The sequence below is a fragment of the Amblyomma maculatum genome, unplaced genomic scaffold (assembly GCF_055883805.1).
Source record: "Amblyomma maculatum isolate TAMU_Amacu unplaced genomic scaffold, ASM5588380v1 scaffold_13, whole genome shotgun sequence".
Classification (NCBI taxonomy): domain Eukaryota; kingdom Metazoa; phylum Arthropoda; class Arachnida; order Ixodida; family Ixodidae; genus Amblyomma; species Amblyomma maculatum.
In genome coordinates, this window is record NW_028146738.1 from 836,936 (window position 1) to 909,024 (window position 72,089).

The 72,089-nt window shown below is 47.5% G+C and overlaps 2 protein-coding genes across 2 annotated transcripts; one reads left to right on the forward strand and one right to left on the reverse strand.

Annotated features, from left to right (window-relative positions):
* Positions 1-19,083: 19,083 nt before the first annotated feature.
* LOC146172086 (uncharacterized) lies at positions 19,084-20,346 on the reverse strand. The gene has a single exon (XM_084585965.1). It carries the CDS (start codon positions 20,344-20,346, stop codon positions 19,084-19,086), a length of 1,263 nt encoding a protein of 420 aa, XP_084442091.1.
* A 9,547-nt stretch (positions 20,347-29,893) lies between these two features.
* On the forward strand, positions 29,894-40,212 carry LOC146172087 (uncharacterized). Its single transcript, XM_084585966.1, has 4 exons — positions 29,894-30,132; positions 31,276-31,387; positions 38,648-38,794; positions 40,133-40,212. Exons 1-4 carry the CDS (start codon positions 29,950-29,952, stop codon positions 40,210-40,212), a joined length of 522 nt encoding a protein of 173 aa, XP_084442092.1. The 5' UTR covers positions 29,894-29,949.
* Positions 40,213-72,089: the final 31,877 nt, after the last annotated feature.

Genomic DNA, 72,089 nt, shown 5'->3' on the forward strand with positions numbered 1-72,089 from the left:
ACTTTTTGACGCTTGACTAAGAAAGTGTTCCATAAAATATACATTGCGTTTTAATTTGAAGTAAATTCAAATGAATATATTTCGTTTTGTTTAAATATATACCAAAAGAAGGTAAAGAATGAAATTTAAAAATTTTAAAATCAAATTTTATGTGGACACCGCTGTCATTCCAGCCATTTCTCTAAGTGGTTAAAAGTTCATACAATTTTGCCATAGATCATGCAACGTAGTGCGACCGTAAGAAAAAACGTTCCCGGGAAGATGACTTTACAGTTCTAGGCGAATGTCGCATCTTCCACTAGCTATCAAGGATGAAAATAATGTCCTCTTATGAAAATAAGAGCAAATATGAGTAGAATGGACTTTGTAAAATCGTAATAAATTTATACCCGAGGGAAGGAAAGTTTAAAAATAAGTACTTCTTCTAGGTGAATACAGTGCTCTGATGACGTCTTTTACATGCGGTCGCAATGAATCAATATGAATAAATTTCATAACTGCGTGCCTGAAACTCAAGTTTTTGGAATTTCACATTGCAAGAGATGATTATGGGGGGGGGGGGGAGAAAGTTGTAAGAAGAAAACATTTTAATCCGTAGCCGCAATGCGTGTACCATATTAGCAACTATCATCATCATCATAATCATCAGCCTGACTATACCCACTGCACGGCGAAGGCCCCCTGCTACGTTTTCCTTCCTTGGAATCCAGTTTGTTACCCTAAGCGACCATCGGTTATCCTCTCTTCGCACTACATGTCCTGCCCATGTCCATTTCTTCTTCTTAATTTCCACTAGAATGTCGGTAACTTGAGTTATTTCTCTGACCCACTCAGCACGTTTCCTATCTCTTAATGTTACCCCTACCATTTTTCGTTCTATAGCCCTCTGGGTTGTCCTCAACTTAAGTAGAACTCTCTTGGTTAGCCTCCACGTTTCAGCGCCATAGGTGAGTACAGGTAAGATGCAATTGTTATATACTTTCCTCTTTAGCGATATCGGTAAGCTGCTAGTCATAATCTGCGAGTGCTTGCCAAATGCGCTCCATCCCAATCTTATTCTTGCTGTTATTTCTTTTTCAGGGTCCGGATCTGCAGTTACTACCTGTCCTAAGTAGACATATTCGCCTACTACTTCCAGTACTTCGCCACCTATAGTAAACTGCTGTTCCTTCCCGAGGCTGTTGAGCATTACCTTAGACTTCTGCATATTGATTTTCAAGCCTGCCTTTTTGCCTTTCCTGTCTAGGTCATCAATCATTATTTGCAGTTCATCCCCCGAGGTGCTTAGCAAGCCAATGTCATCAGCAAATCGCATATTACTGAGGTATTCTCCATCTACCCTTATGCCTAAGTGCTCCCATTTCAAGTCTCTGATTACTCCCTCTAAGCAAGCTGTGAATAGTACTGGGGAGATTGTGTCTCCTTGCCTAACATCTTTCTTTATGGGAATTGTGTTACTTTCTTTATGCAGAACTATGGTTTCTGTGCAGCCACTATATATATCTTCCAGCACTTTCACTTAAAGCTCGTCTACCCCCTGATTTCGCAATGCCTGCATGACCGCCGAGGTTTCAACTATGCTTTTTCGTAATCAATGAATGCTATGTATAAGGGCTGGTTATATTCTGAGCATTTTTTTATCACCTGATTGATGGTATGGATATTTCCGCGAAACCTTCAAAACTGTATTTGTTGTTTTTTAACAGCCGCCGACATACAGGCTTATCACTCTGATTCTGGATCGCGTATCAGTTTCGTAATCTTTGTTTGTTAATACTCGATGTCGCGAGTCACACCTTTATCAGTTTCGTTGTAGCGCAAGATGCACCGAGATCTATCTCGAAGATTCCGGCCACTCGTGCGTCTGTCCACAATGTTCCAGCCCGTGCTGGTAGCTGTTTGCGACGTTATCTTGATTGTTCTGTGCAGCTTTTAAATTGAGCGTTGACGAGTGTGACGGGCATTCTTTGCTCGACGATCGACGAGCACGTTTGTTTCTATCGCCGCCGCCGAGTTGCTTAGTTCTTTTGCGGGCGCAAGTCAGCCCAAATAAAGAGTTTGTTTAGTGCAATCATCGACCTTTCATTTGTGTCCTCGACCTCGACACCACTACGTGACATCTGGTGGAGGTGCTGTCCTTGATCCTTCAAGCGAAGACCTCAGCCTTATTTCTGTCGCACTGAAAAACCAGCCTACAGGTCACCGAGACAGCCGCCGACTCCAAGGCCTACAACCAGAAAACGGTCTGCTGCCTGACCACATTCGATCTCGGAAGGCATCGACGCTGACAATGGCCCAGCCTACAGCACCGGTTGTTTTCGTCCAACCCCGTGAGCACCCCTGCTTCCATGGACGACCGGATGAAGATGAGGGAGATTGGATGGACTTTTTCGACCGTGTGGCGGATTTCAACGGCTGGGACGACGCTGCGAAACTCAGGCAGGTCTACTTTGTTTTCCGAGTCACATACACCCTGCCGTACCACGCGACGACCAAGGCGGAAAGAGAGCAAGCCGACATCATTCTCAGGAAGGCGTACAGGACTGCTCTGCACCTACCCAAGCACACGTCGAACGAAAAGTTGCTCCAGCTAGGCATCAGCAACACCTTCAGCGAGCTCGCCGAAGCTCTGCTGGGAATGCAAATCACGAGACTCAGAGGCACCCCCACGGGACGAGCGCTCCTAAGAAGGTTGGGTCGGGACACGAGCGGACTGGTAGACAGATACGCGGACGTACCGGACCACCTTAGGAAAACCATTAAAGTGGGACCATTGCCGGAAAACATGGACCCCAATCTTCACGAAAACAGACGAAAAGCGAGGGCCAACTACGTTGAGAGAACGCTAGCCCAGTTAGACAACACCGTATACATGGACGCTGCCGTATATCCGCGCGAGAGATAACGCGTAGCCGCGACGGTAGTGGTAAACAAGGAAGGAAACATGATCACGTGTGCCAAGGCAAAGGTCGCCGGCACAGCGGAGGCCGAAGAAATTGCCGTCGCGCTGGCGGCAGCAGAAGGCTACAGAACGGGCCGATCTCTCAACATACTGACGGACTCGAAGGAGACGTGCAGGAACTACATGAGGGGTAGGATCAGCAGAACAGCCCTTAAAATATTCAGCGGGGCAACCTCCGCCGAGGAGAAACCCAGGCATAACCTAATCTGGATCCCAGGCCACACGGGCATAGTGGGGAACGAAAGAGCAGACAGCCTAGCTTGAGGTTACGCATTCCGAGCAGGGCAGTCAAATTCTCCGGAGCTCCGCCTACAGGCTTGCGAGGGGGGATACGCAGAGATCTTGCACTTGCATAGGGGAGCTAGAATTAGATATTCACCACCACACAAAGCCCTAACAAAGGAGGAAGCGACCGGCTGGCGCAGATTACAGACCAACTCCTTTCCTAACCTACACATACTTAATAAAATGTTCCCGACACAATACAGAGCCACCTGCCCTTGGTGCGATGCCACACCTACACTTTATCATATCACATGGGAATGCGAACGCAACAAAGCATTCCACCAACACTAAGACCCGAGTGCGGAGCAATGGGAGAGTCGGCTCACCAGCGGCGAGCTCGCGACCCAAAAGGCCTTAGTGCAGCACGCGACTGATGCAGCACGACTCAGTGGAGGCTTGGAATAGGGGCCCACCCTTGCTGACGAGAAGTCTCAAGTCGCCAGCGCCAGAGAAGACGACGGAGACTTCACAACCGCGAAACCCTTGAAATATTCAATAAAGTTTTCACTCACTCACTCAGTCAAGGACATGCCCGAAGTTGGTTTGAAAATCACGAGATTTCTTTCCAGGATTGGGAGATATTCAAAGTACAGTTCTTGATGGCCTTTGCAAGTTCTGTCCGAAAAGAAGGAGCTCAGGCCCTCCTCCAAACAAGAATCCAACTACTAAACGAGCCCGTCCTGGTGTACGTAGAGGAGATGAAACGCCTGTTTCGCCCCGCCGACACTAACATGAACGAAGGTGAGAGAGTGAAATTCCTAATGCGAGGAGTTAAAGAGTCGATTTTTGCAGGGCTTGTCCGGAACCCACCGAAAACGGTGGAAGAATTTGAAAGTGAAGCATCGACCACCGAGAAGACGTTGGACACCCGGATGCGCCACTACGAGCGACCACTTCAACCAGGCTGCTCATGCCACTACCCCAGCGCATCTGCAAGCGGAGAGAACCTTCGGGACCTCATCCTGGAGATCGTACGAGAGGAGCTCCGCCGATTCCTGCCATCGTCGCAACAACCCCAGGTGGCGACACTCGCGGACGTCGTCCGTGAAGAGGTTCAGCAGGCGCTGGGCGTTCCTAAAGCGACGACTCCGACGGCTCCAGTGCATGAATCAGCAGCGACGGACTATGCAGCTGCATTATGTCGTCCTACACCCCGACGCGACCTCCCAAGCCCTCGTCGCTATCATCCTGCTTCCGAAAGCCGCCCCTTGGCCCCCGCCCGCAAAGTATACGAACCATCTTCAAACCCCAGGAAATGCGGCGCCTGGAGGACATCTAACAACCGACCGCTCTGTTTCCATTGTGATGAGGTAGGACACATTCTCCGTCACTGCCCGTACAGGCGGATCGGTCTCCGTGGTTTCGCTGTCGACGCTACACGACCCCGCCCTGGCGAACGACCACAGGAAATCAATGACTTCCTGTGCAGGGGAGAGCACTCGTCGCCAAGGCGTCTGTCACGCTCCCCATCACCGTACAATGCCCGATGTGCATCGGGCCGCGGTTACATGCAACGAAGGTCTCCTAGCCCCCGTAAGGGAAACTAAAGGCAGCAACCTTTGGAGGTGAGGTTGCTCAACGGCGAAAAGACGAACATCCTCCGCCGCCGCCGACCACTAACGACGACGCAACCATTTCACCGCCGCTCCACACGACAAAATCGACGACCACACGACCACAGTGCGAGCCGACACTGCTGCCCAGCGAAGTAACAATGGTATGCCCTGACGATGACGTGAAGAAACGGCGGAGCCGAGATCGGACACAAAGGCCCACGTGCAATGCGAGGACGCGAACAAGTGACCTTGAAGTTGATGTCGAGGGTCGCAGAGTCACTGCCCTAGTAGACACCGGAGCTGACTTTTCAGTCATTAGTGGACTGTTGGCCTCTCAGCTACGGAAAGTTACCAAAGCTTGAGATGGTCCGCTGATTCGCACCGCAGGTGGCAACCTGATTACTCTATCGGGACGATGTGCTGCAAGAATAACCGTAAATGGGCCTACTTACCCCACCACCTTCTACTTACCCCACCACCTTTGTGGTCTTGTAGCAGTGCTCCCGCGACGTGCTTTTAGGCATGGATTTCCTAAATGAACATAGGGCTATCATCGACCTGTGATCCAAGCTCATCAAGCTCTCTGCAGACAACGCCATTCCTGCTGCGACGACGTCTATGCAACACATCCCTCTAAACGTCCTCGATGAAGAATTGACCATCCCGCCCCGATCAAGCATCGCAGTCTGCGCAGGTAGTGCTAACATCGAAACCGCTGAAGGCATCGTCGAAGGAAATACCCATTGCTCTTAGAACGAGGTGTCGGCATCGCAAGAGCTATCGCGAAATTCCGGAGAGGTTAAGCGCAGTTCTGGTAACAAACTTCACCGAAGAATACCGGCATCTCAACAAGGGCACGACGATCGCTTTTCTCGACAAATTAGCGGACCTCAAAGATGTATTAGCCCTCCACGACCAAACGCTGGAACACGCACCGGACCTATTCTGTCAGCCCACATTTGACATCAACCCGGCATTGACCCACAACAGGAAAAACCAGATTCTCAGTCTGCTTCGAAGCTACGGGGACTGCTTCTCATCGTCATCGAAGGTACGACAAACACCACTGGTCAAGCACCGCATAATAACGGACGAACACGCCCGACCTCTGCGCCAAAGCCCTTATCGTGTATCGCCGCGAGAACGCCAGGCCATTCACGATCAAGTTGAGGAAATGCTGCATGATGATGTAATCCCTGCCATCGAACAGTACCTGGGCGGCACCAGTCGTTTTGGTGAAGAATAAAGACGGCACACTTTGCTTCTGCGTTGATTACCGCCGCTTGAATAGCATAACGAAGAAGGATGTGTACCCGCTTCCCCGCATCGACGACACTCTCGACCGACTGTGCAATGCAAGGGACTTCTCACTGATGGACCTGCAGAGCGGATATTGGCAAATTGAGGTCGACGAAAGAGATCGCGAGAAGACCGCATTCTTCATACCGGACGGTCTTTTCGAGTTCAAGGTGATGCCATTTGGCCTCTGCTCCGCACCAGCCACATTTCAACGAGTAATGGACACAGTCCTGGCAGGCTTGAAGTGGCAAATTTGTTTGGTATATTTGGATGACGTTGTTGTCTTCTCGTCAAACTTTGAAGACCACCTAAAACGTCTACAGACAGTGCTGGAAGTCATCACGTCATCGGGACTAACGCTAAAAGCACAGAAGTGTCACTTCGCCTACGAAGAACTCCGGTTTCTAGGTCACATCATTAGCAAGGAGGGAATTCGCCCAGACCCAGAGAAAACAGCTGCAATCGCACAATTCCCACCGCCTGCCGACAAGAGAGCTGTGCGCCGATTCCTTGGGCTGTGCGCTTATTATCGACGATTTGTCAAAAACTTTTCGCGGATCGCCGAACCGTTGACGCAAATTACAAAGGCTGACGTACCTTTTAAATGGGAAGCGCCGCAAGGAGAAGCCTTCGACGAACTTAAGCGCCGCCTGCAATGCCCTCCTATACTTGGCCACTTTGATGAAAACGCCGAGACTGAAATTCACACCGACGCGAGCAGTGTGGGCCTAGGAGCTGAAGAGTGCCGGACTGAAGAAAGTAATCGCCTACGCTAGCAGGTCCCTCACAAAAGCCGAAGTCAATTACTCGACGACCGAGAAGGAGTGCCTTGCGATCATCCGGGCTACTTCTAAGTTTCGTCCATATTTATACGGCCGACCATTCAAGGTGGTAAGCGACCATCACGCGCTCTGCTGGCTGGCTAATTTGAAAGATCCCTCCGGCCGCCTTGCCAGATGGAGCCTACGACTTCAAGAATTTGACTTGATTGTGGTCTATAAGTCGGGCCGGAAGCATTCCGACGCAGACTGCTTAACACGCGCTCCCATCGACGATCCCCCGAAGGACGATGACGACGACGCCTTTTTGGGACCGGTAAGCGCCAGCAGTTTCGCAGAACAACAGCGATCAGACCCTGAGCTGAAAGCGCGAGCCGATTACTTAGAAGGAAAGACCACTTCCCCTCCTGGTGTGTTCAGGCGACATTTATCATCGTTCGCGTTGAGCAATGGCCTCCTCGTGAAGAAGAACTTCGCAACCAACAAGACCGCGCAGCTTCTTGTAGTGCCTAAAAACCTCCGGCAGGAAATTTTGCAGGCGTTGCACGATGGGGGAGCCCACAGCAGGCCACCTCGGATTTGCGCGTACGTTGCATCGAATCCAGGAGTACTACTGGCCGCGACTGTCTGCCGAGGTTGCCCACTACGTAAAGACGTGTCGTGAGTGCCAACGACGCAAGACGCCGCCGATCAGACCAGCAGGACTACTAAACCCGATTCCGCCCCCAATCATGCCCTTTCAACAAATTGGGATGGATCTTCTTGGCCCCTTTCCATCTTCGTCTATAGGTAACAAGTGGATCATCGTGGCCACTGACTACCTTACCCGTCACGCCGAAGCAAAAACACTACCCAATGGTACCGCGGCAGAAGTCGCAAAATAGTTTGTCGAACAAAATCTCTTGCAACACGGCGCCCCAGAAGTGGTCATCACGGACAGGGGAACGGCGTTTACGGCAGAGTTGACTCAAACCATCCTGGAATACAGTCACACAAGCCATCGACGAACAACTGCGTACCATACCCAGACCAATGGCCTTACGGAGCGCCTGAACAAAACGATCGCGGACATGATCGCTATGTACGTCGACGCTGAACACAAGACCTGGGACGCCATCTTGCCATACGTTATCTTCGCGTATAACACGGCTGTCCTGGAGACGCCCAGAGCGACCTCGTTTAAGCTTGTGTACGGCAGAGAGCCCACGACGACGCTCGGCGCAATGCTGCCGCACGTAACCAACGAGGACAACCTTGACGTCGCCGCCTACCTGCAGCGTGCAGAGGAAGCCCGACGACTCGCACGTCTGCGTATTAAAGACCAACAGCGCACCGACAGCCGACGATACAACTTACGACGACGCCACGCAGAGTACAATCCAGGAGACCAAGTGTGGGTTTGGACACCAATTCGCCGTCGCGGATTAAGTGAAAAGTTGTTGCGTCGATACTTTGGGCCGTACAAAATCATTCGCCGCGTCGGACCACTGGACTATGAAGTCATTCCCGACGGAACGTCAGCATCACAACGGCGACATGCACGCCCAGAAATTGTACATGTTGTACTACTGAAGCCGTATTACGCGCGTTAAAGAATCTGGTGTTTAAAGTTTGCAGTGTTTATGTTTAAGTTTCTTTGCTTTGAAACATCGAGGCGCTGTTTTTTTAAGGGGGGAGTAATGCCGCGAAACCTTCAAAACAGTATTTGTTGTTTTTTAACAGCCGCCGGCATACAGGCTTATCACTCTGATTCTGGATCGCGTATCAGTTCCGTAATCTTTGTTTGTTAATGCTCGATGTCGCGAGTCACAACTTTATCAGTTTCGTTGTAGCGCAAGATGCACCGAGATCTATCTCGAAGATTCCGGCCACTCGTGTGTCTTTCCACAATGTTCCAGCCCGTGCTGGTGGCTGTTTGCGACGTTATCTAGATTGTTCTGTGCAGCCTTTAAATTGAGCGTTGACGAGTGTGACGGGCATTCTTTGTTCGACGATCGACGAGCACGCTTGTTTCTATCGCCGAGTTGCTTAGTTCTTTTGCGGGCGTAAGTCTCGGTCTATACCACGTGACAGTGTCACGAAATTGTTCCTACCATGTTCCTCTTTTTCTTTTTTTCTGTGTACGGCAGCGAGGATCCCGATGCGGTGGCGCCGACGCGGCCACCCTGTCGGGAACGGGGCATTCACCGCGTTCCCTCTCAGTCCCCTTTCTTCTCGGCCTTGAACCCTTTAATTTGGTAGTGATGACTGGGCCTCTGGGGGGGGGGGGGGGGCGGAAAACTCGTTACCGGCCGCCCCACTCGAACGCGGACCGCGGCGACTGTCGGGCGGGCCATATTTGGCGGATTCGGCGAGGATTTTGTCCCGGCCGTCTCCTGTCTCTCCGTGGAGGGGCTTCTTGGGGGCGTGGAGTGGGGCACGCTTTTCGCTTACTAGCCTCCGGCCTCGCGTTGCAGGTGGTTTGCTGCGATGAGGAGGCTAGGACGGAAACGCGCGCCAGTCCGTGTTGAGGTTTTGGGCCGTGTGGACGGGTGCGTGAGGTCAGCAAGGTGTGCGAGGGCGCGCCAGGTTCGGCCGGCGAGTTCAGGCGGAGGTCTGCCGCGGTGGGTGCGGTGACGGCGGCCCCGAAGACGCGTGGCCCCAGACCCCCTGAGCCCACCACATCACCTCGGCCCCGCGGCGAGCATCCTCGGCCCATCATCACCTGCGACCGGACCTTGCCAGAGCCCCGCAGCTAAGCCACGTTTTTCCGCCGCTCACTCGAACTCTTTTCTTTATCTATCTCACTCTTTTGGTTTCATCTGCTTTAATATTGTAGTCATTCCCGCCGTAAAAGTTGTACTGTCATCTCTTTGTTTTTGCCCGTTTAATGTTATAGTTGTTGCCTGCTTCTTTCTTTACTTTACTTGTATCACGCTTTTGTTATCTTGTTAATGTGCATTGTAACTGTTACCTTTTTTCTTGTGTGTATATAAGTAAATTTCCTTGTCATGGAACTTGAGTACGTTCTTGCCCCCGACCAACGACCAATCAGGCGTGGCTTCTATCGCCGGGCAGCATCCGAATCTGTAATTCCGCACGCAGGGAGGGGTGGGGGACGTTTGTCTCTCCCCCCCCCCCTCCAACGTAAGGAGACTGCAACAGTGGACACATTGGCACGAATAATTATCATTTCGGTGTCGGCCAACCGACCATCCGCCAACAAATATCTTGAGAGACAGCTGCTAGGCAACGCGGTGCCACGCTGACGGCTTGAAAACCTAACTCAGTGTAGCTTTCGCTACAAAAGCATACTATTCAGACTGGTTTTATTTAGAAGAATTGCTCCTGAAACGGGTGGCGCTGGCTTGTCTGTTGCAATCCAGTTGGTAAAGGCGGATTTGCAGCCACGTATTGCTTATAAAACCTAGTTCCATCATCTTACAACAGTACAACGGGATCGCCTTAAAGCCAAGAACCTAGAAGCTATGCGGACTATTACATGCCTTCCATGAATCACACCGGTCGTAGCGTTACAAGAGAATGCGCAGCTCAACACCATCGATGAGCTAGTACAGCAGCGCCGTGGTGCTCAAAGACTTAAGGCCACTCTATCACATTTCATGCAAGCACTGAGGGCGCATGCAACTTCACGTATTATTCTTCAGCCACCTGCGCCAGTTCTCCCTCCCTGGAAGTTTGTGTAGTTAGGCGACAACAAGCCAATTGATAATCGATGACCAACGTCTGTCAACTAGACATCATCGCTTCTCCATATTAGAGCAAGATGCTCACCTTCCTCAAGGATCCATTGTAGTGTACGTGGATGCAAGCATACAAGGCCCCGCCGGGGCGGAGCAGTGGTTACGGCGCTCGACTACTGTTCCCGAAGAAGCGGGATCGAATCCTGACCTCGGCGGCTGCTTTTCGATGGAGGCGAAAAGCAATGCGCCCGTGTGCTGTGCGTTTTCAGTGCACGTTAAAGAACCCCAGGTGGTCGAAATTTCCGGAGTCTTTCATTACGGCGTCTCTCATAGCCTGAGTCGCTTGGGGCGTAAATCCCCACAAGCCAAACCAACCATACAATGCTGTGAAACAAAAACAGCAATCTATTGCTCTAAGGATGGCGACAAAGGGTTGGCGTGGGAGCTGCCGCTTTCGAGCATCCAGGCAAGAATTCCCGACCGAAAGCGATGGAGCGGTTCAGAACGGCGACGGTGAGACCCGACTGGAAATGGACATCACAAAAAAGGGACGGAAATGAACGCAGGGTTGTTCGGCCGGTCGGCGACGGCGGTCAAAGACGGGCAGTCGGGAATAAAAAGGTTCAAGTGGCTCCCGGTGTCACCAGCATTGGTCGGTACCCTCAAGTTGGCCGCGCGGACATCTCTTCTGAGAACTCGAACGGAGTGACAGACAGGGTCGTTTTGGCTACGCTTGTCCAATTGCTCTTCCCGACAGCGCGCGGCGGCCCTGGGGACGCAGCTGTGTACCCAGACTACGGTGCAAGAATTCTGAGGTGTTGACACTGCACCTGTTGGAGCGCCCAGACTATGTTGAGGCCGCGGTGAGATGCGCCTTGCAGTTTGGCTGCAAGACGACAGATGTCGCTGATGTCAGCGCCACCGAGCCATCGCCCGCATGGTGCTAACACAGCTCGAGGACTGTACGGTATTCCCTCTGGGCTGGTTAATGACTTGCCAAGGATGCTCACGAACAGCTTGCTGAATTATACACCGGAATCATCGCCGGTAACCCTATCTCCGAGGACTGGCTCCGCGGCAAGGTATGCCTCTCCCCGAAAAAAGGCGGAGATCGAGGCTACTTCAGGGACTGCAGGCCTCTGACTATCTCTAGCGCACTCTACAGGGTGTTCGTCCAGGTACTGAAGACATGGATAGTATCATGGGCCGAGGCGAAGGGCCTGCTTTCGGAGCTGCAAAATGGATTCCGAAAGAGTCGTCGAAGACAACCTCTCTGTGCTGACACAATGCATTGAGATTGCGCGCAAGGAAAATTGAGGGCTTGTAGCGTGCTTCCTGGACGTACGCAAGGCGTATGATTGTGTTCCCCATGAACTTCTACTTCATCGAATGGCTACTATAGGGTTGCCAACAAGGTAGATCGAACTAGTACAGCGACTCTATAGTGACAACAACGTGGTTGGATACTTAGCCAGTGCCTGTTTCAACCGTGCTGGTAGGACTGAAACAAGGATACCGAATGTCGCCGGTCCTGTACATGCTCTACACAGCAGAGCTCGAACACCACTTGGTCCACTATGGCATCGCACTTGCCCTCCCATACCTGCAAAATGGCACCCCAGAGTCGTGGACACTACCTGGCCTGGTGTTTGCGGATGACTTCTAGCCGCAGAAGAAGAACAGCTGCAAAAGCTTGTCTCCATCTCGAAAAACTGGAGCTAATCTTCAATGCAAAGAAATCACCTGGGCTGTACTTCGCGGGCCCCAGCACCATGCTCTTCATGCTGCGTCTGCCAGGCGGGTAGCCCATACCTCAGGCCTTCACCAGCAGGTACCTCGCCGTTAACATCAGCGCCCAGGGAGACGTGTATGCAGCACACGAAGAACAGGTGCGACGGTCCTCCCAGAGAGCGTGCTGTATTTTGTGCAAGCGGTGCCTATGGGGATGCAGCCGATACGTGATAGTCCGCGAATTGTGGAAGGCTGTGCACGTTCCGGCCGTGACTTTCGCGAATGCTGTGGTATTCATATCGGCCTCCACGTGTGCTTGACTGGAGCATGGACAACACGAAATTGGCTGAGTGGCCTGGGGGTGCTACGGGCGAGTTGTTAATGAGGCAATCCAGGGTGACCTCGGATGGTCGGCGTTCGAAGCACGAGGGGCCAGCAGTAAAATTGCTTTCGAGGAACGGCACCGCATATTGCCCAACGCACGTTGGGCACAACGATCGTTTCGGTACCCCCATTTTAAAGGGACCAGAGCGCGATGGTGCTCCCGGGTACAGCGGTTGCGTTGCAAATTCGGTCTCTGAAAATAAAATTACACCCAAGAGAACAACGAGCAAACTGAACCGAATAGTGGACGCGTGGTGCGGACCCACGTGCAAGCAGCAAAGACCGGCCGCTGGCAATCTTCTGTGGAGACTAAAACAACGCTCCAGATGTACCGCACGCAGAAGAACTCCTGTACGACAACAGCGAGGGTAGTGTCCTTCTTTTCGAGGCGCGTGCCGGAGCTCTTCGCACACTCGTGCACCGCCGGCGCTTCGATGCTTCCGCCGAGGCACACACAAGCCGCCATCTGCAGAGCCTGAGGGAAACATGAGGAGCTCCTAGAACAATCTTTGTTTAGCTCTATGCCTAGAACACTTGGTACTTTACTGTGACGGGTTGTCCCCTCGGCATGCAGATGGCGTCGCCCTCTTGCGCGCATTGGGCTTCGAGGCGGGCGATGAAAGCGACAACACAACGAACACTATCGCCAGTCGCAGTGTTTCCATCACGAATGCTCTGCTACCTCGGCGATGACAGGCAAACGACCTAACGTCGCACTCAGTGTCTGCCACGGTGTATGTGTGTGTCTGTGCCAGTGTGTGTGTTTGTGCGACAATGTGTATGCGTGTTTAAAGCGACGTTGTTTCCCTTTTTTTTACAACTTTTATTCCGATCCGGGAGACACCGTTGATCTCCCGATACGAAGGGATCGACCACAGACTTAAAACTTTGAATGCAACTATCTCTTGTAAAGTTTTTAAGGATATGACTACGGTCGAGCAGCACTCGAAGACCCTTCACGTTTCTTTCCCTCACTCAATTCATGTTTATTCGATCTAACCACAGATAAAATATTCCTTGTGGCACCTTCCTTCCGCTGACATGGCAGGAAATTCTTGCACCGTAAATTTTTGTTTTCATGTTTATCGTTGCTTCTTCACACCATGCGAAGACCGTTCAAACATTGCTTTGCTGAGTGGGCTAATTTTCAAGATGCAGCGCACTAGTATAGGGCGACTATTATACGGCTGAAGTTGCGAAGAGGCTGCGTATTAGGTAAAAACTTTCTCACGCAGGAAATCTGTCAGGCGGGATGAAAGGGGGTGTCGGATCACAGACAATAACCTAAAACGAAAGCTTGAGAAAACGGCATTCTTATTTCGACGCAAATTATTATAGAACAGGCATACTTTTCAATTAGCTCCTTTCCACTGGCGACTAAATGGCTCTTGAAAGACTCAAGTGTGCAGGGATCAGCGTTCAGCCAAGTACGCTCTAGAAACCCCCAATGAGGTAACAAAATATAAGGAAATCGCCATCTCACAAGGTTAGACTGTCATGCACTCCTACGATTAAAAACAAAGAAGAGAATGAAAAGTTTCAGAGCTTTATTACACACCATAAGCCCAGTGCAAACAAAAAATGCAGTAACTGGGTGATATGTTCAAGATATACAGATGTCAATGCGCAGTAAGAACAGTTTTCCATTTAAAGTAAACAGTGAAAGTCGCAAAAACTGTGGCATATAGGAACACATTAATGAAAATTGCGGCTAAGAGGAACAAAGCTTGGCCATTTTCTTTTTTTTCTTTAGCCTCCTTTTTCATGCCTGCCTTTAGTGAAGCCTCATCCGCACGCTAGCCTAGAAGTGAAGCAACTCAGCCACTGTTTCTTCCTAGCGCTCATCACATGGAAAAATAATGGTGTAGATGTCAAGAACACCACCAATTGTGTCCCAGTACAATTTTGAGACATTTTTCCAGTGCAAGAAAAACACACAGACGAAGGTAGAATAAACAACACGAACGCCCGTCTTATTTTATTGCGATAGCAATACTGCGCCAGGTTTCGGACCGTCGCGTCGGGAAGGGCCACGTTTGACCTTAACAGCCGAGAAGAACGCTCGGTAACCGGAAGCTAATGCTTTCGCTCCACATTTTGCTCAGCAGCATTGAACCTTTCTGATTTGCAAGTGGGTTGGTAGCTTACGCTCTCGCGTCGTACTCTTAAAAGATGAGCTGAAGTGTCCCCAATAATGTAGCATCTTACATCTTGAAAGGGCGTGACGGGGGAATAACGTAGCAGGCAAAAGAAGCTTCCGCCACGGCTATCGCAATTTAAATAGGGTTAATAGAGATAAACCACAACTAATGTTTTCATTCTTTTTACATAAAGCAGTAGCCTTTTTCTTCGCCTTATCAAGCGACACAGTTGTAGGAATGAATGTTTCAATCACTGCCTCATTGGCTTTCCGTTTAAACAGTTTTAAGCATCACAGCAAAGCCACCCTTTTTTTTTATTAGAGAAGTTTGCCATAAGTTGATAAGGGGGAACTGAATGCAGGAGGTAGAAAGTTAAGAGAAGGAGTGAAGCCGCCCTCTTTGTCCGCAACCAACAGGGAAAGGTCTTTGCTTTTCAAGTAATTAGCGGTGGATCTACGGGGGAGCTTGTGGGAAAGCGGGACGTCCTTATGTCGCACTCCTGGACTTCATAAAATCTGCCAACCTTTTCCTATTAATTTAATAATTTCTTTATTCATTATCTCATGCCTCACTGAGGCAGTAAATATCGTTACACAAAAATTTTAAATCGGTACCTATGTTTTGGCTGCCTTTGCAGTGTCCATTGAGAAATTATGCATTGAAATTAAAAAAAAAATTATTCACTGCAGAGAAAATGTTCATTACGCAAGTCAAGGCAGCGCGTCAGAAACCTTGTTTTGCAACGTTTGTTCGATCATTCTCTTATTATGCACATGGCTGCGATCTGGAGCACCGTTTGCATAAAATTTCGGTATTTTTTTCTGCAACTTGTCTTGGCGATCCTTAATCGTTTGCTCTCAGAGAGCCAAACCTCCGCCTGGGTAAACGAGCACAGTTCAGACGATGAAGGGCTACTTCGCAGAACACTCCGGTAGCTAGTGTCTCAAGAGCTTGCTTTCTTGCATTGTTGCCGTTACGGTAGAGGCAAACTCCGTCATAAAAAGCAGCGTTTACGCTGAAATACGTCACAAATATCCCGAGGCACCTGCAGCAGATGAAGTTATTGAGAGGCTAAAGGCACTTTTTGAAAAGTTGGGATACTGCAAGCGATGAAAAAAGTTTGCTCGTCACTACGGCTTCCGGGAGAGAGTACTGGTGTTGGTTAGATTCTAGAGAGCCTAGAACGAGGCTACGAGTTTGGCTACATCACGAAGATTCTGCTAAAGGACACGGGATGACTTGAGTTTCTTCAGTGGAAATCTTAAGTAGGTATATTGTCCACAGTGCTTTTGTAATCGCTTCAACACCAAAGGCGCTCTCTCGCATAGCTTTGCCGTAATATTACTGATTGAATCTATGGTAATGGAAATCCTTCGTATAGCTTTGTGTAACATTACTGAAGTTAATCCATGCACTTTTAGGAGTCATCGCGCGCCATTGAGAGCCTCGCCGGTTGCCATAGTTTCACTCTTGAGGGAAATTTTAGAAGCCTTGCAACCATCCTATTCTGCAGGTGAGCTATGCAGTCGCTTTTTTCTACGTTGAGGATCTAAGGCTTAGCCTCCCTAACAGCTAAGAAAGCTTTACGGTCACCGTCAACATTCCACGTCGTGTGCATGATTCAATGGGTGACGAAATAATCTTGACTGCACAGTGGCTTCCACAGCGCCACTAGAACCAGTGTGTGTGATGCTGCAGAGGTGCCCGTTTTTAACACTGTGCTAACTAGTCGCACAAAGATGAGAAAACATGCTCTCAGCTTGAAAGTCCAAACTTTGCCCTATGGCATCCGAGATATTTGCTGTAACGCCATTCAATGACGAATGTCCTCGCTTCATCGAGGTGGCGCCAACAGTTACAGCGATATGTTGATCAGCTTCTAACGAATTCACTGCGGCTGCTTGCTACTCTCACAAACTTCTTTGTGACATGCAGATTTTCTGGTAAAACTTTTATCCTTTTTTTTTTTTTTTGATTCGGAGGCATGTTTTTCAGATCACAAATCAGCGCGCTATTTTCTCTACCTCTGCCATTACAGCGCTGTGCCAATGAAGACTCAACATTCACTTCAAGATGTGTCGAGGCACGGTGACCACTCTCCTTGCCTCAAAAAAGCACATCTTTATTAGCGATGCGGCATAAATTATATTTTCTAAGTCTTCGTCAAGTTGAAGGCTGACCTTCCCACATTCCTTGCATGCTTCCACATCCCTTAGGAAAGCGATGCCTATCAATGGGCTTCCAGTATACAGCACAGAAAAATAATAAAAAAAATTGGTTTCGTGCGCAACGCCACCAATTTTTGCGGCACTTGCACTTCCAGCTGGGGGCTACACCCCGCTGATGATCCACCATGACGCACTGATTTCCGCAAAATCTGCGCTTCTTTCTCGGATTGTCTGAGAAACTAGGCACCATTGCCTTTTTACATGGCCGATGAACAAAGAATAGCCGTATACGCCGCGCGGTCCAATTAATTCACAAGCATGGTCAAATTGATCGTTGACACAGCATCCAAAAACGTTCAGAGAACAACTGGTGAGGTTTATCGCTTCTAAACCTAGATATACTCTGCTGGACGACCGTACGTGCACTGACACCGCCGATGAGCTTACGCACTCGGCCCGCTTCGCGACACATGCAATGCGAAACTGGATAAGAAACCATCGGCGGAAGAACTGTTATTGTAACCTCTCCTAGTCAAATGGTATTAGAGCGATGGAGCCAGCGAACGCGAAGTAATTGTTATATCCTGTCCTAGTCCCCGGGTATCACAGCACCGGAGCCGGGCGAGCGCGCGCAGGTGTGCGAAGAATAGGAAGGAGAATTGAACGCCACCAGCTGAGCAAGGCGCAGCTGCTGCCAAGATCAAACGCCCGCCAAATTTGACCTGACATAGGAGGAGTAGTAGAGCTTTTAAGGCCTTACCTGGCTCATGGTGAAAATCTCGCGTGGGCGAGATCTTTCTGCGGGATGTCTGCGAGAATCCGCGGGGTAATTGATTGTCGTAGAAGATCATCCGCCAATGCAACTCCTACCCCTTTGATCACCAGCCGACTACGCCAAGCCGGGCAAGTGAGAAACATTAGTTCTCCTTGCCTAGTGTTCGCTTCGTCTTCATGGTAACCTAGGGGTGCGAGGACGACGCATCCACCCCGGTCTCCCGGAGGGATAAAGCACCTCTAGACCAAGCGGCGCAAAGAGCGCGTTCCATCGCCACTGAGGGGCGTTACTCAACCCGAATCCGGCGCGGAAGAAGCTGCTGTCCTGCAATGTGTGATCGGCGAGGTTCTGTGAAATAAACGCTACATTAGAACCAGCGGCGCTTTTAAGGGGCCTTAAGTGCATCGAGAATGCTTTTTGTCTAAAATAAACACGCGTCGCGCTCCCTTTGCTTTCGTGTAAACCTCACTTCTCTTTACTACTCAAATGATGGTACATTTTACACAGCTCATTGTTGAGACGTCAGTTGCACGCAATGCATGCAATACATACTCCGTACAGCCATTCAGTCCTAATTATGTTTCTTAGAGACATCGAATGCGAAAGGGCATGGAGTTCAAGACCAGAGCCAACATTTTGGCCGTGTTCTAGGCAGTTAAAGCATTTCACCTGTATAATGCTACTCTGCCAGCGACAGAGCTCTAACCCCTTGGTCAAAAGCAGGTGGTTGCTGTTAGATGTCTTTGATCATCCTGAGGGAAGAACTTAGCCCTTTCACGCTTTTGATCGTCAATTTTGCACACAATATTTTTAGAATGGCTTTGTAGATGGCAAAAGTTCGCAAAAGTTTTGAAAGCAGAAAAGCAAGTTTTTCGGGGTGCCGATTAAAATGAAGCCTTCTGCCAGTGCAGAACTAACTGGCCCAAATTTTACAATGGCAGAACTGGAGGCAGGAACAAGTGTTCTCAGCAAGGGGATGAGGCTCATGGTCACAGGTTCGCAAATCACGTGCTGTGTTTCCGTAGAGAGCGCATGACGAAGTTGACGGGGCGCGTTCTCCCACTTATCCCGTGGTAACGACAGAATTTCTGGGATGACTCGTCTTTAGATACTGTCAACGCCAGTGACTACGGCGATTTAAATAAAACCAGCCAAGCAGACGACGAGCAAGAGTTAGTGATTGATATCGGTCCATATTTGGCCCTGGAGGCTACCCAGAGCACGAAAGCTTGAATTGGCGTTTCCTTTGTGAACGGGGACAAACGGTAAATGCTTAAAGTTTCAAACGTCTAGAGTGGATGTTTCTTTTTTGTTTTTGATTCACTGCTCTCCGCGATTCATGAGTGTATTTTCGATCTGGCGTTGGGTGATTGTCGAGGCAAAGCGGAGGGTGTTTGCCGTTTCTTCCTTGCTCTCCTCCCTCGGTGAGATGTTGAGCACCACTAGTGCCTTGCTGTTGCCGCCCAAACAATCCATGAGGATATGTGTCAGCTTGGAGTTGCGGTACGGCACGTAACGAGATCGTCTGGAGAGTGCATTTAGGACATTCCTCATGTTCACAAGGGACCTGTCGACGTTCTTTGTCTTCTGGAGACTGCCACCATCATTTTTGCACTCGCACAGTCGTTCGCTGCCTGCCATGTCAACCATGCTTATGAGCCCTCGACAGGCGAGTCCCGTGCTTACGTTGAGCGACGTAATTTCTAGGCGGAAGACCGAGTGCGACCGGGATGTCCGCTCCGGAAACTTTGTGGCTGTCACGGCCCGGTTCTTCCGTGCACGCTGAAGTAGTTGAGTAAAATGTTGGAAAGACTTGACAGGTACCTGAGTAAGGTTTACCACACTGACAAGCCCGTCTCTTGTCGTCATCTTGAACGGAAGATCCGCCGCCTTGGCTGTGCGCGAGGGTGGAATTAGAAGGTCGCGCAGTGTCTCGTTGTACACCTCCACAATGCTAGCTACCATTGAATAATTCCAGCAGGAGTCACTCTGAGAAGCCGCGAATACCTGTTGTATAGCACGGGGGATAATTCCTCTTCTAATGTCGTCATCACCTCCCTCCATGGTGTACGTCTTGCCGGTGCCTGAATGACCGTATGCAATGATACACACTCGCCTGCCATCGAGCGCATTTTTGACAAGCTGGGATATATCTGCGTACACGTCAGCCTGGCTTTCCACGGCAGAGAAAATTCGGTCGAAACTGACGGTCAGGACTCTCTCTTCTTGATTTCCTGGGCTCATGTCGTGAACATCAATGGTTTTGTCGTCTCGAAGCGTAAAGAAAGGCTGGTGCGCGTTGTCCTCAGCGGGCAGCAGAGGACGCACCCGGCAGAACACGAGAAATTTGTTGTCCATGTTTATACTCCGTCGCCGCTGGTGTTGCTCTGAGGCTTTGATCTGGCTTTCCTGATCCGCCACCTTGTCACCCAGGTCGGTGGCGAGACGCAGGAGCTGTTCCTTATCTTTGGTGAGTGACACAACTTGTTTCTTCAGGGATTTTTCGACTTCCAGCAGGGTGGCGCTCGTGTAGGGAATATCTGCCAACCTTTTAGCTACTGCGCCTAATGTCTGCTGCAGCATCTCCAGTTGTTCTGCGCCTCCTTCAATTAATTTCACAGTAAGCAAATCTCTTTCCGCCGTAACTGTAGCCAGTTTTGCGCCGATTTCGGCGACAGCCGATTGGTGTCCGGAGGCCGAAAGCCTGCCCCTATTAGCGCCTTCAAGGTTACGACAAAACGACGGCCCGTCGAGCTTTTTCACGCGGTTTGCGGTTTTCGTGCAGACTTTTTTCTTAGCTGTGGAAAAGTCTTTCGCATTCTTGAGACTCGCCACGGGTCTTTGGCTTCCGGCTGGCGTGAAATTACTTGTTTCTGCAGTGCAATCTTGGGACCGGCCACGTTTCTCGGGGCCAAGCTTTAAGCCTGGATGAGACAGTCTCGTGTTGAGAGGGCTGCTGGAGATGGGCGTGGAGCTTTTGGAGTGCTCCACAGGTGTTTCGGTAGTGTTCCGCCGGGCAGTTTCTTCAGCCTGGATTCGAGGACGCTTCCTCTGTGGGCTTGCGCTGACCCTATGGTCCGAAGCAGCGGGTTGAAGCGTACGTCGGCTCATCTGCTGACGTCCGTCCTCTGCAAAGCAAAAGCAAAAAAAAAAGTAGTAGCCAGGTATAGCACGCGGGACACCGGACTGGCGCAAGAGCACGAGTGTCTGGCATTGCCTTCGTCGTCTTTGAGGGGGGGGGGGGGGGGAGGGGGATGCTTGCTGTCGGTTATGTCTTATTTCGTAGGCATCTATAGGTCACTCCGCACTAAGTAATCCAGGATTAGCGCTCGACCATTTTCCTTTTTATTTTAAGATAGCATGGCCTAGCGTGTTACTGTGACAAACAATATTCCAACTTGTATTTTTTTTTTTTCGAAAAAAGCTGTATCGCACCGTCGCCATAAGCTAAGCCCCGCCGGGGTGGTGCAGTGGTAAGACGCCCGACTGCTGTCCGGAATACCCGGGTTCGAACCCGACCTCGGCGGGTGCGTTTCGATGGAGGCGAAACGAAGAGGCGTCCGTGTCCTGTGCGATGTCAGCGCACGTTAAAGATCCCCAGGTGGTCGAAATTTCCGGAGTCCTCCACTACGGCGTCTCTCATAGCCTCAGTCGCTTTGGGACGTTAAACCCCCCAAACCAAACCAAACCAACCAGCCATAAGGTTAAGTGTTTGGGAAACCTCTGCACACAAAAGGAATCGTAAGGGATAAAACTTTCGACTTTTAATTATCAGGCCCTTCAATAAAAATATTATGTACATTGTATTTTCACTTGCAGTAAATTGAACTGAATTTATTTTTATGCTTTAAAGTACAAACCAAAAAAGGGAGGCGCAAGATGAATCTTTGAATTTCTTAATCAAATTTTACGCTCTGACAGCTATGATGTTAGCGTAAGGTGCGTCCATAAAATAATTCTTCCTCGCTGAAAATTATTTTGGGGGCTTATTCAGCCGCCAGTTCAGTGGCGAGTTCTCGGTAAATTTAGGAGCGTTAGCAAGTTTCGAAATATCATTTACTGGCATTTTATTATCAAAGTTTAATAAAAATCATGATTGTTTTAAGCGAGAAATTAATTTTGTAGTTGAGCCCTCCGTGTTTGATCTTCACGGCAGTGAACGCGGCAGCCGACTTCAAGGAGACATATGAACACCGCAGCACGGCATGTGATCTCTGAGCTAGTTTTACTCCGACTGCTCCAAGCGCCACTTTTCCAATGAATTTTCTCATTAGAGACCTAAAGCTCATCTCGGTGGAAGGGAAACCCCGTACAGTTTACACTAAGGAACACTTCTCCCTCTGTTCGTGCTCGGCTGAAAGCTGCCGATTCGTTATACGGCCCTTCTCTTAGCTGCGGGATGAAGATTGTCGCTGCACCAGTCTTGGCTGTCATCTTCAGTTACCGTGCCTTGTATGCTGATCCTCCTCGCACGCTGCCGCTTTATTTTTGTGTCGTCTTTTTTTGTTTTGCATGCTTTCGCTGTAGCAGATATCTGGGTTTGCAAAGTTGGCATCGCCCACCCCTAGCGCTCCATTGTATCCAAGCAAGTCATGTGCAGACCTGCAGCCAGCAGGAAATGTGTCGCCGTGGACAGCAAGCACGATGCGTGCCAGGACTCAACTTGCAAAATTATTTTGTTTTCGTCTAAAGCGAAAATGAATTATATTGAACATCCAGTGTTAAATGCCGATGAATAATTCTGGACAGCCTATTGTCATGTTTTATTAAGTACTTCACTGCTGAATGGGCGGCTCAATATGCCTCAAAATAAAAATTTTCTCATATTTCTTTGGAGCACCAAGCTTACGCGTTTGACTCTGACATATTTCCTATAGTGTCTGTGCCTTCTGAGCAATTTTGAAAAAGAGCTGAAATGAATACTGTGGTACAAATCATCATCCACCGGACTGTAATAACTCCAGTGTGAAGGCCTCTCTAAAATTTCTTCTAATGAACCCGATCCCGTGCTAGCTGCATCCACTTGACACCTTTGAACCTCGTAACTCCTCCACCTACCTAATTTTCATCCGCCTGCTGCTACGCTTTCCTTCCCTTGGATCCAGTTGGTTGTACGTAATTGGTTATCCTGTCTTCGCGCTGCATGTCCAGCCCATGTCGATTTCATCTTAATTTAGGCTGGAAGGTCAACTACTTGAGTTATTTCTCTGACCCACTCTGCATGCTTCTTATGTCTCAACGTTACGCATGCCATTTTCCGTTCCTCTGCGTTGTCCTCTACGTAAGTAGAACCGTTTTTGTTAACCTCCATGTTTCGTCCCCATAGTTGAGTGCTGGTAGGATGCAACTGTTTTACACTTTCCCCTTGAGCGATACCGGTAAGCTACTAGTCATAATGTGTGACCACCTTCCAAATATTCCAAATACGGACCATCCTAATATATTCTGCCAGTTATTTCTCTTTCGTAGGCCGGATCAGCGGGTATTACCTCTCCTGAATAGATATATTCGCCAACCACTTCCAGCGCTTCACTATCTATTGTGAACTGCTGTTCCTTCCCGAGGTTGCTGAACATTACATTAGTCTTCTGCATATTGGTTTTTAAGCCTACCTTTCTACTTTTCCTCTCTAGGTAACCAATCATTCTTTGCAGTTCATCTCCTGAGTTACTTAGCAAGGCAATGTCATCAGCAAATCGCAGATTACTGAGATATTCTCCATCGACCCCGCTGCCTAACTGCTCCCATTCCATATCTTTGAATACGCTCTCTAAGCAAACAGTAGATAGGACTGGGGAGATGCTGTCTCCTTGCCTAACACCTTTATTAATTGGATTTGTATCACTTTCTTTATGCGGAACTGTGGTTGGTGTGCAGCCACTATTGATATCTTAAAGCGCTTTCACATATGGCTCAACTACACCCTGATCTCGGAATGCCTGCAAGAATGCCGATGTTTATACGCAGTCAAATGCTTTTCCCTAATCAATAAATTCTATGCATAAGAGCTGGTTATATTCCGAGCATTTTATTGTCACCTGCTGGTTGATGGCACGGATGTGACCGGTAGCAGAGAACCCGAAACCTGCTCGATCTTTTGTTTCATTGAAGTCTAAATATGTCCAGATACTATTAGCGATTACCTTAGTAAATACCTTGTAAGTATAGCGGATATTGATCTTATTTTTGTTAGCGTCCCCTTCTTATGAATTAAGATAATTTTAGATTCCGGTACTTTCGTTGTTATCAGATATTGCGTATATAGGGCGGCCAATTTTTCTAGCACGATATCGCCTCCATCCTTCAACAAATCTGTAGTTACCTGAACCTCTCGAGCTGCTTTCCGCCTTTTCATAGCCTTTAACGCTTTCTAAACCTTCCCTTCGTTATTAGCGGAATGCCTGATTGTTCTACACTACAGCCAATCTCATTTTGGTCCTGACTACTTCGGCCACTTTATAGGTCTGTACAGAATTCCTTGGCTACCTTATCTTGTCCATGTTACAACGACATTTCCCGCCTTGTCCCTCAGTGCATACATCTGATTTTAGCCTATGCCTAATTTCCTCTCTAGAGCCTTTAGGCTACGACCGTTCTTTAGAGCATGCTCAATTTTACGCATTTTATACTGCCTTATATCGGCCACTTTGCGCTTAGTGATTAGTTTTGATATCTCTGCCAGTTCTATATAGTCCGCTGGGTTGAAGGCTTTCATATTTTGGCGCTCCAAATGAAATCTTTCACCTCTTTAGATAGCTACCCGTATCATTTTTAACTATTCTACTGCCTAATTCTACCACGCAATCAGCAGTGATATTTCAGAAATTATTTTTCATCTCTTCTAGGCTACGGCTTCCTCGGCTAGCGCTGAATATCTATTGTGCAGCGGGACCCTGAATTCTCCTACTTTTCCCCTTAAAGCTAATTCGTTGATGGAATTCTACCTCACTAATCGATTTCGTTGCCTCTTCAAATCCAGATCAATTTGAGACGTTAACATCCTGTGCTCACTGCATCGAACCTTTCCGCTTACCTCTATATCCTGCACAATCACAGAATAACAACACAGTATGAAGTCAAATTCAATCTTAGTTTCCCCGCTAGGGCTTTTCCATGTCGACTTCCATTGCTTCTGTTTGCTAAAGAAGGCATTGCGTTCAGCAAACTCGACTATTACTTCCACCCTGCTATTCCTTAGCCCAATGCTAGAGTGGGCCACTGCCTGGTCTCCAGCTTGCTTTCTGCCTACCGTGGCATTGAAGTCGCCCATCAGTAGTGAACACTGTGTTTTTACGTTCCTCTTGCCGATTCTACATCTTCGTAGACGCTTCGACTGCCTGGTGACCATGACTACATATAGGCGCTTATGCCTCCACAACCTTCGGAACATACCGCTTATTAAAGTTAAATACGATGCCTGCAGCCTCACATTAATGCGATACTCTCATAAACAAAGTTTGAAAACAGAAATTCTATATCTATTTCTGTTTATCTGCTTTGGATGTTCATATATAAACAAAAAGAACGAAATTTACATCACATTTTTTGGCGTATGAACGCGCAATGCGTCTTATTTGTATGAAATGCGTTTTACATTTATACTCGTAAATTTAGGACAGCGGCCACGGTCCACAATATTTTTCGCGAAAACATGCTGGGAAATCTTTGTCGTATAGAGAATGTATTGGCCATGAATTGTAAAGAAAACAAAAAGCGGTCAAGTGCAAAGCCTGAGTCAGCTGACCTAGAATGACACTCAAGGAAATTCACGAAAGGTGAACTAAAAAGCTATTTGTATATCCCGCCACATTGGAGCCCAAGTCGGTAGACAGACACTTGAGCTTTTCCTTATCTCTGGTGATTGACGAGCCAAATCCACGAAAGAGTTCGCTTCGGAACACGTTCGATTTCTCTTTCGTCGCCAAGAGTCTGACGTCAGATCACAGAGGCGGCACCAAGCAATTTGTAGACGTCATCAGACATGTCACTCAACTGAAAGCGAACTCGTTCGGTTGCTGTGTGCGGTACCGTGGAAGTGGTGTGCGCTTCAGCATAAGAAACGTGTTGGTCTCTCCCGTCACCCGTCTCTTGTTCGCAGAGCTCGGTGAATGTGACTGGCGGCTTCGGCGGTCGCGCGTACGTGATAATCTTTTCGACATGCCAGACGATGCTTTCCGGAGGCACTTCAGTCTGTCGAACTGAAAACTTACCGTGACCCAACGAGAACAAGCACGCATACAAGAGAACGGAAACTACTCTGCGAGCTGCGAAAAACGTTGCAACTTTTCCAAAATAAATCGTATGTTCATAATTTTATACGATGTACTCAATAAATTTTCAGTACTGTAGCCAAATACATACATTTAGAGCTGACTGCGCTGAAAGTAGCATATGACTCCTTAAATGCACAAGAAACCGAGATAGAACCGCCCATCAAACCCGATTGGCTGTAGTGGGCCCCCTCGTTCGCCCAGAATTTGCGTCGCCCCCTTTCTCCCTCCATGCCTACTTCAAATTGACGTCCCTGCAAAGCGAACGCGTTATAAAGCGAACTATTTCGTGGATTCGGCCCGCGGTGGCGCTCTGGTAAAGAACATTGCCAATCTGCAAGTAAATACGGCTAATATATGTTGCAGCGTCTCCAGCTGCTCTGCAACGAATTGGATTAATTTCCCAGTGAGCATATCTCGTTCTGCCGTAACTCTAGCCAGTTTGATCTCGATTTCGGCGAAAGACAATTGCTGTCCAGGTAGAAAAAGCCGGCCCCTATTAACGCTCTGAAGGTTATGATAAGACGACGGCCCGTCGAGATTTTGCACACGGGTTGCGGTTTTCGTGCAGAGTTTTTTCTTAGCTGTGGACAAGTCCTTCGCATTCTTGAGACTGGCCATGGGCCTTTGGCTTCCGTCTGGCGTGGAACTGCTGGTTGCTACAGCGTTATCTTTGGAACGGCCATGTTTCTCGGGGCGAAGCTTTAAGCCTGGATGGAAAAGGCTCTTACCTGTGTGGAGAGGGCAGCCGGAGACTGTCGTGGAACTTTTGGAGTGCTCCACAGCTTCCTCGGTAGTGTTCCGCCGGGCACTTTCTTCAGCCTGGATTCGAGGACGCTCCCTCTGTGGGCTTGCGCCGACCCTATGGCCCGAAGCAGCGGGCTGAGGCGTACGTCGGCTCATCTGCGGACGTCCGTTCTCTGCAAAGCAGTAGCCAGGTATAGCCCGCGGGACACGAGACTGGCGCAAGAGCACGCGCGCCTGGGACTGACTTCGTCGTCTATGATGGGGTGGGGGGATGGGAGGACGCTTTCTGTCGGTTATAGGTCTGATTTCGTAGGCTTGTATAGGTCACTCCACACTAAGTAATCAAGGATGAGCACTCGACCATTTTCCTTTTTATTTTAAGATATCATGACCTAGTGTGCTACTGTGACAAACATTATCCCAACTTGTTTTTTTTTTGAAAAAAGCTGTATCGCGCCATCGCCATGGGTTAAGTGTTTGTGAAAGCTCTGCACAAAAAATGAATTTTAAGGATAAAACTTTCCACATTTAATTATGAGGCACTTCAATAAAAATATTATGTGCATTGTGTTTTCACTTGCAGCAAAATGAACTGAATTTGCTTTACTCTTTAAGTGCAAACCGCAAAAGGAAGGTACGAGATCAATTTTTGAATTCCTTAATCACATTTTATGCTCTGACAGCTATCATGTTTGCGTAAGGTGCGTCCATAAAATAATTCTACCTCATTGAAAATTATTTTGGGGGCTTATTCAGCCGCCAATTCAGTGGCGAGTTCTCGGTAAATTTAGGAGCGTTAGCAAGTTTCGCAATATCATTTAGTGGCATTTTATTTCAAAGTTTATTAAAAATCATGATTGTTTTAAGCGAGAAATTAATTTTGTAGTTGAGCCCTCCGTGTTTGATCTTCACGGCAGTGAACGCGGCAGCCGACTTCAATGAGACATATGAACACCACCGCACGGCACGTGATCTCGGAGCTATTTTTACTCCGACTGCTCCAAGCGACACTTTTCCAATAAATTCTCTTATTAGAGACCGAAAGTTCTTCTCGGCGGAAGAGAACCCCGTACCGCTCACACTGCGGAACACTTCTCCCTCTGTTCGTGCTCGGCTGGAAGCTGCGGATTCGTTATATAGCCCTTCTACTAAGGAAAGGTTTGGACCACTACTAAGGAAATTTTTAGAAAAAGAACCACTAAGGAAATTTTCGAAAAGTCAACCAACATGCTATTTCTTTATCGTGAAAGCGAATGAAGAAGTGATGACAGAATGTTGTTTTCCTAAATGTTTCTGTTTCCTAAATGGTGTCACATGAAATGGTGGCATCATTCAAGCGAGATTTGCGTCCTTTGCAGTGATGACATTTGGAAGCAAGGTTGGTGCAACATGCGTTGTCTGATCGCCCGTCTTGGCATGTTCCCTCAGTCTAGTGTTTATAAGTTCCTTCCGTTAAGATATTCTATTGGTGCGTTCCTGATGATCCTAGGAACCTTGCTCTTGTTTCAATACGCTTAAAAACGTGTTTTCCGGCTACTTAACGAAAACATTTATTATACATCTATTTGACGTCAGTTAAAGGAAGTCGGCATAATATGCGTTTTTTTCCTCCACTTCTGCTTTTATGCACTATGCCGGGAGATTTTGCTCGTGACGCGGCCATTTACCTACACACATAATCTCCCCTTCTCTACTCCCCTCTTCCGCAGATCGATATTCCTACTAGCGACGATTTATAAAATTTATTCACATCCTCCCTCTCTGCGACGAGGGAATCAGAAAATTCGGATTCATTGATGGGTTTTATTCTAATACTGCGAAATAGCATAAAATGTGTCCAGAGGTGAGTGTCTGAGACATTATTAACTTTTGCGCAACATGATCCTACAAACCTGCATTCACAGTTATGCTGATGACGATAAAGCACCTTTTTTTTAGGCGTGCCTAAGGCATGTCAGGCCTCGTTTTGCGTACATGATGCAACTGTTTAACCGACATTTCGCGAAGTTCGCAGTTACTAAGCAGACAGTGAGAGTAGTTTAAAATCTGCTGCTAACGGGAGATAGACAGACTCTACTACACCCGGGAAATGAGCGTGCATTGCGCCATTAACTGTGCACACACCGTTCTTCAAGCAGGCCAGTAGGTGAGCACTTCAGCAGCAGGAAAATATCGTTGGCTCAAATGAAGGTACGCCGTAGTTATGCAGATCGTGGCATACGTGAGGGGAAAAAAAAGAACGATAAAGATGGATGGTGCAAGTGCTTCGGGCAGGAAAAAGACGATGCAATCTACCCACATGACTACGAGCCACAATGTGCACAATGTGGCACGGAGGCGGACTTATACCACATGGTGTGGGGTCTGTCAGTACGACACAGTAGTAGAAGGGATAAAAAGCCCGACGATTGAGCGGTGAAAGGAAATGCTACTCGGGCCCGAACATTCAGCACGAGCTGACTGTAAGGACAAGGGCGGCTGGAAAATCTAATAGACTCCAGGAGGAGCGCTTCGTCATCTGACGCGAAGGTGTTGTGTACAAGATTCCTTTGACATGTGGGAAGGCGTATGTGGGGCACACAGCCCGAAGCCTCATTGAGAGGTTAAGAGAACACTGAAATGCGTGTGCCACATTGTCGACCGTAGGAAACCTGGCAACACATTTCTCTCGTTGTGGAAAGGATGGCACTCAACAGGACTCAAGGGGTAAACATAGCCAGGTTCAAGGAAACCAAGGAGCTGCCTCACGTAATAGACGCTTTGAAAAGAGAGATAATTGAAGCATTTAAGAGGATTTCGGGTCAAGAAGGGGAATGCCTGACTTCGTTCGTTTGGACAACAGGACAAGAAGATAGGCACAATTTGCTATTATTTTTGTCTCATTTTTTTCCTTCAGAATTTTTCTTCGCAATATTCATGAATTTTCTCAATTTTCTTCTTCCTATTGTACCCTTACGTCTTTTTTGTCATGTTTTCTTCTTCTTCATACCAGCAATAATAGCCAGTAAGTAGAGTGCGCATCATGGATGGGGACGTCTTGATGTAATCTCGTGTGCGTGTGTGTGTCTTTGCAGCGACCGAAGTCTTCAGACTCCCGGGTTTATTCCAATAAATCATCCTCATCATTACCATCATCATCAGGACAGTGGCCCGTGCAGGCTCGCAGTGCATGATTCCGCATAGAGCGCGCGACAAAGACGACATCAGAGCTTCTCCAACGGACGCCGCCGAAATGGATGACGAAGGGCACAATGACATCAACAGCTTCTACATATACATTCCAGTCGATGAGGGTGAAACCACCGTTGACTGCGAAGACAACATTGACTACCAAGAAGAGGGCGCAGACTGGGTGAGTTTCCTACATAGACCTCGTAGACTGGGCCTGTCGGCCCTACGAAATTCGAACTTCTTTTTCGTTGAAGATAAGAAATAATAACGATGGGTGATTTCGAATATCGAGAGCTGGTAGGCCAAACTTTATTCAGTCTTCATTCCTGCTACGTTGTTCTCTGTTACCGTTTGTTCTTTGTATTGTATTTTGTGTTTTGCCGTCGTATTGCTTCCCCTCTCCGAGCGTCCGGCAACAGTTAGGCTTTCATTCCCTGCTACTCGCTCCTTGTAATCGTACTATAATTTACAATTAGGAGCACAAGATGGACGCACGAAATGAAAAAAAATATATAGCACAAAATTAGCATACTCATCCCAATGCCTTTTTAGGCGAATAGGTGAGGCTCATTTTCATTGGAAAATTCCGTCCCACGAGAGAAAGGATTTTTCTCCGTTTTCAACCAACGCGTTTTTCCCTCTGTCTTAACCTCTTACTGCTCGACGCTTCCCATTCTCGGCTTCGTATCCTAAATAGTTTGGCCCTAGTCAGGTATTACCGAATGCAGTGTGAGAGTTGGACGAAATTAAACTAGATAAAATTTATGCGTTCAGGGGTTCTGCCTCACGCTAACAGCTTTTGTTTGTGTATGAAATTAATTCCTTCAACGCCGTTTTCCAGACATAAGCATGCGGACATTGCTTATGTTATATGAGGACAAGCGCTCTCTATTGTCGTGTATATACGAGTATTTAAAAAATTAATTTTTCTCATTTTAATTTCTTTTCCTCGCTTCCTTGGCGCTGCTTTGCTGACGTTTTTGCAACGCATTCGAGAAGATGACGCAGATGTTATGACCAGATCGAAACAAGTGTGATAGAAAATCGACATAGGTGGGTATACGGTCCAGGTTCGATTGCTTCAGGAGCGCGACTGCGGGAAGTGTACGGGCCGTATTCTTTGAATGCTTGAGCAAAATGGCGCAGTGTTGAGTACAGGCGCCGAACTGCGCAATCGTTAATTCTCGTTGCCTTGGGTCAACCTAAGTCTCTGTCATCGCGGCAAGCTTTGCGTTGCACTTAACACGCTCGTCCGTTTGCTGTTGTGTGTAACGGAACACTAATTCCGCCATCCTCCTGTACCATTTCACTTTTTGCACCACAGGCCAGGGGCACTGCGCGAGAACCTCTGCCGGATACAACTCCCCAGAGCCCCACATTGGATGACGAGGTGAACGACGCCATTGACATGAGCCTAAGACTCGTCTCCAAGAATCGTAAGCCTGCCCTGTTAGCACCATCGAGGTCGTTGTAAAGACAATCTCTTTGCGCTTACCTTTATGCCTAGAGGCTGGTGAACGTCTGACGCGCTTAGGAATGGCCCGCGTCCTCCCGTTGGTCTGTCATGTAATCGTGCAAAAGCGGCAGCAAGCGGTTTTGCACGACCTTTTCATTGGCGGAATATATGTCCGAAATGGAGAAACTGTATAATGATTAGCTCTCTAGCCGCATCGTATATGCAGACTTTCTCGTAAGGTGTACTGTAGCGGACGGCGCATAATATTAATGATGCATGCCGAAACAAGCAATATATATATATATATATATATATATATATATATATATATAACGTATTATAACGAGCGCCCTCATTTCCCCTAATTGATCTGCTTGTAGCTTACGGGGGTCTCGGTTCTGGCAGTCTTGAAGCCATAGGTAGCGTAAGAGGGTTCTAGCACAGCGTTCGCCCTCCCTCTTGATCACGTTCTACGTGACGCTGGCAGTAACAAAGGACGTTCTACGTCCACCGCTATAGCTGGGGGTGGCGCTGGTGAACACTCTCAAGGTTCGTATACAGACAACACAAATACCCAAGCAAGTAGCAGGGGGGACAGCGGCCGATGTAGCTCAGTTGGAAGAGCACCGGACGCGATATTCGGAGGTCGTGGGTTCGGTTCCCACCATCGGCACGTTGTTTTTTCTTCTACTTTGCGTTTAATAATCTTTCCCCTAAACAGATTGCACTACTAATTTCTGTGATTATCCAAGTAAACATTAAAAAAAAAAGACTTAAAGTACCATCCCCATCGCTTTCTTTGGCCTCGCCGACTGTTGGCTTCTTTCCTTCATATATATATATATATATATGTATATATATATATATATATATATATATATATATATATATATATATATATATATATATATATATATATATATATATACCTTGAGAGTGTTCACCAGCGCCACCCTCAGCCATAGCGGCGGACGTGGAACGTCCTTTGTTACCGCCAGCGTCACGTAGAACGTGATCAAGAGCGAGGGCGAAAGCTGTGCTAGAACCCTCTTACGCTACCTATGGGTTCAAGACTGCCAGAACCGAGACCCCCCGTAAGCTACAAGCAGATCAATTAAGGGGAAATGAGGGTGCTCGTTATAATACATGAAGGAAAGAAGCCAACAGTCGGCGAGGCCAAGGAAAGCGATGGGGATGGTACTTTAAGTCTTTTTTTTTAATGTTTACTTGGATAATCACAGAAATTAGTAGTGCAATCTGTTTAGGGGAAAGATAATTAAACACAAAGTAGAAGAAAAAACAACGTGCCGATGGTGGGAACCGAACCCACGATCTCCGAATATCGCGTCCGGTGCTCTTCCAACTGAGCTACATCGGCCGCTGTCCCCCCTGCTACTTGCTTGGGTATTTATGTTGTCTGTATACGAACCTTGAGAGTGTTCACCAGCGCCACCCTCAGCCATAGCGGCGGACGTGGAACGTCCTTTGTTACCGCCAGCGTCACGTAGAACGTGATCAAGAGCGAGGGCGAAAGCTGTGCTAGAACCCTCTTACGCTACCTATGGGTTCAAGACTGCCAGAACCGAGACCCCCCGTAAGCTACAAGCAGATCAATTAAGGGGAAATGAGGGTGCTCGTTATAATACATGAAGGAAAGAAGCCAACAGTCGGCGAGGCCAAGGAAAGCGATGGGGATGGTACCTTAAGTCTTTTTTTTTAATGTTTACTTGGATAATCACAGAAATTGGTAGTGCAATCTGTTTAGGGGAAAGATAATTAAACACAAAGCAGAAGAAAAAACAACGTGCCGATGGTGGGAACCGAACCCACGACCTCCGAATATCGCGTCCGGTGCTCTTCCAACTGAGCTACATCGGCCGCTGTACCCCCTGCTACTTGCTTGGGTATTTATGTTGTCTGTATACGAACCTTGAGAGTGTTCACCAGTGCCACCCTCAGCCATAGCGGCGGACGTGGAACGTCCTTTGTTACCGCCAGCGTCACGTAGAACGTGATCAGGAGCGAGGGCGAAAGCTGTGCTAGAACCCTCTTACGCTACCTATGGCTTCAAGACTGCCAGAACCGAGACCCCCCGTAAGCTACAAGCAGATCAATTAAGGGGAAATGAGGGTGCTCGTTATAATACATGAAGGAAAGAAGCCAACAGTCGGTGAGGCCAAGGAAAGCGATGGGGATGGTACTTTAAGTCTTTTTTTTTTAATGTTTACTTCGATAATCACAGAAATTGGTAGTGCAATCTGTTTAGGGGAAAGATAATTAAACACAAAGCAGAAGAAAAAACAACGTGCCGATGGTGGGAACCGAACCCACGACCTCCGAATATCGCGTCCGGTGCTCTTCCAACTGAGCTACATCGGCCGCTGTCCCCCCTGCTACTTGCTTGGGTATTTATGTTGTCTGTATACGAACCTTGAGAGTGTTCACCAGTGCCACCCTCAGCCATAGCGGCGGACGTGGAACGTCCTTTGTTACCGCCAGCGTCACGTAGAACGTGATCAGGAGCGAGGGCGAAAGCTGTGCTAGAACCCTCTTACGCTACCTATGGCTTCAAGACTGCCAGAACCGAGACCCCCCGTAAGCTACAAGCAGATCAATTAAGGGGAAATGAGGGTGCTCGTTATAATACATGAAGGAAAGAAGCCAATAGTCGGCGAGGCCAAGGAAAGCGATGGGAATGGTACTTTAAGTCTTTTTTTTTTTTAATGTTTACTTGGATAATCACAGAAATTAGTAGTGCAATCTGTTTAGGGGAAAGATAGTTAAATACAAAGTAGAAGAAAAAACAACGTGCCGATGGTGGGAACCGAACCCACGACCTCCGAATATCGCTGGACAGCGGCCGATGTAGCTCAGTTGGAAGAGCACCGGACGCGATATTCGGAGGCCGTGGGTTCGGTTCCCACCATCGGCACGTTGTTTTTTCTTCTACTTTGTGTTTAATTATCTTTCCCCTAAACAGATTACACTACTAATTTCTGTGATTATCCAAGTAAACATTAAAAAAAAAAGACTTAAAGTGCCATCCCCATCGCTTTCCTTGGCCTCGCCGACTGTTGGCTTCTTTCCTTCATGTATTATAACGAGCACCCTCATTTCCCCTTAATTGATCTGCCTGTAGCTTACGGGGGGTGTCGGTTCTGGCAGTCTTGAAGCCATAGGTAGCGTAAGACGGTTCTAGCACAGCTTTCGCCCTCGCTCTTGATCACGTTCTACGTGACGCTGGCGGTAACAAAGGACGTTCCACGTCCGCCGCTATGGCTGAGGGTGGCGCTGGTGAACACTCTCAAGGTTCGTATACAGACAACATAAATACCCAAGCAAGTAGCAGGGGGGACAGCGGCCGATGTAGCTCAGTTGGAAGAGCACCGGACGCGATATTCGGAGGTCGTGGGTTCGGTTCCCACCATCGGCACGTTGTTTTTTCTTCTACTTTGTGTTTAATTATCTTTCCCCTAAACAGATTGCACTACTAATTTCTGTGATTATCCAAGTAAACATTAAAAAAAAAGACTTAAAGTACCATCCCCATCGCTTTCCTTGGCCTCGCCGACTGTTGGCTTCTTGCCTTCATGTATTATAACGAGCACCCTCATTTCCCCTTAATTGATCTGCTTATATATATATATATATATATATATATTTATATATACCAGTTAATTCTTCTAGCAAGACTAAATATTGGTACGTGAATGTTTTTGATATCAGTAATATGCACACCAACTGATCAAACTCAGTGTGAGTTTCATTTGCCCTGAAATTATATTCAGTTGACGGAGTCAGTGACATCCCCACTTGCCGGCATGCAGTTCTTGTTTTAAAGATTTTTGTCAAAGCTGTTCAGTCCGCGATCAGGCAACTTTTTGTGCCCCGTTATTTCTTATAAGAGCCAGACTTTTGTTAACAGCTCCCTCTCTTTCTCTCTTTCTGTCAAAACTTTATTTTCCGCCGTAACTTTTGCGCGTCGCCAGCACAGCCAATGAGTTAGCCTGCTCGAAAGCTGTCTTTTGTGCGGGCACCTTGCTTCCTGTAAGGGATGTGAAGAAAGCGTGCCCTTTAGTCGTTGTAGCTTTAATAGCAAGGCTGCAGGAGCAGAGACACCCGAGGATTGTCGGCCTTGCAGGTCCGTACGCCGGCAAAAACGGAGCGAACGTCATCTGCTCTTTTCGTTGCGTCCATTGTTCGATGCATGGCATTCGGCCGTTTCGACTACTGGTCAAGCGGGACGGAGGGCCAGTTTCTCACGCGTGCATTGGAACATGTAGCGAGAGCATCATTACCATCCCTCATTATACCGGCTGTCTCGCCATGGCTTTCTGTGTGGTCACTGACCCGGTGTAGGTTCGGTCAAAGCGAGCGTGAAATATATCTACTCTTGCCGGACTCTCGGTGTGCCGCGTAATCTATCGTTTCTGTTCTGAGGAGTGAGTTTCGCCTATGGCAGCAGCCGGCATTGATCTCACTCGCACGATCACAACAGAGTAACGCAGAAAGCATATATGCCTATGGCCACAGGCCTGCATATTTTAGGCCTGCTTGTGGCGCAAACAGGGCAGAGGCTTCAACGCGCTGCCAACTTTAGCGCCAGGGCCACGGTTGTATTGTGGCGGCAGACAGAGAGCACCCCCAGTGCGTAGGTCGCGGATAAATCACGCGCCGCAGTTGTCGCTCAAGTTAGACCTTATCCTCGTCTTCTTTGGCTCAACATTATAAGGAGGGGGGTGTTACTAGATCAGCGGCGGTGGTGTGTCTGTCTGCAGTTGCAACGCGAACGTAAATAGCGAAATGAGGGGTACTGGGTAGTTTGTGTTCTAAAAAAATAATTTTCCGCTGCTTCACTGTAATGCCGTTTATATATCATGCTGCTCGTGAAAAGGTGTTGCATTCCTATTTATGGACACAGGAGTCTTGTAAATGTGAACTTTCACTTTATCTTGAAACACCATAGAGATTTTATCTCAAAAAGTGTAGGGCCGGTTTTCAAATTGCGAAAAGAGGAATACTTCTGCGTGAGTGCAGTCAAGTAGCTTGTCGAGCCTGCGGTCAGTCATTCCATATCAGGTCAGAAGTCTCCATTGACCGCCTCTTAAACCACCAGGGCCAGACGCTCGCTCCAATTGATTGCCGGCGGCAGGGTGGCAGGTTGCCTTGAGACGGACTGGGAGACAAATGGGCGTCTGTAATATCCCCTACCGTCCTGCGGTGGAAGGATTACAGCTGAGATGAACATTTTAGTACCATGTACCAGGAATGTTTTTTTTTAATCTGAACTTCAGCTTTTTCGGACACCGCAATTAACCAAAATATCATGAGATACAGTTCTGAAAATATTGATCGGATTGGTATATTCTTTTTATGCGTAAAAATACATAATCTTTTTTTTTGGTTGCAACGAGTGCTCAAGACTGCCAAAGAAAACCCAAGTGGCGCGTTTTTATAACGCCATGCTTCCATATAGAAGACCTGCGGTGTATTGATTTTTATAATTTTGTGATATGTAAAAATATTGGGTTCATACACTACAATTTGTTGGAGCAATGAGCTTGTTTAGAAATTCTGGATGTGGTTTAAAAATCCGTATTTTAATAGCTATGAGAGATACTTCTGTGTGGTATGTACAGATGGGTTGAACATAACGGCAGACATCATGCACGTGATAGAGATTAATACTAGACGATTACTTAGCCTGAATTGATAAACAAATTTTGTATCTTCAATGTTAAAGGCTTCAAAGGCGAATTTTCGGCATTTCTTATTTCTATCTGCACTGCCGATCAAAAATGGTAAAAACTGGGTTCAGCTTTGATGTTGACGGCTGTCGATTTCGTAACATTTTTATTAAAATAATGAATAAGGAGCTGATTTGTCATTTAGTTCATTATTAGAGTAATAATTATGCTTTATCATGTGCATTTGTATGCCTTGCTGCGCAATACAGTTGCAAACTGCAACGAGGTACACCTTGCAAATTTTCAAATAAAAATCTATAATCGTTCCTAAGACGGCGCTGAACAGGCTACAAAAACGCCTATGTGCGAAGCTAGATAGAGGGTTCAACGAAAAAAATAAGAAAAATTTACTAAGTTCTTGTAATTCATTTTTTTTTTTACTCTTTTCAGCGCAAAATGGTAAGCAAACGTCCTCTTTATATTTTTTTTCCTTAAGCAACTGTGGACTTGTAACAGCTTGCATACCAAACATTCAGCTTGTTTGAAGGTGTACGTTTGCTGTGCGTTTAAAACCGAAATGTAACCATAAAGTTTGACCTGATACCGAAGTGACTTGAGTATCCATTTCACATTTTATATCCTGGCTTGAGTTTTATTTGGGCTCAGTTGTGGGCAGTGTTTCGCATCCACACCAGAGCTCGAGAAACAAGGTTGTGAATACTGCCCGCTGATTTCTATTTACAAAAGTTGGATTACTTGGGAGCAATTATTTGGTGATAGAACGATACCATCACAGCGAGTTAGACCACGACATACAATAGAGGAACGCTTCACAAAGAGAAAGTTTTGAAAATTCTGCTGTTCTCACTAATCGTAGCCGGAATCTTGCGGAACTGCCGAATTCAGCCTAAATCTTGATAGAAAAAAAATAAAATTGAAGAGAAAAAATAATTGAATGAAACATACATTTGCATTCTGTGCAGTTTTCTGCTGCTTGGCTTATGAAGACTGGCTAGCAACGGTGATCGCCGTGAAGGGTGATAACGAATACAGCAAAACGCTCTCACTAGAGTTATGAGCTTCAGGGTTCCTATTGGCAAACATTTTCAGTCTAAAGACTGTGTGTAAGGTGGTGAGGCGGACCTAAGTAATAATAGATCATAAACATAACGGACAATGGGAATGACGTCTAATCTTGATAGCCTTTGCTACACGTGGAAATGAAGAGCGAGCAATGCCTTTGGGGAGTTTGGAGAGGAGGGACTTTCGATTGCTGCCAAGGGTCCGTATACGTAGATCTCGTGCCTCCACTTTACGTGCTGAATTCCCTGCCCTACCGGCCACGTCCAACACGATTATCGCCTTTTTTGTTCTTGTTGCCATAACAGGGAAGGACTGGGACTTAAGTCTATAACAATGTGGTATTTCTTCTGAGTTTTTAAATGATAGGAGAGCCAAGTTATTTCCATTCGCATTCGGCGCACAGTTGCAATCATACACTTGCGTGGGGTCCCCACGGCCGATCTAATGAGGAGGATGTTTTGCACACGCAGCCGAAATGGGCGACGAGGAGCTTGCAAGTGCGGTCATCGAACTGGCCTCACACGCTCTGGGTATTGAATGTTCTGTGACGACACATGACCTGCTCGCTCACCCATGGCAAGGTGTCTGTGTTAGCGAAGACACCGATACGACCGAAGGTGAGTGCAGCTTGCGTTGGTTTGTCTTCCTTGTTCACGCATCTTTCAAGGAGCACCGTTGTGGTTGTTTGTGATAATCAATGCCTTTAATTTAACATCTTTCAAAGAAGTATATATTTGTAACTTCAGTGCGCCATTCTGATGGTTTGTGGACAGGAGGTGGAAAGTGTGGAGGCAGAGAAAAAGCGAATGAAAACGTTTATTTGAAAAACCGACGAGTCTGCGGCACGGAAAGGGTTGGGCCAAATTACTCAGTAAGCGATGCTACCGCTGGTCCGCATTTCGCATGCAGGCTATCCCCTTTCAAGGCCCCCAGTAGGTTTTAAAAAGTAGGAATGGAGAAGACGTCGCATTTTCTCCTTTTTTTTGTGGACAGATTTGGTACATGAATTTGGTAAATATCATAGTTTTAATTCGAAAATGACGAATAATTTCTGAAAAAAAATCCTTAATCAATAAAATGGCAAAGTGCCAAGGTCATTAAAGTTGGGTAGCTTCTTCACTACTTCGATGTACAGCGAATTAAGCCCATTTTGGAATTAAACAAAACGCTTGATTTTTAACACCAGATTACGGATAGATATTTTCGTCCGGTCATCGGAGAGATGGTCACTCAGTTTCAGGAAACATTACTTCCCAAATGCTCATCACTAATCAATGGTAATTCTACCGAGGAAAAATTTTATGTATTGGCTAGCAAGAAGCTGTGAAAATGTTCTACTACTGCACGAGCTCCACCTAACTCGCGTATTCTCGAATAATGCAAAGAACCATGTTCCGATCTTTTTGTTTCCAGCTTTACTCAAGGGCCTAATATGTATAACCAAGATTCGCAACAGACATGAAAAAGCATTGATAGTTTCGCCAGAAGAAGCGGTAACTGCGAGTCAGCGATGACTCGTTTCCAATGTGCACTGCAGCAAAATAATAATAATAATAAAAAAAAAGCAAGTGTGGCAGCTTCAGAAATTTGTTTCTAATCTTAGCCTGTGGATAAAATATTTTCCCGGTTCGTCTGCAACAAAAGTTAGACTTCTACAATGCGCATTTGGACATCACAAAGGGCGCCGTAAGAAATACCGAGCCTCAAAGAGGACTCTTTTTTTTTTCGTAGAACGTAGTTGCTGTCTTTCAAATATGGTCCAGCCCAGCGGATCGATAAAGAAAAAAATAAGGCCTCTCCTTATAGGCCGCTGGGAGTCACAGCCCACAGCACTTGGTGAGCTTTGCGGTTCTCCAGAAACCTGGAGAAAGCAGGCACAGCAAAGTTGAAAATTGTCGCCTGTTTTTACGAATCCTGGTATGAAGGCAAATGTATAACACGCTGTCAAACTGCAGCTGCCGCTCAGTCGTCCAACCGCAGCCGGCCAGTGGCAGCGTCCTTTGTCACCACTGACAAAAAAAGACTGGCGAATTAGTTTATTGTTTCACGTATTTACACGTAGAGCCTTGTTAGTGACGTATCTGTCGTACTAACGTGCGAAGTTTACATTTTTCCTTTAAACCTTGTGCTAAGAAGGCATGATGAACGCGGCCGTCAGTGCACAGCAACCTGCCTTGACAAAAAAAAAAAAAAAAAAAAAAAAGACACGCCGAGGAGCAGATTAACCGCTAGTGCCTCTTCTTAATCGTGACGGCAGATACAACTTTAGTTCCCTCCGAACCGCATCTGATGTGGTAGGTCGGCTTCAAGCGCGTTTTCCTTCTGAACGGCCACAGAGCTAGTGAACGCTTTAAATGCCGTGATAGCGGCCTCAAATTCGCATGGGCGCAGCTTCGTCCCAGCTTCGGCAAATGTGGGAAAACTAAGATTTGTTTCCCTGAAACGTTTTTCTTTACCACTGTAACTGTACATGTAACTTTTTCGCTGCACTCAGCGAGAAAACACATTCGTGTCGAAAAAGGCGCGTCAAAGCGGGGAAAAACTACTGACTGCACATTTATTTATATTTTGCGCGGAGGCATGCCCATCTTTCTTTGCACTGCTATCAAAAGAGGAATAATTCGTAGATGCGGTGATTTTCTTGCATTGCGACTGCAGCAGAAACGTGCGCTACTTTTCGCTGTAAAGATCAATTACGGGAGCAGCGCTCTTCTTTCGGCATGAAACAGTTTAAAACGACATCAGTGAGAACGTTGACGTGGGGGCTAAATCGACACAAGAGAAGTGGAAGGCAGAAAGTAAGGCTTAAAGAGAGGTGGAGGGGTCGTTTACCGCTAACAATACCCCGGTCAGCTTCTACATTGGGAGGAAAAAGGTAGAGTGTAATTCGAGCTTGAGGATGTGATGACGCAACGAATTGCACAGGGTGACCTGGACGCTATGGAGATGTCCGCGCACGCGCCAGATGTTACTCATCTCACCTTGATTCGACGCATAGCACACGGAGTGGATATCTTGCATACAAAATGATGTTTATGTCACCTGCACATGCTTATGACATGGGGCTCCTTGCGACCATAAACCTTGGTACACCCACATCTAATAATCAGCTTTCACTGTACCTTTGTGTAGACTACGTACAGTTTAAGAGATGCGCTATAACGCACACACATGCCACACACGCGCCCGAGTTCATGCGTGGTCCACGCTGCAAAAACACAGCGGCCTCACTAGGGTCAGTGAGTGACGCCCCTACCCCCGCTCTAGCGTTTGCCCAACCAGACCCTCCGTTTTTTTTTTTTTTTTTCACATAATGAAGCATAACTTCAGACTATTTTCCGATTGCCTTCAATGTGTCGTTTCGCACTTTCCGCTGCTAGGCACCACATGGCCTTTCTCCATTATGAACCATTCTGCGGCATGCCCCCGCTTTAGCGTTTGCCCCACCAGTCCCTCCGTTTTTTTTTTTTTTATTTTTTTCACATAAGAAAGCATACCTTCAGACTGCTTTTCGATTTCCTTCCATGTTGCCTCTCGTACTTTCTGCTGTTAAGCACCACTTGGAATTTCTCGTTTATTAACTCCGTGCTGCGGCATGACTCAGCATGAGTGAGACGATAAAATCAATAGGCTTGCCTTTCTGGGCTGCAGATCGGAAGAATTATGAATAAAAACGTAAAAAAAAACAACCGCAATAATGTTCCCATTTCACTCTTTGGGAGCTGCGGAAATTAGTTAATAATTGAAGCTTTGCCCGTTAATTTCTCTGTTCATGGTCTTCTCCGCCCAGTTTCTCGGAGATAATTCAAGCTGCACAAACTAGATCTCTCTCTCCACCTTACCTCATAAATTCCTGGAGCTGGCGCTTACCGGGCTACAGCTCTTACGCTGCACTAGGAGCAGCAAGCACAGGCTACGCACCTCAAGATGCAACCACTGCTTCATGTCTTCCACAAGTGCTCGCGAAGAAAATATGAGGAATAGAAGGCGATGCGCCGGCCTTTGACCTGTGTTGTGCGCGGCTTGATGTGCGCAGCTCTTAATCGTCTCGGACATCTTCTCAGGCTCCCGAAGCAGAACCATATCCGGCGGCTCGATTCGCGAGTGGCGAATACCGATATCCGGTCGAACGAACATCGCATCCGCCTGTGGCTGCCTGTGCAAGAGTGATTCTATTCCCGAGCGTGAAATGGTTCAGCCCAGTAGAGCTAGGTTCTTGCACACGGCGTTTGCAACACTTGAGGTTTGCGAGTGCTTGTGTGTGTATCTCAGTGCCGAAATACGTTCTTGGACTTATGCGAGGGATCCGTCTGGGCCGCAGCTCCCGTGGGCAACAATAACGCTTACGTTGATACGAATAAAGAGCTTACATTCAAGCAGGCTTGATCCTTCGAGGCCGATGGCCATATATAAGCACGATGAATATCCGAAACGCCGAAGTGAGTTTATTAGGAGAAGATCGGAAACAGCGAATTTTAGAAGGAAAGTAGAATAAACAGGATTCAGAAATGGCAGGCGAGATTTCTTTCAGTGGATTAAGAAACAATATTTTCAGCCAAGCTCCCTGATATCAGGTGGCCTAGAACAGTATACTTCAACACGAGATAAAGCATTTTTTATAGTAGTTAATCGAGCGTTATGCAGGTGCATCTGCAGATGTTATGTTCCTCTTCGCCTCTCAGGGGTAAATATCTAACTATGCCTGCAACAGAGCCTCATACATGGGCTAAGGCATACGATGGAAAAGAACCTAACTGCCCCGCTTTCAGCGTAGAAATTTCCGCGTGTTCGCACCTTGTAATCAATACGAGACAATAAGCGGGCGTTAAGATCCCCAGTTCTGGCAGCAGATGTCCCATTGCCATCCCATCAATTCCTTGTTGAACGCTGCTGGCTGCTTCTAAGCCGGGTTCAAAATGTTCAAAAATGAAAGTGCCTCTGACAGGTCGCAATGAGAAATCGAGGTTGCAGATCGGGGCTTTGGGCTGCATGCGTTGATATTGTTTCGACTGGTTGCAAGCTCTCCTCGCGAGGTTGCGGCTGTTAGTTTCCACAGTGAGGGCTAGGGGACCGCCGTCCGCTAACATCAGCAGTGCTGCGATGCATCGGCGAATAATAACGGTGTGGCTATGGGGAGGAGCGGCGGCGGAAGCCCGGAGATTCGATTTCCCTGCTGACCGGAGGGTCGTCCTCGATTTGGACAAAGCCAGCGTCCAAGCGGCGGCGGCGAGCAGAAGCAGGCGGAAAGGCCTGCCTCTCTTTGCGGTAGCGGCAGTACCGATATACATGGCCAGGTTGTCCGCAGTAGAAACACAGTGGTCGGCTGTCATAACTGCGCCACCTGTCAGTTCGGCGTTGTTGAGAGCGCCTGGAAGGCGCCCACTGAGGTCTCTGGAAGAACCGCGTCTCGTGACGGCTCGGTGAGCTCGGTGGGGCGTGGTCTGGAAGCGGGCGACGAAGGACCGCGGCATATCTCTCGGGATGCGGCTCGTGGTAAGGTTCAGGAATGTCTGCCATGTAATTGACCGGTTGGGGAGCGTGGTATGGTTCGGAAAGGGCCTCCGCGTTGTCGACTGGACGAGACTGGTAGCATGGTGCAGAAAGTGATAGGGCGTACCGAATTTAATTCCTCACAGCTTCCATGAGGTCCCTTGGCGACTGATCCTTCGTAGTCGTAATTCGCTGCAACTCCTCAAGGACAATTTCTCTAATGATGTCTCGAATAGTGGTTTTATCTGTTGCAGTCAGCTCCGCCGTAGTCGTCGCGGCACAGCTGACATGTCGGTTGTACTGGCGGCACCGGTCTTGGAAGGCTCGCTCTATATCCGTAGAGTCCTTATTGAATTCACTCACGGTTTTGGGTGGGTGCACTGTAAAAACAAAAACACCTTATTAGGTGTTTTCGCATGTCTATAACTAACACCCATGCACCCTTGAAAAAAAGTGGCTTCAGAGTGCCAGTACACCCTCAAAGATGGTGCTTCGGTTGGTCATAACACCCTTCTATGGGGCCAATGCACTGGGGTGTTTTCATCACCTTTACACCCTATTGCAGGGTGGAAGCAGTGGCATTGCACCCGTACACCCCTTGATAAAAATCAGTGCGGATAACATCCATATATTGCATTCCCTAATTAGGAATTACTTTTGCCACTACATGCACATGTGCACATTTGCAATCAAGCCTAATGGCATTCCTTTTAACCACCTGTAATGCCAAATGAGCATGTAAAGAGATGCTGCATGCCATTATTTTGACATCTCGAATGGCCCATGCCAGTATGATTGTTTTTTCAAATTCACAGAGCATGCTACAAAAAAAATGTCACAACTGGAAGTCTTTTATTTGGCATAGAAGGGTCAGGGTTCGGGCTAGTGGGTGCTCGGGTGCTGGTAGAGGGGGGGGGGGGGGGGGGGGGGCAGGGGGGCACTTGTGTTCTGTTTCTTCATTGATGCGCGCTATGGAACCTCATTTATTTAACAATACTGCCACTCTCCACCGAGAGCCTAGCAGACGGGCAAAAACATACATGGTATGTACGTAAATACCTAAAAAAAAGAAGCAAAACAGTTCCAACAAATGCAGACAACAAAGTATACATTTTTTTCAAAAACAGAACCGAACAATGAACACAACAGCATGATGACATTTCGTAAAAAACAACAACAAAACTTTTAGTCGTATGCAGCAATAATCGCAGTACACAATATTAATACTATGCTTTGTCAGTGTCAATGCGTGCGCTCGCATAAAATTCGGCCTTAAGCGATGAAATAAAGCGTCGTGCAGCGCATCTTGGCTTCGACACGCAGACGCCCAAAAAGAGGTGCTCTATAAAGCAGCACAAATTGTCGGACCCCTTGTCATATGTCAGATTGAACAGCCAAAATCGACCCATTATTGGAACAATACCCTAAGTAGAGTCGATGACTCGAAGAAGCTTCAGCTGCTGAATGAAGGGGAAATACTCTTCAGCTTCTTTGATGCTGCTCCCAGTATATCCGACGCACGGCGTGTCAGGCTTTCCTTCCTGTTCCTTGATAAAATTGTGAAAGAAGTGCATAACAGAGCAGTTGTATAAATATGCACTGCACCTGGCAAAAAGCAAATTCAACATATTTTCTACTCTATATTTAGAATACGCCAATGCCCCTTTAGTGTTCAGCAGTGTGCTGGAAAAGGGCCCTATCGGAAACCACTGGTGGTTATCTCACAATTAACAATGCAGAGTATACTGTTATGGTTGGTTCAGGAGGCACAAAGCCAGCAGTCTGATCAAGTCATAAATGAGAGCACATAAGGTCAACCCATTTTTATTCATGCAGCATGCTGTTGAATGGTAATTTTAGATTATGCAAGCTATTTTATCAAACAAAAATGGCTACACTCATCAAAAGCACCTGGGTTAGAGAACTTCTATGCTGCCCCACGAACTTTTCATTTCACATGAACTGGAATGCTTATTATGATAGTTAAAAATGTAAATAAACAATAAACAGCACTGGAGCACGGTGTTTACTACTAAAATATTAACAGCTGGCTCAATGAAGGCTTCACACAAGGCCTACAGCATACCCTGCACTGGCCAAGTAGATACTACAGAACCAAAACCAAACAAAAAAAGAAAACGTGGAAAGAGCATACTTAGTGATGGGGCACTACAAAAAAAAAAAAAAAGAAGTGCATGTAATACATAACACATAATGCATTTCTGAACTTTTGCACGTCTTCTTGTGCTAAGTATGAACCAGCCAAGCCCTAGGTCATCGCAATGCTTCCTGAAGTGTTTACATTTAAGGTTTAGTAACAAGGAAAAAGTGTTCTCGCTGCTCTATGTGGCAGTTCTGAAACTTCATCACACATTATTCATTGAAAGTGTACACTGAAGTTTTGAGTTGAGCGACAATTACATGTTCAACAGCAGAGCATTACCAAACAACCAAACAGCAGAAGCTCTAAAAAATGTCAACACTGAACCATGGCATGTTAAAACATTTTCCACGCATAGCACATTGTATGCATAGACATCCAGAACATCAGTGGTGAGCCTCAAGAGGCGGCAGGAAGCTCAAGTGTTCAAGAAGTTGTAATCGTTATAGCGGCAGGCAGTCTGAGCACTTTGAAATACTAAAGGTTCGAATACTAAAAATATGTTGACTAACTTGAAATGCAAAAATAACAATTTGGATTTATTGAGAATGTTTACTATAAATGAGAATGTCTATGACAGTGCCACATGATTAATGCATGAAATGTTAGCATCTGTAGTTGAAGGCATTATATTTCTACAGCATGAACCTTGAAACACAGCAGTATTTTCTCCCAACCAATGTGGTAAACCTAATCTCAGAAGAATTAAAATTATTACATCATTTCAAACTTGGCTAGCAAATTACAGCATCTTTTAAAAACAACTATTGAACTGCATTACCCACCTTCAGAAGCCTGTAGGATAAGACAATGTGGCAAATATTTCTTTTGAAGCAGTCTCAGATTATATATTCCAGACATTAGGAACATGTTAGGTACTAGCATGCATGAGCAGGTTGAGAGACCCCTTTCCAGCAAATGCTAAACCCCACCAAGCTACTGCAAGAGCCATCTGATAAAGCACTGCTGGTCCACTGCAGCAGAGTGCTTAGTCAAATGGCACACTGCACCAATCTTGACATTACCAGTGCTTCATCAGGTGACTCTTGTATGCAATACGACGTGGTAAGTATGTGATGGCAGGAGTCTCTTAAAAGTGCTTTTGATTGTACTTGCAGTGCAAATGATCCTTTCACAGCAAAGAATTCATAGTTGTGATAGAAACTTGTGTAGTATTTATATTTGAATTATGAATCACTAATATATGTTACAAGTTAGACTGTAAACCATTTTAGAAACAAAGAAAATTCGCTAATAATGTCGGTTTCAAGAAGGCTTCCTGAATATTCAAATGACAAAGAGAAAACTTACAAATGATACAAACAACATCCAGAGCTCCCGGCTGGTTCCCAATGTTTGCCAAGAGTTGCAGAATGGATACTGTCTGTACATCTACAATAGAAATAAGCAACACAACAATGGTGTACCTCCTTGTAGGTAAAAAGAGACAGCCGAGTTTTGAGGCGATAATTTATTGTCTAATTTAAGAAGGCAAATAAACAAAATTGAAAACATGTAGAGGCACGCAAACTGAAAGCCAAACATCTGACAGCAAAAATTAGCAAAGCTTGTGAAGATTTGAATCAGGTATCGCCTAATTCTCTGCTGCTAGTTGAACAGATTCGAAAAGGCTCCACCATTACAATGGAGAAGAACAATAGGTAATTTAAATATAGCTAATGCGAAAATTGTTACATATGAAGAAATGCACAGGCTAGTTATGGTTTTATTATTCTTTCTGATGCTCAACCATGTTTTTAGTATATCTATAAGGCAATGCAAAATGGCAAAAATGTAGGCATTTAGCGAAAAACTGTCAATTAGATAGCACATACAGCAAACAGAAGGAAACAGCTTAATACTTACGCTTCTTTCTCCTTTCACGCATTCCCTCAGAACATACTTCGAGCACCGGGGGCAATGTCCTTTTTTCTTGCACGAATGGTGTCCTTCAAAACCAAGACAAGTGTCTTGTTAAGGCCAATTTCAACTGCCTCTTCGCCGTCCTTCTTGATCAGCATGTTGACGTCATGTACGAACTGCAAGTTTGTGTGAATCGTAGCCATAAAGAATTCATTTTACTCAATGTTTCAAGTAACTGAATATTAAAAATCATTGTACAAAAGCTAAGGCAATTGATGCCTTTGTACATATCTGAAAAAAAAAAAAAAAAGCTGGCATTAGCAAACAGCAAATACAATTATTTACTAAGGTTAGAAAACTGCAAAAACCATCAGTATTTTGCCACTCATCGCCAAACTGCAAGCAATATTAAGGAAAGTCTAATATAAAAAATAACAAAGCAAAAATTATGATCCTCCTTCCCTCAACTTGGCACACGGCTGAATGGCAATAAAATATGTAATATATCTTAAGGGTCCCCGCTCAGCTTTAAAAAGTAGGCTTCAATTCTTAGAGACAATATACAGACATGCATCGTTAGCATATGAAAGTCAAAGTGTTTTCTGGGCCCTTTAAATCAATAAACTGCTTTCAACATATACATTACAATTTTTTTTTAATAACAGTAAGTTACAAATTTGCCTGCAATATGCGCACTGTGATGAGCAAAGAAGGTAAACATATGTGACTGAGGCTATGATAACCGCTTCATATGTACATTTAAGCAAAAAACAAAAAAAAAGTAAACATCTGATCAGAATGAAACTCTGTAATAGCAACATCCGGTACAATATTTGGCCACAGAATTCAAGCTGTCGACCTCTACTTGAATGCTGAGGCATCAGTATCGAATATCCATTTATTCTAGTCTAAAGACACTACAAAAATCAAGCAATGCGGTCAAACAGTTATGTTGAAATGTGACAACAAAAATAATGAAAACTGGATGGTTTGAACCACATCAGCTGACTTAGCACGTGTACAAGTGCCTTAATTGAAGTCTTGCTGAAAATAAAATATGTACCTAAATGATTCTTCGAGAGCGAAAGTAAACGCCATAACAAAAGCAGCATAATAAAAATGCAAATTCACACTCCATGCAACCGCAAAAGATGGTCCCCGTAAAATGAAAAATGCTCCTATTGTGATTAAAAAAGGCAAATCCAGACGCGGGGAAGTTCACATAGGCTGATGATAGCGGCCTATAGTTTACGCAGTTTGGAATAAACTATTATGCAACCAGGCCGGCCGACCAGCGCACTTCGATGCCGAGAGCACGAGCGCAGAGGCGTGCCGCGCTGAACGGCCGCCGAGAACGAACATAGCCTCCTCGAACAAAAAGTTTAAACAGAAGGGCTGCGGGAGGACGCTCCCCGAGCAGCAGGACGGTGCGCGCCTATGCTCCGAGTAAATAAAAAAAAAAAGGGGGGGGGGGGGGGGGGCAGCGCTCCGAGTGAAAGAAGACGACGAAGCATGAAAGGTTTCAGGAGAGCGAGCGCGAAGTCTAAGAGATAAGGGAGGAGGGGGGAGTCGAGAGTGCTAGGAGATAATAAGGTAGTACGCCAACATGACCTTGCCGCACGAACGGAAACGGTAGAACAAAACCGAGCCGTTGCGAACTGAGCGCAAGTATCAAACTGTCAAGAAACGAAAATCGTTTCGTGAAACTCCTGCGCGTACAAAATGCAAGGAAACGTAGCACATACATTATTTCTGTTCAAGAAAGTTGAGACTGATGTTCTTGCGCGAAATCTGCGTAACTCGCCGCGACATCTACCACATGTGCGATGTCATTTTGGCAGCCAGGTGAAAACAAGCGCGTGTCTCACGTTTTCATTTCAGCACATTCTGGAGCATTCCGGCACAAAAAGACACAGAATACAGCAATCCGGTAGGACTCTGTTCCCACAAAGCGCAATATGCGTGAGAATAGGCTTACCTTTACAGACGATTGCGTCAGCCGCAAAGTACGCTGTCCGCCTTCGTATCACCGGCACCGAACCAACCAGTGCGATTTCAGCGCGAGTGCAATGTAGTCGGCGCATATACCTCTTAGTCACGCAGAAAAAAAAATCGTCCATGCCTTCTTCTTTCGAACATCTCAAACATAAAGCGGTGCAGCAGTCCTTCGGACTGAGCAACGCAAAAAGAAGCCCGGACACTTGCCGACACGATAAATGCCCGTTTGCGTTAAACACCACATGTAGAAGGCACTTCACAAGCGTACACACTTCTGTAACACATATGCATGGGAGATGCAACACATTTCACGAGGGTACACAATCGAAGAAGCACATTCAGCATTCGCCGAAACGTGGTCGAAACGCACCCCACAATGCTAACGGCCATATTGTGAAATTTGAAAAGAGCGTTCGTAGCTACCGGCGGCCTCCTGGCGGTGAAATTTTGTTTCAGTTTCTGTTTCATTTTTAGAAAGCACTCATGTGTAATTTTAATTTTAGCGTTACTTTTGGTGCTTTATTTAGGTGTTGGGTTATATTAGCAGCGCCGCTTGTGTATAAAAGGCTACGAAGTTACGCAGCCATATACCCCCAGCATGTTAGGTGATATTGCTTGCCCGTAACACCCTAAGGCATATTCTCCAACCAAAGCACCCCTTTGGCATGCAAGAGGTGATTTCCAATGGCACGAACACCCTAGACTCAGGGTGTAAGGCTGTTTTGAATCAGACAAATGCCCAAAAAGGTGTTTTTGTTTTTACAGTGTGGTGTACCAAGCCGGCAAACACCTGTTCTTTAACACCGTGTATGAGATGCCGTAGCTTTCTTGGCTCACTCATATCAGGGTCAGCACGGCGAAAAAGGCTTGCCTTGTCTTCCGCAAACATAGCCACGCTCTCATTCGGCTTCTTGACGCGCACTTCAAGCAGGCGTAGCGCATTGTCTCGTCGATCACTTCACGCAAATGTGTCTACCAGCTGACGGCGGAAGTCATTTATGTGGGTAAGCTGGCCTCATGGTTTTCAAACCACGTTCTTGCATTATCCTGAAGGGCGAAATAGACATTGGAAAGCTTCTGCTCTGCGCTTCATTGATTTATCTTGGCCACTCGCTCAAACTGGTCAAGCCAGTCCTCCACATCTTCATACGCTTCCCCGCGAAAGCACTCTGGCACCTTGGTGTTCTGAAGAGTAACCGGTGTAAGGGTGGGATGTGCCATGGCTTGGGAGACCTGATGAACTTGGGCGTTTCAAGAGTCGTTCGGCAGATGGCTGAACTCCGGGGCTAGGCCTAAAAGGTGGCGGCTAGCGCGATGCACCAGCGTGTCGATGTCTGGGATCCACTGTGGACTGCCGGAAGGAGTCTTATGCATACCCCAGCACCTCCACCACTGTCACGTCTCGAAAGAACGCCAAGGAGGGCCTAAGATAAGAAGGTTTTAATAGTCGACTGGAACGAGTCTTGCGCTCAAGCTTCCTCTTTCTTCTTCCAGGCTCGCGCTTTTGTTCCCAGTCATCTTTTGCGTCCTCTTCTATGCGGCAATATTAAGACGGTGGTCGTGTCAAGTGCGGTCTCATAATGACAGTTGAGAGAGAAATGCCCCTTGAGCTGACTCAATCTCCCCTAAACGGTCAGTACCCTGCAGAGCCTTTCACTCGCCACGAACTGTGACATACACAGGTAAAATAATTCTACTTCCCATTGAGATTCTTTACATTTCAATTCGAACATCTCCATTTCGCCAGCATGCTGCAAGCTGTATCCTGCATCCAGACCGTTGCCAGCGAGTACCGAGGCCATACCAACGATATATATATTCAGACGCAAAACGGTAGTTCGCAGCTCGGTGACGGCGGACGTAGCATCTGTTGTTGTGAGAGGAAAATTCAGATCCACATAATGCAGCATGTTAATTGTCTTCAATACATTTTATTTTCACTGTTTGCCTTAAACCACCTCTACTTTGGCAAAAGTCCGCTCCTGCCCATTTCTCTTGTGTTCTTCGTTTTTGTTGTCAGCCCGTAATCATCGGAGACTTGCTTCGTATTGAAGACAGGCATCCCGCGCATTTTTACAAATTTTCGCAGGGTAATTTGTTGCCATTACCCCTCCCCCCCCCCCCCTCTCACTCCCCAGCAGCGCTCCTCTGAGCGGGGCACCTGGTGTAGTGCACACCCCAGCACCACCCTAGTGACGCTACTGCGTATAGAGCTTATTCAGTTGATGTGAGTGCAGCCTTACTGGCAACCATGGCACACACAAAGCAATATCGGAGACGGAGAAAGAAAGAGAGAGAGAGGGGCCTACGGCGAATCATGATACAGCGTCGGTGACGTCCGAGCTCTGGTTGGACGGCGTTGCATACGGCGCCTCAAGTGTCCGGCTTATGAGTGGCGCGCAGCGGGGAGGAGGCCGGTAGACCGGCGTCAACACGTCGGAAGCAAATTTTTGTGTGCTTTTAGTTTCGAACCGCCCTACATAATGACGTCTCCACAATACAGGGTTGCCACAACTGCTGCCTGCTTACCCTGATATCGAATAGGGTCTATAGACAAGCGTCATGTTTGTAAACAAATGTGGCACATCGATCGGCAGCGACATGGGGAGTAGGTAAAAACGCGGCGTACCTACACTGCGCCAAGCGACGCTGCCATCGAAACGAATTCGCGTGTGAAAATATTTCGAAAACTGAACGTATTTTGTGTCAATAAATGTTTCTGTTTTTGTCTGGAGAGTAGTTTTACAATTTTCAGCCTATTCGCCAGCTGCAATTATCACGGATAGTGATGCATTTCCGTGGAAACAATAGTGCGGCTCGAGTTGGTGGCTGTAAAATTGACTGATTAAATTAAATGAAAACGAGAAGACAAGGTATTAGTATTAGTCGTATACACTCGTAAACTTCCGAGCCTATTCCTAGCCCATGCAAGGACGAGGATGACGCCATGATCGGCTGGAAAGATCTGTTTCATATGACGAACTTTTTGAAAAGCTTTCTGCTTTTGCAAGCGCTTTCACTCTAGAGAACGTAGAGTATTACCGGCAACCAAAGTCATACAGTTTCTTTGAGTAAGAAGAACACGATATTTTAGTTGTTTGTAGCGTCATCTATTGCACGGGCAAAATGTTTTCATCTGCTTGGTGAAACAGAAGTTTGCGGGACTGGTCAGGCCCATTCACAGGTTAAATGTCCGTCAGAATGCTCTCATCTTGCTTTCTTGGTTTTAACAGAAGGGATGCATGCGCGCAAATGCAAACGGTTTCCATTAGGTTGAAGCGAAAATTATTCTCACTCATCTGAGCCATTTTAATACACTCGAAAATTGTTTACTCAAATACGCGTCTTCGTATCCAGCTTATTTTGCATCCTTCTCAGTTGTTTTGAATTTTTTATACTCGATAAATCATACGCTTCTGGAGAACGATATTAGCTCCGTACTCCCGGAGAAAATCAATACCAATGATAAAGTCCCGGGAGCAGTCAGGTATAACAAGGCAGCTTACAATGAACGTGGTGCTGGGAATTTGAACACTTGCCGTGCACAGGCCACTAAAAGTTACGACATGTCCGCCAGTGGTGCGAATTTGCCTGCCAGACCGTGGTGTCATTACATTTTTATGGAGAAGCGCTAGCTCCCCTCTTATAATCAAAAAATCAACACCAGTGTCCACCAATGCGCTAACTTCATAGCCGTCGAGAACCACGGGTATGTTCAGAAAAAATCGATCATCATGCGTAGGAACTTTCGTCGGTGCCGTAAAATCGCGATCGCTCACAGGTCTCGTTCTCAGGGGGGTCTTCGTAACGTCGATTGCAAGCGGCCTCGCCCCCGAAGGTTGCTGTATTTAGTTTTCCCGGCGGGGACTTGGCGACCGTCGCAGCGCCATCCAGAAGGATCTGGGCTGCGGCGATGGTCGTCGTGGGGACGGAGAGCGTGACTGCCGCTGGGAAGTTGGCGCCATGTGCTGCTGAGCTAAATAGTCCTCAATATCACGGGGTCGTTGGCCTATTGGAGGGCGACGCACGTCGATAGAAAATCCGTGAAGACCCAGGTGTCGATAGGGGCACTGACGATAGAGATGACCTGGTTCCCCGCAATGGAAGCACAGGCGCTGGCGATTTGGGGCGCGCCACAGGTCCGCCTTCTGCTAGGGTGGTCGTCGGTTGTCGACGTACGGCTCAGTGTGTGCGGAATACAATGAGCCTTGATCGGGTGGCTGTAATGGCGTCGAAGCAGGCGCAGGGCGTCGCACCATATCTGCATAAGCTGGACGTAGGTACTCATTGGGAAAAGGTGGCGGATCAGCGGACGCTACCGAAGGCCTCAACGCATGAAGCTCTTCGCGGACAATGCTAGCTATAGAGCCAACTATCGGCTGGGGAGCACCGACAAACTTCTGGAGCTCTTCGCGTAAAACTGAGTGGATGATGTCGCGTAGCTTCGGGGTGGCCCCGAAGGCCGAAAGCGGCTCCGCAACCGAAGCAGCGAGCACCGGCCTGTCGTAGGTGGCAGACCGCTTCTGGAGCATCCTCTCCATTGTGACAGCTTCCACAAGAAGCTCGGCGACCGTGCTCGGTGGATTACGCACGAGGCCAGCGAACAGTTGCTCTTTAACATCGCTCATGAGGTGGCACGGTGTTTAATACCATAGTTATCCTGCGTGATCAGTGGAACTGGATATTTTATGTGTTAATCCATCGGGTCCTGAACCAATAAAGAAAATTCATATAACCTGTTAAATAGCGCTGCGTGACTTTGTCGAGATCCTAGCGACATTTATTGGCTTTCTAGGACCAATGATGAATCGCGAAACTCGCGAATGTGAAAACAGAAAAGCGTGCTGCTTCACAAGTCCAACGATGTTTCGGGCACATCGCGCTTATAACGGCTCGGTGATACTGCTGAAGGAAATTGGCAGCATTTTTATGGTCCTTTTCTGTACGAACAGAAACTCAGGCAAAAGCGCAGGTGAATGGGATCTGTCATCAGGGTTTATCTGCTTTTGACGGGGGGGTGGGGGATCTAAACCTACGTTTAGAACAAACCATACAGTGAAGTTTTGTTGGTGGTTCTGTAGCCCTGTGCGCCAGGGGTGCACCGTCAGAGACGGTGTACCGTGTTGCAGCGGAAGTTCCTTGCGCCAGAGACGCCTCGTCGGAGACGGTATGAGCGAAGACTTGAGCGCAGGAGTTGACGAGAAGGAGAAGAAAACAGAATTTTATACACACAGAAAATATTTACAACATTTAAAGCAGAGATACAGGTGGGAACCAGCTAAAAGGGAAATATTCCCACCTCGCCATAGCCGACGATGCCGAGCAGCAAAACCTAGTCCGGAACGCTGGACCATGCCCTCGGGCTCGGTTTTAACCCCCTAGGTCCAGCCCTAATTTCCGCATCGACCAATCACAACCAGCTTCAACCTGATTGGTTTGGTCCGACGTCCAGCGCCCCCTTCAACTTTAAGAGGACCTAACCCTCTCTCTCATAAACACAAAAGGAAAGGCAGAACTCTTAAGGTCACGTTGGGCGCTTCCATTGAATGAGCGTACCCCCTGCCCCCGCGAGGTCGAGACCGCGCTCAACCCGGTGTACAAAAAAAAAAACAAAAAAAGGAAAAAAAGAACAGAGCGGCCCTGTCATGACCCGCCTTTCGTCAGGAGTACAGTGCCAATATTATGCGTTCGCCACAGTGTTCCATCGGGGCCCGCGCTAATCTCTTGTGCCCGTCGGTCCCTGACACGTACCAAGCGCTTGTTCTTGCGCTATGCGCGGAGCGGCTGAAGAGCGACCACGAGGATTTAGAGGCGGGAACGGTATGATGACGTTTCAATGTAAAAGTGCAACGTACGCTAACCGCGAGAAAGCGATCAGTCGCCGAAGGTGTGGTCGACTAAATTGTCCACTCCGCTGCGCTGGCTTTAACCTTTATCCGACCGCAACGACCTTAATGAAAGCAGCTGCCATTTTCTTTCTTCTGACTCGCGGCGCAGCCAACGCCCCGCAGTTAGCCGGAATATCATGAAATGATCTCGAAAACACAGCAAGCGCTGCGCCTCCAATGCAAACGGCCCGAGCTTTTGCCAAAAGTCATTGCTATTGCCAGCGCCACTGCATATACGGAAGTCACAGGCTGACGCTCTTCTATAGGCTATTTCCTATGTCTGCGGGTGTCATAGGCAAGTATCTAGGCCAGTCTTACATGAAATCATGAGAACCGCTTTCTTCACGCATCAGCCACCAGTGAGTGTCACCCTGACGCCAAAGAAATTGGTCTTGGTGAGGGGATGAGAGTCCGTTTCTGAAGGTAGCTTGCAGTGCCCGCCGCGCATCAGTGTAATCAGAACGCTGGGAAATTGCAGCGAATTTTCGCTTAACGAGGCAATAACTCGTGTTAGGCTTAATTCTTCTCTTGTGCAGGTACTATTTCATGTGTTTAAGTAGTGTCGGGAGTAATAGTGGTATGAAACCCCCAGCCACCTGCAGAGTTCAGGAAAACTCGAATGCAATGATATGAAGCGAGGCCATCCGGGAGCGAGAGAGCCAGGATGGGGCCCTTTTACATCGACGAGTATGTCAGTTCGCTCGGTTTGAAGTGTAGCTCTCCGCCTCGTCAGAACTCCGCGGCGCGGTAGCAGCCCCATGAGTGACGTTTTTTTTTTCTCTTTATTGCGTGACCTAGACATGACACCGAAATAGGCAGTAGCCGCACATCAATATTGCCATACTCTATTTCAAACATCAGATGCAGCTCTGCAAAGACTGCGCAAGCAGTGCGCAAAAAAATGGGGGGCGGGGGGGGGGGGGGGATCGTTCCGCGGCGGTTTCTTAGAGCGAAACTGAAAAGCGCAAGACTATCTCGCGTCTCGGCGAATACTCTTGCTCACGAAACTTATTCAGAAGACACATGCCGAAATGAAAAGGAGACGCACTTGAATGCGGCACGCCTTTCATGCAATACATTTCGCGTGTACATCTATTCTTCACGAAGAAGTCGACTGTGCTAACTAAAACAAAAAAAAATTCGAAATATCAATTCACAAATTTCGATCGTCTTGCCACAGGCACGAGCGCTTCTCACCAAACTGATGACTTATGGACTCTATAAAGCCTGCAGAGAGTACATTAGTTATTTGCGCTCGCCTTAAGCAACGCATTGTTTTTGGTCGTGGACGCAGTCACGCAGGCAGAGCGCTAGCGTCAGCAGCGTTTCACCTGATATCAGCAAAGGCGTATAGCTGCACACGTTTGGCGCTCCTGCGGCGCCATTTTACAATTCACCGATCAGAAGCACGACACATCGAAATGAGGAATCTGATACGCCTGCAGATAAGGAGGCTTTTGAACTCAGATGCAGTCGGGAGATGTGTTGTGCGGCTTTAGCGAGCTCTGCCACCAATTGGGCGTTGTACACCACTTTTGCTCCCCGCAGCACAGGACCAAACGGCGTAACCGTTGGTGTAGGTTTCCTTGTCGTCGCACAAAGAGCTTTAAATGGTGTTTACGACATCGTAAACATGCATAAAGCCTGAATATGCGTTCCTGTAGATGGCGACGTTCTACCAATGCAGCTGCATGGCAGCTTGCATTCAATGCGCTGGCAAGGCTGAAAAGTCGGTCTGTGCGAATTCTCTTTGAATAAAGCATTGTCACTATGAGCCAGCCTAACATTAACGTCAGCGTGTTCATTTCCCGCCATGCCACATTAGCAACTGCACCCTTACTGTTACCGCACATTGAAGCTCCTGATCTGGCATCAGCACAGTTTATCCGACTAGCGGCTTTAACGTTCTTTTGCCCCACTCGCCCCACGGCCAGGGCATATTTGTGTGGTAGCTTTGCAGGGTGACGTAAGAACACTAAAAACCCCGTCTGTGAATAACTGAAAATGTTCCCACCGCAGTTATGAGGCTGTACCGAGGGACGGAACACAAATGCCAGTGCTTCTTACAGTTTGGTTAACGGCCGCTAGGGCGGACTCGACAATTTCCCAGCTACACGCCGTAATGTGTGCTTGCAAAGCTGTCCAGTTTTTTCTTGAGTAGGAGTAACGGAAGAAGGTTATTGCAATCACCGTTGGTTTTAAAAAGTGTCATTGCTTCGCAGAGAACGACGAAGACTGGGTCATAGTCACCATACAGGAGGAAGACAGTACGGACGAGACTCCGGAGGTAGCTCTACAGGATTACGACGACGTGGACAGCATCGTGACCGCATCTGACATAGATTCAGAGTACCTAGACGAAGATTACACGGATGCCGAGGAGCCACCTTACCAGCAGATTCTGAGCGGTGGCTCGGACGGCGAGGAGTGAAGAATTCCCGCGAGGAGGCACGGGCGCGCTGTCCACAAACCTGTGGACTGAACGAGCTTGGAGCGTCCGGTAGCTCCGTTTCTGTCGTGGTGACAAACTGTGTCTTCGGGCTGGCGTCATTCCCGAGGAGTGCTCCCCTTTTTTTTTTTTTTCTCTCAGGCTACTTGGGGACAATTATGTGCGATGAAAAAAAAAAAAGAGAAGAAAACACGAGTTCGTCGTATTTATTTTCGTTTACCTAACCCTAGTACGAAAATAACAGCACGCCCCGCCGCAATGACACAGTGGTTAGGGCGCTCGACTGCTGTACCTAAGGATGCGGGATCGAATCCTGGCCACGGCGAGCACTTTTCGATGGAGGCGAAAAGCAAGGCGCCTGTGTGGTGTGCGGGTGTGCGTAATTCACCTCAGTCGTTCAGTCGTGTCCGACTCTTTGTGACCCTATGAACCATGTCACGTCACGCTTTCCGATTTCTCACTATCTTCCTAACATCACATAGCTTCATCTGCAGCGTCTCTAAGATGCCATCCAACCATCGCGTTCACTGCGTACCCCTTCTTCGACGACCCTCAACCTTTCCCAAGATCAAATCTTCCTCCAGCGACTCCTCTCTTCTCATCAGATGACCGAAGTAGCTGAGCTTTAACTTTAGAATTTGACCCTCCAATGAGCAGTCAGGGTTCATGGTCGAGAATATCTACTGATTTCACCTTCTGGCAGTCCAAGGAACTCTCAAGAGTCTCCGCCAGCAACACAACTCAAACGCGTCAATTCTTCGGTGGTCAGCCTTCTTCACAGTCCAACTCTCGCATTCATACATCACAACTGGAAAGACCATAGCACGAGTTATACGGATCTTGGTTGGCAGACTAATGTCTCTGCTCTTTACTAGGCGGTCAAGGCTAACCATGGCTCTCTTTTCCAGAAGCAGGCGTCTCCTAATTTCATGGCTGCAGTCTCCTTCCGGGGTAATCTTTGAGCCCAAGAAGAGAAAATCTGTCACAGCTTCCACTTATTGTCCCTTGCTGCTCCAGGACTTGATAGGGCAAGACGCCATGATCTTTGTCTCTTTAATGTTCATTTTAAGCCCAAACTTCTCACTCTCTTCTTGTACGCGCATCAAAAGTCTCTTGAGTTCCACTTCACTTTCTGCCATTAATGTGGTATCATCCGCATATCTAAGGTTGTTGATACGTTTTCCAGCAATCTTCTCTCCAGCTGAAGACTCGTTCAGATTTGGCCTTCATCATGATGCACTCGGCATATAGGTTAAATAGGCAGGACGACAGTATGCAGCCTTGTCTCACTTCTTTCTCAATCGGAAACCAATCAGTAAGACCATGCCCAGATTGACTGTGGCCTCTTGCCCTTCATACAGGTTCCTGAGGAGACAGATGAGGTGAATTAGAACTCCCATCTCTTGGACAGCTTGCCACAATCTGCTGTGATCTACGCAGTCAAACGCTTTCGCCTAATCAATAAAGCAGAAGTGGATGGGTTTCTGGAACTCTCTTGCTTTTTCCATGATCCAGCGAAGGTTGGCAATTTGGTCTCTAGTTTCTCTGCCCTTGAGAAACCCAGCTTGCACGTCCGTAAGCTCCCGATCCACATACTGCTGCAGCCTACCTGGAGGATTTTCAACATCACCTTGCTAGCACGCGAAACAAGCGCGATCGTGCTGTAGTTGGAACAATCTTTGGCACGGCATTTCTTTGGAATGGGGATGTAAACTGACCTCCTCCAATCCTGTGGCCACTGCAGGGTTGTCCGAATCTTCTGACATAATGTATGCAGGATGGTAACAGCGTCATGGTTGAGGTTTTGAAGCAACTCAGCTGGAATGCCATCAAATCCGTCAGCTTTGTTCTTAGCAAGGCTGGCTAAGGCCCATTGAACTTCACTCTTCAGGATGCCCGGGTCGAGGTCAGTAATAACAACCGTCTTAAGTTGGGTTTGCACATCCGGGTCCTTCTTGTACAGTTCTTCTGTGTATTCCTGCCACCTCTTCTTTATCTCTGAGGCTTCAGTGAGGTCCTTGCCTCGTTTGTCCTTTACCACGCCCAGCTTAGTACAGAAGCTTCCTTCGATATCTTTGATTTTCTTATCAGAGCTTTTGTGTTCCTTAATTGGCTGTTGTCCTCAACTGCTTGGCACTGTATGTTCAGGAAGGCATTCTTATCTCTCCTTGCTATTTTCTGAAAATCCGCATTGAGAACCTCGAATCTTTCTCTTTCCCCCATAACTTTGGCCATCCTCCTTTCCTCAGCTGTTTGCAAAGGCTCTTCAGATAGCCAGTTTGCTTTTTTTTGCATTTCTTTTGCTTTGGAACTACCTTAGTAGCAACTTCTCCTATTATATCACGAACATCAGTCCACATCTCTTCAGGCTCTCTGTCTTCTAGATCTAATTCTTGAAATCGATTCCTCACTTCCACAGGATAATCTGATGGAATTTGATCCAGATAATATCTGAAGGGCCTTCTAGTTTTCTGGGCGATATTAGTGCACGTTGAAGAAACCGAGGTGATCTAAATTTTTCGGAGCCCTCCACTGCGACGTCTCTCTTAGTTTGAGTTTATTTGGTACGTCAAGACCACATAAACGATAAACCAAGTATGAGCACAGATGTTACTTGACAGTGCAGACGCAATTTGTGGCCGTAGTTTTCTTTATGACATTGCACTTCTCCGACAGATTAGCAAAGGACGGTAGGCGCAAAAGGCCAGGCACTGCGGTGTGATCAACAGAACATTTGTTTTCTAGATCGTTGACAGTCATTTCGTTTCAAGCAGTTATGAAGTCAGGCTCGCATGCATGGCTAGAGATTCCTTTAAGAAGCCCTTTATGCATTACGCCACTGCTAGCTTACCATGCAAGCCTGAAAGTTGACAGCGTTGTCGCATCGGACAACGGCGACCGCAAATGAGGCGCGGAAGGCTCTAGACTATCTTATCGCTGCAACTGTGTTTGATTGATCAGCGGGTACGCCGCAGACTGCAGAGAGCTGCAGGCTGCCCAATCACCTGTGCCGCTATTAAGAATGGCAACGCGCATCTTTCGACCGCTAGAAGTTCCTTTGGGCGACAAAACCTGCATATGCCTCTCATATATCCACCAAGCTTCTGGATTTCTGGAGCAGTTGGGTACCTGGCAGAAACTGATAGCTTGATGACAGCTATTGATAGTTTTCCTGTCTAAAAGTGCCGAGGGCGCTGCAGAACTTCTGGAGAGATATTCAGGCATTCCTAACATATAGTCTCCTTCCGGGCTCTACTCTCCGCTGCGTCCTTCATTGCACTAAGCGTGCATGGATCTGGCACATGACATGGTACACAGTATGGCGTATAAACGCGTTCATTACCGATGACAACTAGCAATGTGTGCAGGACCCTGGCCGATACGACAACCTGTGATCCAAAAAATGCAAAACTAAATCCTCGCGCACATTTGCCGTAGACTGAGTGGACATCAACTCTGGCTAAACAACCAGGAAGAAGCATTCCCCAAAAATGAGATTACGCCAACACTGTACAGGAAACCTCGCCGCAGAGGAAAGCTGACTGCTCTCGTGTAGAGGGGTGAGTGGATTGAGTTTGCCGAGCTCACAAGGCGGATGCTTCTTGCGGCAGATAATCTGGTAGTGTTGCACTGTGAAATGACTCTAAATGATTTCCTGAAACCGAGGGAAGTATAAGAGCTTTTTTATGTGTGTGATGTTTATAAATGGTAAATTGGTAGTGAAGTTATATTGCTTTTCAGTGACAATGAATTTCACCATGTGGCAGAAATTATATACTTGTAAAAATTAAGGATTATCAGCGATTAATTCCCAGCAACGTTAATGTGCAAGATACGAATCAGTAGCTGCGTAGACATAGTAAAAAATACGCTTAGTGGCTGTCATGTTCTGGCAATGAATTTTGAAGGCTGAAGACCTCTTTATTGTAATTATTGTTGAGCAGTGACTAGGGGCAGTTCTGTTGTTTACTTCCAAAACAGGTGCCGGATATAAAACTATCCAGAAAGAATGAAGTTCATCTTGTCATATGACTATAAATATGTATTTATTCTCGAACTAAACACAAACGAGGCTATTTTGCTCCCCTTCTCAGAAACAACCAGTTTGCTTGATAGACAGCATCGACCAAAAGGGGCTCTAATGATTCTAATTGGCTGCCAGTGTACATTGATCCATGTCTATTTTGTAATTTTTAGTGTAACAGGTGCTGGGAAAATTTGTTTCTAAAACGTTCGAGAATTTCTCTAAAGCGAAATGTGCTCGATCATTATCACTGTTACGGATGCGCAAAATCCTTCAACAGAAAAAAAGGAGAAGGGAAATCCATATATAGGTTTTACGCGCCGTGCAATATCGGCTACATGACAGAAGATGTAAGGGCGGGCCTCGGTGTCGTTGACCACGTGGGGTTGTTAACCATGCACTCAAATCGTACAGCCGAGGAGCGCCTTTCGAAACGGCCGGGGTCGAGCCCCACGTTCTCGAAATCAGCAGCCGAGAGCCCTACCACTGAGACACAGCGACAGAGGTTCAAGAGGAAAAAAAAACGACAGCATTTAGACAACCGTATCGTGTATAGAGAAGGCACAGAGTGGCTTGTTCATACTGGATTTTGCTATGCAGTAGTCTGCGGTCACATGTTTCAGTAGCTGCGGTATGCCAAACAAACGGGAATATATGATTTTTGACCATTAGCTTTAAGTTGTATTGACGGGAGCAACCTGTTTTGCATTAGCGCAGCGCCTAACGACGGCACCGCTTCGTTTAAGACATCGCTTGCCAAATAATCTCAACAGCCGAAGACCGCGACTGATGACGTCTTTCCAGCATGACATATTCGATGTGGACAAGTATTCTTATTTTAGTGCGTAGCACTACTAGCCGCAATCACGGATTTCGCCGATGTCTGTCCGAAGCTGCTCACACTATCTCTCCCTTTCTGTATCCATGAGCTTCAAGTGGAGAAAGATAAGGTGGCGACGGGCGCTTCACGCGGCTCTGCAATGAAAAGGCGGATCGGCCGCATAGCTGCAGCGGAGGCCGCTCTTTCTCTCTCTCTCTCTGTTCATCTGTCTCTCCGTGAACTTGAAGAGAAGGAAGGTAAAGTGGCGACGCCCACGTCATGCGACTTAACACTGGGGGGGGGGGAGGGGCGGAGCGGCTACATAAGACAGTGAGAGAGGGGCGTGTCAGTTCCAGACGCGGCGGCCGTAACAGGGCAGCGTTTCAGAAGCGTGTGTCACTCCGGAGTGACCAGTCGTGTGTCGCTCGCGCGTCCTCAACTTCGGCCTCTCTCCCCTCGAATCAGTCACTCATCAGCCTTCACGGACAGCAGACGTGCGCGCGCGGTGTTCCCCGGACCTCGGCTCCGAGCCGCTCGCCGCGTCGGGAAGTTATTTGTGCTCACCGCCGCGCCTTCACTGGCGCTCGCCTTCAACCGCGTTTCCCTCTCTCTTCTCTCTTTCTCTTCCCTCCCACCCCATCCTTTCGGCCGCAGAGCAGTGCATTGTAAACAGGTACATTGTGTTCATTTCTGAGGATGGTGTCAGGAAAGCTTAGGACGCGGCTACGTCGCGCGTTTGCTTCGCGTCGCAATGGATCAAGCCGGGTCACTGCAGCGCAGGTTCGCCGTGCTTGACGTGCTAAAGTACAACGGTTAAGCAGTGCTACGCATCTACTTCGCATTTGATTAACTGTGCAAATCGATCGTATCTTTATGGATCGTGGGGTGATAGCCTGTCGTGACGCTGGGGCTACGTCGACCCGGCCTTCACTTGGTAGCGTGCAGAGACTCGGGGTTGAAGAAGGACTGAATCTTCGAAGTTGGTGAAATATGTACAAGCAGGTTTACTGGCACTTTGAGAAAACGTATTTACAAGAATATTTACATGAAGAAGAAGGGTACATCAGCAAAATGACAAGCGTTAAGAGTTCATAGCGAGAAGCGACTGGATGAGCCGTTTACCCAGGGCCCAGAGCGACATTTCGTGCTCTGCAGCGTCCTTAAAAACCCCCTATGTCCAGCCCCTCTCTGAAGATGCTGACCAACCAAATCCAGGGCACGCCCCTCAGGTATCGGCATCCAATCGAACACATCACTGCACTGATGGTCTGAAGCACTGACTGGTCCGGCATTCATTCGTTGGGCGTGATCACTTGTTGGCGGGAAAAGCTTGGGAACGGCGAGGAGAGGAGGTACATTTCTATTCTTCAGCAAAGAAACCACAGGCTGGTTCTGACAAGGGGTTTTACTTCTCAGAAACCCGAGTGCACGTGGCGCCGCATAGGGCTCCCAACATGGTCCCTTTTCGACAATTGCAAATCTTTCCTGCATTCCCGGGAAATCACTTAATGGCCGTATGAGTCATGCTCCTTTCTTGTCCTGCACGTCAGCGGACATGTCACTCTGTCGTCTCCTTTGAAAAGTAGACATTCCTCACTGGACGATAGCCTTTCTCGACTGGAAGGGTGAACAAAAGAAAGCACTTCCTGCTATTTCCCGCAGGGGGACGTTTCTTTGTGTTTTTCCAGACGTTCTCTTGACAGGGTCAATTTGGCATTTGCAGGTTGTCCACAAAGCAAAACATGCTTACAAAACAGGATTCCTGGAAACAGGCTCACTTAGAGCCATTGGACCATCACCACATATTCACAAAACTTATCCATGCCCACAGGCGAACAATAGAGCGCGCAATTGCGGATGCTTGGTCGTAACAGCCTCCTCCCCCGCCAGAAGAGTCTCGGAGGGCAGCAGTCCCAGCTGCTGCATGAAGAGACGACTTAATGGCCTGCACGTGAACGCTTGAAGCTCGCTGTTGCTTGTCGCGTTGTCTTGATTGTTGTAGGCCAAATTGCTCGAGCTGTCTGAAACTCAACCACATGTCGAAGCAAGCACTCGGCTCCCGTCTGAAGAGACCAGGTCAATAGAAAACTGCCATTGTTGTTCGAGAAAAGCCCACTCTCAAGACGTTCAGGACCCACGTATTCCTAGAAAACCAAACGTGCTGCTTTACATAGCCACACATATACAAGCGCACGAAAAAAAAAAAAAAAAAAAAAAAAAAAAAAAAAAAAAAAAAACCTGATTATCAATTTGGATACATGGTGAGGAACATCTCGGACCGCTTAGAAAGAGCGGCTAAGCGCGTCCGCATTCCCATTTAACTTCCCCTTTTTGTATCTTATTTCAAAATTGTACTACTGTAAAATCAAGCTCCACCTAAGAAGGCGACTGTTCTTCGATGTCGCAGTTTGCAGCCAAGCCAGGGGACAATGGTCCGTCTCTACGGTGAATTTGGCCCCTCCAAGATAGCACTGCAATTTTTGAATGGCCCATACAATGCAAGCGCATTCTTTCTCTGACGCGCAATAAGCCCTCTCTCTAGAACTCAGTTTTCTGCTCAAGTAGAGCACGGGGTGCTCATTACCGTCGTCATCTCTCTGGCAGAGAACAGCACCTAACCCTCGATCACTGGCATCACACTGGACCGTGAATTCTCGGCCATAGTCTGGAGCTCGCAATACCGGACGGCTAATCAGCACAGCCTTCAGGTTTACGAAGGAGGCTTCCTTTTGTTCGTCCCAGACTACATTTGTCGGTTCTGTCTTGCGGAGAGCGTCGGTCAGAGGGCTAGCCAAAGCTGAATAGTTAGGGATGTAGTGATTGTAGTACCCAGTCAGACCCAGGAATGCTCGAATTTCCGTCTTCGTGCTCGGCCGCGGGTAGTCTGCTACCGCAGAAATCTTAATCTCGCTGGGTTTCCTGAAACCTTGACCTACATTGTGACCCAAGTAGTCCACGGTCGCCCTTGCCAGGCAACATTTCTCGGCCTTTACGGTTAGTCCAGCTTGACGCAAAAGGCTCAGTACAGCTCTTAGATGTACCATATGGTCCGCCCATGAGTCGGAAAAAACCGCAATGTCGTCTAAATAAGGCACCGCGAATGTTTCACACCCCTTTAAAACCCTATCCATGAGTCGGGAAAAACAAAATGGAGCATTTTTGAGCCCGAAACTCATCATTGTTGGCTGGTAGCTGCCCGTCGGAGTGACGAAAGCCGCGTATCTGCTGGCGCGTTCAGTGAGCGGTACTTGCCAGTATCCTCGAGTAAGGTCCAGCGTAGTCACATATGCCGCTCTACTGACCTGTTCTACTCTCTCCTCAATATTCGGAATAGGATACACTTGATCCCTGGTGAGAGAATTTAGCTTTCGGTAGTCTACCACAGGCCTAGGGTCTTTACCTGGAGCTTCTACTAAGATCATAGGCGAAGCATAATCGCTTTCCGAGGGTTTTATTACTCCCAATTCCAGCATGCGAGTTACTTCCCTATCCAGAATTTCTCTTTGCCTTGGAGAGAATCGGTAGCACCTTGATCGCACTGGCACGTCTGAAGTCAGCTCAATATCGTGCTCAGTCAAATCAGTCCTGCCTGGCCTGTCCACGAAGCAGGCCTCAAACTCTGTCATTATCTCGCCCAGATCGGACAGCTGGGATTTCTTTAGTTCTTCTCTCTGCTCCGTCTTTTTGAGAAGCTCCTGAGCGTTGCTTCCTTTTCCGCTGAGGCAAATCAAGTTGTCCCCCATCTCCTCGGGAAGGTTTAACGTTAGATTTACCACGGCTTCCCTCTGCACATAAGGCTTCATAAGATTGCAATGATAAATGCGCACTGCTTTACGCCTACCGGGGAATTTCACTTCGTAGTTAGTGTTAGAAAGCTTTGCAACGACTTCATCAGGTCCTTCCCACTGTACTTCGAGCTTATTCCTGAGATCATTGGCTTGTTCCATAGCTAAGTCCTCTCGGATTCCACTTAGAAGTCTCGTGAGATTGCTAGACACCGGCGGCAAGAGGTTACTCTCTAGAACGTCCTCATTCCGTGTCTTATCAAGCTCACTTTCTAGTTGACTTATCTGAGATGCCTCGCTCTCAAAGTTTTCTGACCCGCTATCTTCCGCTTCGACCACTGTTTTAACTGCCGCTTCCTCCGCTGTGGAATTTTCTGGTATGAGCAGTGTAGCTAGTTCTCGCGCCTTTGAACGTGTTAAGGCTTGCACAACTCTGTCTCCGAACAGGATGCCCCTCTTTCGCAGTAGCATGTCCGATTTGTTGGAAAACAAATACGGATAGCTTTTAGGAAGCTTTCCTGAAACGGCAGCCTCGGTTGTTAACTTGCCGAAAGGGCCCTCGATGACCACGTTCGCGATTGGCAAGCACACACTCTGTTCCTCCACTACCTGGCGGATCCATGCACACTGTCCTGTATAGTCGGAAGGCGACACATACGCCGGATGGACAACATCCATCGTTGCGGCCGAATCGCGCAGTACCTTGCAAGGCTTCCCGTTGACTACTAGGTCATGCAGGTAGGGTTCTAAAAGCTGCATATTTTCATCGCAGTCACTGACATACGAGAAAGCAATCTTTTCTTTCCGGCAGTTGACGGCAATGTGACCCTGCTCATTACACCTAAAGCATGTGAGCGGCTTCCTAGCCTCAAGCTTATTCTTTGTGTTCTGTGCGTTGGTCACTTCCCCACTTTTCTCACTGCCGTCCTTTCTAGGGAATTTGCCTGAAGAAACCTTCATTTCTTCGTTTCCAACTCTAGCAAAGTGCCTTTCCTGACGGTTATTCACCCTCAACTTGGGATCGCGGGGCCTATCCACTGCTGGGTTGCTGAATTGTCGGCGCGAAGCATACTCCTCAATGAGTTCGGCAGCTTCAGTTGCCGACTTAATTTCGCCTCGGTCCTGTAACCAATTTCTTTCTTTTTCTGGGAGGCAGTTATAAAACTGCTCCAAAAGAATTCGCTCGACTACAGCGTCCCTATCACTGTAGGAATCAGTGCTCTTTAGCCACTCGCCCAAATTTACTCTTAAATTGTACAGGAATTCAGGGTAACTCTCGTCCCTGGACTTAGTAGCGTTCCGAAAACGTTGTCTGAACGCCTCGGCGCTAAGCCTATACTTTCTCAGAAGGCAAGCTTTGACCTTCTCGTAGTTGTCCGCGTCCTCCTTGCTTAGCCGCGCGACAACCTCCGCTGCCTCGCAGGGCAGAACCGTCAATAATCTCTGAGACCACGTGTCTCGCTGGAAGGACAGTTTTTCGCAGGTTCGCTCAAAGTTAGCCAAATACAGACCGATATCCCCTGATATCACATATGGCTGCATGTACTTTGACATCTTGAATTCTGCCTCCTTGTTGAGACGAGGTACCGCTAGCTGGGGACAATCGCCCGACCTCTTGCTCAACTCTAGTTCTATTTTCCGGAGCTCAATGTCTAGCTTCTTTGCCTCTCTTTCCCTCTCACGTTCGCGCTCCTTTTCCTCTTTTTCCCGCTCCTTTTCCTCTTTTTCCCGCTCTTTCTGCTGTATGAGCTGCTCCTCCTTTTGACCGATGAGGTTCCATGCTTCACTGAGCTCCTCATCATCGGCTCCCAGATCAGTGATTGCCTTTATAATCAAGGGTTTTCGTGCCAAACCACTTGTATCAATTCCCAATTCCTCACACAATAGCAACAGGTCCGGTTTCTGCAGCTTTTGTAGGTCCATGATCGCTCCGAGTGTCGGCTACTTCCAAAACAACTGTGCAAACTACCAACCTAAAGGCGTTTCCACACTCTCTTTACCAGTTCTAAAATCTAACCCTGTTCTAGAACCTGGTCCACATCAGAAGAAAAGCCAAGCACTCACCCACACATGCGATCGATGTTCCGAGCTGCCCTCTTGGCCGATTGTTGCTCCTGCTTGTTGCTTGAGATGCCACCTCCGATCACAAGGTGTTGTGGCTTGTAGATTCAGATCCCACCTCGAATCACCAGATGTCGTGGCTTGTAGATTCAGATCCCAACGCTGGTCACCAGTCGTTGTGCTTGTAGATTCAGATCCCACCGCTGATCACCAGTTGTCGTGACGCTGGGGCTACGTCGACCCGGCCTTCACTTGGTAGCGTGCAGAGACTCGGGGTTGAAGAAGGACTGAATCTTCGAAGTTGGTGAAATATGTACAAGCAGGTTTACTGGCACTTTGAGAAAACGTATTTACAAGAATATTTACATGAAGAAGAAGGGTACATCAGCAAAATGACAAGCGTTAAGAGTTCATAGCGAGAAGCGACTGGATGAGCCGTTTACCCAGGGCCCAGAGCGACATTTCGTGCTCTGCAGCGTCCTTAAAAACCCCCTATGTCCAGCCCCTCTCTGAAGATGCTGACCAACCAAATCCAGGGCACGCCCCTCAGGTATCGGCATCCAATCGAACACATCACTGCACTGATGGTCTGAAGCACTGACTGGTCCGGCATTCATTCGTTGGGCGTGATCACTTGTTGGCGGGAAAAGCTTGGGAACGGCGAGGAGAGGAGGTACATTTCTATTCTTCAGCAAAGAAACCACAGGCTGGTTCTGACAAGGGGTTTTACTTCTCAGAAACCCGAGTGCACGTGGCGCCGCATAGGGCTCCCAACATGGTCCCTTTTCGACAATTGCAAATCTTTCCTGCATTCCCGGGAAATCACTTAATGGCCGTATGAGTCATGCTCCTTTCTTGTCCTGCACGTCAGCGGACATGTCACTCTGTCGTCTCCTTTGAAAAGTAGACATTCCTCACTGGACGATAGCCTTTCTCGACTGGAAGGGTGAACAAAAGAAAGCACTTCCTGCTATTTCCCGCAGGGGGACGTTTCTTTGTGTTTTTCCAGACGTTCTCTTGACAGGGTCAATTTGGCATTTGCAGGTTGTCCACAAAGCAAAACATGCTTACAAAACAGGATTCCTGGAAACAGGCTCACTTAGAGCCATTGGACCATCACCACATATTCACAAAACTTATCCATGCCCACAGGCGAACAATAGAGCGCGCAATTGCGGATGCTTGGTCGTAACATAGCCTGTTCACATTTCTTTTGCAAGAGGAAGATAGGTAAGCAAAAGCGCACAAAAACCGCGAAATAAACAAAAAGCCCTCTTGTATACGCCGCACGCGCGCACGTAAATCACTGCGGGCTGGCGCGCGATGCGAACACGTATCCACACTGAGTAGGTTTCGACGCTATGTCGCTAGTTGGCGACTTTGCTCGGTCTCGAGGCCAATAGAGCTTGTTCTTTGACGTCAACTGCATGCAATAGACTCCACTCGCTCTCCATGCAGGCATGCAGTCCGAATTATTCTGATGAAGAAGAAGCATTAGAAAATAAAACAGGCATATCTTTACCGCTATGTTCAAGATAAGAGTCTACCCATTAGGCATGTTCCAGGAATGTTAGGCATTTCATCTGTATAATGCATCTGTAAAATTCAATCCCGGCCTCGGTGGCCGCTTTTCGGTGGAGGCGAAAAGCAAGGCGCCCGTGTGCTGTGCGTTGTCAGTGCACGTTGGAGAACCCCAGGTGGTCGAAATTTCCGGAGTCCTCCACTACGGCGTCTCTCATAGCCTGAGTCGCTTTGGGACGTTAAAAACCATAAACCAAACCAATCCATTCCATCACCCAGGTGATAGAAAAATGCTCGGAATATAACCAGCCCTTATACATAGCATTCATTGATTACGAAAAAGCATTTGACTCAGTTGAAACCTCGGTGGTGATGCAGGCATTGCGAAATCAGGGGGTAGACGAGCCGTGCGTGAACGTGGTGGAAGATATATATAGTGGCTGCATAGCAACCATAGTTCTGCATAAAGTAACAAAATTCCCATAAAGAGAGGTGTTAGGCAAGGAGACAAATCTCTCCAGTACTATTCACAGCTTGCTTAGAGGAAGTATTCAGAGACTTGGAATGGGAGCAGTTAGGGATAAAAGTAGATGGAGAATACCTCAGTAATCTGCAATTTGCTGATGACATTGCCTTGCTAAGCAACTCGGCGGATGAACTGCAAATATTGATTGATGACCTAGACGGGAAAAGTAGGAAGGTAGGCTTAAAAATCAATATGCAGAAGTCTAAGGTAATGTTCAACAGCCTCGGGAAGGAACAGCAGTTTACGTTAGACAGCGAAGTACTGGAAGTAGTAGGCGAATATGTCTACTTAGGACAGGTAGTAACCGCAGATCCGGACCATGAAAAGGAAATAACAAGAAGAAGATTGATTGGGATGCAGCGCATTTGGCAAGGACTCGCAGATAATGTCTAGCAGCTTACCGGAATCGCTCAAGAGGAAAGTATACAACAGTTGCATCTTACCTGTGCTCACCTACGAGGCTGAAACGTGAAGGCTAACCAAGAGGGTTCTATTTAAGTTGAGGACAACCCAGAGAGCTATAGAATGAAAAATGGTAGGAGTAACATTAAGAGATAGGAAGCGTGCAGAGTGGGTCAGAGAAATTACTCACGTTACAGACATTCTAGTGAAAATTAAGAAGAAGAGGGCATGGGCAGGACCTGTAGTGCGAAGAGAGGATAACCGCTGATCGCTTAGGGTAACAAACTAGATTCCAAGGGAAGGATAGCGTAGCCAGGGGGCGGCAGAAAGTTAGGTGGGCTGATGAGGTTAAGAAGTTCGCAGGGGTCAAGTGGATGCAGCTAGTACAGAACCGAGTTAAGTGGAGAAATATAGGCAAGGCCTTCGCCCTGCTGTGGGTATACTCAGGCAGATGATGATGGTGATGAATGCAACTGTGTCAGCAACACTGCGCGAAGCTTGCAGTCAATAAGTAGGTGCTTACTGCGGTTTGACATCTTCTGCCGTCCCGAGGGAGGACTACTACACTTCGCGTAGCCTTTTCGTTCATTTCACTGTCGACTTTGTGCGCACCATTCTGAGAATGGGCTCGCAGGTGGCACAAGTTCACGAGAGCTTCGACAGCAGAAAAAGTCCTTGAAATAGCTGGGGCATCTTCTTCGGCCAACGGAATCCTTCACTGAGGAAGCGACCAACTCCGTCCCTAACATAACCCATAATGGTTTTTATTTAAACAAGCGTTTTATATTGTTACTGTCCGAGGTACCGGCGAAAACGAAGCTAAATGCTACCAGTGTAATAACTAGCCGCCTCAAATCTCAGGGCGATACGACCGCTCCAAACATCGTGGCGCACAGCAGTAAGAAATGGGAGGAAAGGGTAACA

Bases quoted from the DNA above. Each gene is read 5' to 3' on its own strand.
- LOC146172086 (XM_084585965.1), bottom strand. From the start codon at position 20,346: ATGCTGCAGCAGACATTAGGCGCAGTAGCTAAAAGGTTGGCAGATATT.
- LOC146172087 (XM_084585966.1), top strand. From the start codon at position 29,950: ATGATTCCGCATAGAGCGCGCGACAAAGACGACATCAGAGCTTCTCCA. The intron at 30,133-31,275 runs GTGAGTTTCCTA...TTTGCACCACAG, and splicing joins AAGAAGAGGGCGCAGACTGG to GCCAGGGGCACTGCGCGAGA. The intron at 31,388-38,647 runs GTAAGCCTGCCC...TTGCACACGCAG, and splicing joins AAGACTCGTCTCCAAGAATC to CCGAAATGGGCGACGAGGAG.